This window comes from Rhipicephalus microplus, unplaced genomic scaffold, assembly GCF_043290135.1.
Source record: "Rhipicephalus microplus isolate Deutch F79 unplaced genomic scaffold, USDA_Rmic scaffold_19, whole genome shotgun sequence".
NCBI lineage: Eukaryota > Metazoa > Arthropoda > Arachnida > Ixodida > Ixodidae > Rhipicephalus > Rhipicephalus microplus.
Window position 1 is genome coordinate 2,553,605 of NW_027464592.1, and position 72,089 is coordinate 2,625,693.

A 72,089-nucleotide genomic window follows, 5' to 3' on the forward strand; every position below is an offset into this window, starting at 1 on the left:
TGAAATGATGACGAGGAGGCTTTAGCGCCAATGTTAGCAGGAAGGCCATTCCAGACGCTGGATGGTAATACGATGAACTGCACTAAACCAGCTGCTCTCTGTCAACCAGCTGCTAGCGACTTAGGCCAAATGATATGTGGCTCAAATATTATGTAGGCAGCAATTAGTAAACAAGTCTTAGCAAACCCATTTTGATTTGAGAAGCATTATAAAAAGAAATGAGAAGATTATGAACTGATAGTTGAAAACATTGCAGTGAAAATTGGAAAAGCATTATTATTATTAAGATACCTTATATCGACTAAACTGAGGTATAGAGGTTCTTCATAATCAGCCTGATATGCCCCGTGCAGGACGAGGGCCTCTCCCATGGTCTGCCAGTCAACCTGGACTTGTGCTTTCTGCTCTAACTTTATACCCGCAAACTTCCACATCTCCTATGACCAACCAACATTCTGTCTCCGCTGCACCCGCTTGCCTTCTGTTGGATCCAAGTCTGTGATATCTCTTAACCAGCGGTTATTTTGACGTGACCTACCCATTACCATTTCTTCTGCCTGATTTCGACTATGATGTCGTAAACACCCATTTGTTACTCTATGCTGTTACTCTCCCTTCTCTTCTTGTCCTTTAGAATTACACCTATCCATTTCCTTTCGATTGCTCGCTGCGTCGTCCTCAACACAGATTGAACCCCCTTTGTAATTTATCAGTTTTCTGCTTCACAGGTAAGTACCGGTAAGATGCAGCTTTAATATACCTTCCTCTTGAGGGCTCTCGCAAATCTACCATTATAATAATGGTAGATTCAGAATGTTTGCTGATGTGCGACACTCCATTCTTATTGTTCTATATTCTTCAATCTCGCGGTTTGGCCCCGCGGATACTACCTGTCTAAATAGCGTTGCGTTTGCGCACCACTCACCGCCTATCAGAAGGCACCCACGTCCAGCTCATCTGCTCAGTACCATAAATTGTTGCCACGCATGTGCCTTGATGAGCGTTTCCGCCTCCTTCGTTCATGGCGTACTTTTGTAATCGACTGCGCACCACAACGCGGCGCCAATTGTTTGCAGTCTTTTCTGCAAGTATGCCACTTTAAAACGCACAGGCGTGAGCATAAGTGTGCAGACGACGGGATCACGTGGCCGAAGGCATCGACGCCTAATCTAGCGAGAAGACGCCTGGTGCGGTGAGCATGCGCGTCCTGTCGTATCAGTTGGCCTCGCATGTCACTCTTTCCGACGGGCTTTATGAAACTTTGGCTTTACCTTTTAGATGCGGAAGCATCTTATACTCGCGCCTTGTAGTGCGCCGTCCGCGCCGTCCGCACCGCTTCTCGAACATTCGACAGCTGACGCGCGCGCATGCGCCGTCGCGCCGTCGCCCACTTTTCCACCATCTGTGCATTCCTTCCTCCTCTACACACCGCGCGCGCTTCACTCCTCCACCATCTGTGCACCCTTCCTCCTCTACACACCGCGTTCGACATCTACAATTCTCCTGATTCTCCAGTGGACGCGCATGTGGCGTCGCGCTTCGAGAACATTCAACAGCTGACAGTGCATGCGCCGTCGAGCTGTATATATACTCAAGGTCGGCGCTCGCTCGCTCAGTTGCCGCTCGTCGGTTGGTTTGTACGGCGCGTCGACGTCCAAGGTCGCGGTGAAATGAATTCCAACGAATCCACAAACACAATGATCGACGTCCCTTCGACCAGCGCCGCCCTTTCGCATACGTGTGTACGTGTTCACTCATTTAACACCCCCTCCTACAACCACGTTAACCAATTTAGCCATCGACCCAAGTAAGTCGCAATTTAACACTCCATTTCACAACCACGTTAACCAATTTAGCCATCGACCCAAGTAAGTCGCACTTTAACACCCCGTTAACCAATTATATGCTCCGCATCCTCCTCAGTGTTCCCCCGAGGGAAGCTGCGGGCAATTTTTTTTTTACGTAGTGGCTGGGACGGTGCTTGTTCCAGCGCCAGGGTCACGTCGTTATTTATACCTGTTGATTAGCATAACTAAGCGTGGCCCGCCTCGCAAAACCTGATAAAGCCAAGCACACAAAATAACTTTTACTCAGCTCTGTTTGCTTTTGTTGAGTTAGGCCAAGTTCAACCTAAATGAGCCTTGTTATAAAAAACAATTGCCAATAAGCACGAGAACATAATTCAATTAGTTTTGAGGCTAGACTTGATGATTAGTAATTAGTATCGTTCAGCTTGCAATTTCTGAGCTCATATAAATTCAATATCAAATACGGTTTAATATTGCGGTTTAATAGAAGTCACCTAAATACACCTGATTTTAATCAGACTAGTTTGATGATGCCATGATCCATCATACTTAGCGAAATTTTTCTAAGCTTACTTTGGCACTGCTTCGTTAGCTAAGTTATGCATATTTAGCCTAATTAGGTCGTGTAAAGCTCCGGTTTATTTTATGTGTAATTGGGTATAAGACTGAGTAATCAGCCATAACTTTTATGCTGCTTAACGAACACTAATAAGTCAAAAGAGCTTAAATAGTATGGTGTCCGTAAGAAGGAATTAGTATCTTCCAGGGCTTGGTGCCTCGAGGCAATGAGGAAGTCGACTTAGATTACTTGGCCGCGGTAAGGTTTGCCTCATTCGGCCTAACTGTTCTCGACTAAACTAAATGAAAGAATTAACAACTATGTTTTATTGGATTTGGCTTTACGTGCCCTTTTCTGGACCCTTCTGGGCGCATCGAAGCTTTACAACGCTTAACATAAAAACAGCAACCTGGTCTGGGCCTAAACATACACCTGAACTCATTAGGTGACACCACGCTCAACTAGGCTAGATTAGATTCACCTACACTTACATACAGTTACCTAGGCTCATTTAAGTTCAACTTGGCGTAACGCGACGAAAGCAAGTACAGCTGAGAAAATTAAATTATGTGTGCTTGGTCTCATCAGGCTCATCAGTTTTTGCGAAGCTGGCTACGCCTAGCTATGAATCAACCGGCATAGCGAGCCTGGCACTGGAGCCGTCAGAGATGCTACGGGAAAAAAAGAATAAAAAGGCCCAACTTTGATGGAGCAAAAGCAGTGTCACTAAGCTGTCGTTTTGGCTACGAGTGCACGAAAGATCTACATGAGAGGCCAACTTATACGAGCAGACGCCCATGCGCATGGCAGCAGGCGTCTCGTCGCTTGATAGCGCGTTGATGCCTTCGGCCACGTGATGCCCTGGTCTGCACGCTTCTGCTCATGCCTGTACGTTCATCTCATGGCGCCTTCCTCTTTCCGCTTGGAGCCCGACTCGCCTAAACGAAACAGGTGGAGGCGGCGGCGGGATGGTGGACCCCGGGAGCTCTGCGGCAGCACCGGGTGAGGCTTTGGCTTTGTACTCTGGTAGACCGGGTGTTTCTAATTTCCTGTCAGGGAATTAGGAAAAGCGGCTAGAGAGGGCCTTTGTCACAGTTACTGTAGAGAACATGGATTTAAATAGCTTGCTAAGTATAGATTTGTTTGCCGTAGCAGATGAGCTCAATTTAGTGGTTAGCAAAGAGATTTAGAAACCCTAAGTTGTGGGCGAAATGGGAGCCTGTGAGGCGGGTGCCGTTGAAATTTCTGAAGCAGGTAATAAAGTGCAAAAAAGACGCAAATGAGAGATAGAGAAAAAGAACTAAAACAATGCCAATTGGAGCAGCTAAAGAGGAATCTGGCCACTGAGGCTGAGCAGAGACCCGCCAGTTACGACATGAGAGGTTTTCATCAGCCCTTTGTTATTACAAACTTTGAGCACACTTGCACAACAATGGGCTTTGGTCTGACGTTCTGGCCTCAAAGACTTTTTCGTTTATTATCGGCAGAAGCAGCAGCAGAAGTTCAAGTACAAATATTGTTACCTGTCACTAAAAGAAACACCTTGTTTAATTCTTCTAAGGCGCTGCTTATTTCCGACATGCATGACGGTGTCCTGAATGTAAAGTTTGAGACTTCATATCAGGCCGCTCAGATTCCTCAAGGCATTTTGGACATGATGTAGTATATGTAGGCTGCTGCATTCCGCCCCCCCCCCCCTATACCGCGAAGTGAAAAAAAAATCAAGCTGCTGCAAACGGAGATGCTTTAAGAGCAGGGAACGTATCACGCTTTATGACGTAGTTGGTAGGAAAGAGCCCGACAACACGGATACCACGTTTGCGTTGGCTCGCTCTGTTCTGTCGTGTATGCAAGCCTGCAGACCTCAAGCATTTTCAAAATGAATGTCTAGTTCAGTTTTCTTGTCGCTGTAAGTTCACAGATACTGCAGCTTTACAGATACTGTAACTTTACAGATTCTCTTGAGCGTACGCTCAAACAGCTCTCTTGCTTATGGCCTAGGACGTTGATGAAGCTTTCTGGAACCGCCGAGGTTAACTTCCTTCCTGACATATGAGAATGTTCCGAACTCGCGAGTATAGAAACGGCGTGCCTTTGAGCGTGCATGCTCTGTTATTCTACAATGCTGCACCTGCTGTATTGGCTTGTGTTTCTCAGAGACAGCACATTGTAAAAATCAGTTTGCTTTCTTCACGAGGTGGCTGATGCGTAGCAGGGAGAAAGTTGCATTCCATGGCTAATTTGTTATGTGACGCAAAAGGTTTTCAGTACACCACCGGGAACAGAATCTGGAGCTCAATTCTGTGATGTGTCAACTTGAATGAGCGGTCGACAGTGCCAGTTCCGTCCACTTTTTTTTTCGTTCACTTTAGCGCTGCAGCCTACCAACGATAAATCTTTATTGCTCATTCATATCTGTATCACCTTTTCAACAGCAATGCGCTAATCACGTTATTTTCAATTGTTTTGCCTAATGTACCAATCGTACGGTGTCTCAATCACTGAAAAATATTAGCACCATTTCTTCAATCATAAAGTAGAATGTGCCACTTGCGTTGTTGCCCTATGAAGGGGCAAGACTGCGGAGAATATTGTAAAGTTACAAAAAACATTTGAGTGGCGAAAAATTGTTGTTCTCGGTTGGCTATTCTGCATTCATTCAATAAACTAAATCATTTTAGGTCGTGCAAAATTTGCACGTTCGCAATCTCGTCAGACAATAGCAAGAATATTGTTATAACAACGTAAACCTTAGCGGAGCTAGTCCATGTTTGGTTTTTGTTGCCGCCTCTTGTCTGAGAACTTTTGTACCAAGTAATATTCAGGAAGATCCGTAGGCCTGGTTCCTCAGCAGTGTCGTGAACGTAAAATGATGTTTGCGTGTCTTTAGAGGTCGTTGTTTCACAATGAACTCTCTTTGCATAAAATGTTTATTAGCGGTAGCTATAATATGGACGCTCTCGAACACTATGCCGCTGCGGTGATGTTCCGTGCAAGCTTATGTTTGTGTATATGTAAATTAACTCTGAGAGAAAACATTCCCAAGCTTACTCTATGACATATCAGCAATGTTCTGCTCATGTGTGGTACTGTGCACTGTTATAGGCCGCAAAGAAGGAACATTTGTGAGGAAGGAATAAACTCTACGGCGTCAAGCGTCAAAGGCGGTGGCCATGAACTGCTTGTGTGCCGAAGTAGACGCTTGCCGCAGTAGACAGCACAATACCGGTGGTAATGCGCTTTTACGTGGTTAGCCTCGCATTTTCAACGCAGTGTAAAAAATACTAGCGTTTTCATAATTGCAAAGTCTACGTACATTTTAGAAATGGTACACACCACCAAACTCTTACATATTGTTGTTTCACCTCAGATATGCCTAGTATTTGCTTTTTCATCTAGAATGTTCCCAGGTTTCAACGAAGCCACCAGTTCAGATGGCTTGGCGTTCACCAAGTGCTGAAACTTCGGCTAGGTCGTTAAATCTGGTGGCACACAGATAGAAAGACCAAATTTTTTGCTTTCCATTTCGGTATCCCACAAAATATTGTCTTTGGAAACTCGGCGAGGTAATCTTAATCCTTGTTTCAGGTTTGTGGTAGTGGCACTCACACGGTGTGTTCTTTAGGTTTGTGGTATACCTTAGAATGTGATTCTGTTTGGAGCACTGTTAAAACGGGACTCAACATCCACGTTGAAAGTAGCACGGGGTTGAGATCTGTTTCAACAGACGCTGCAAAGTTTCTTGCAGCTCGCAATAATTTATTTATTTATTTATTTATTAGAATACCCTCAGGGCCCGTAGGGCATTACAGAGGGAGTGGGTACAACATATATAACACACAAGAAAAAAAGACAAAATAAAGAAACAAGTATCAGATGCGCAAATCAGGAAGGCAACAGAAGTCAACTAAAAATGTATAAGAATTCAAGCACATACAAGACAAAGATAGATAATGGAAACTGCGTATAGTTACAAGCATTGCTGGGAAATTGCAGTCTTGAATAACAAAGGGTCTGTTATTGATACAACGGAAGAGGGAAGGTGGTTCCAATCGGCGGCTGTTTTCGGTAAGAAGGCTGCTGAAAAGAATTTGGTGCGGCAAAACGGAATGGCAACCTTATGCTGGTGATCAATGCGCGATGAGTGGTATGACGGTTGTGAAATGAGGTCTCGCTTCATTGATGGATTGTGAAAAAATATCTTATGAAAAAAATGCAGTCGCGCCAGTTTCCTCCGGACAGTTAAATTGGGTAGGTCAAGGTTAGATTTCATTTCTGATATGCTAGCAGTACGAGAATAATTAGAACAAATGAACCGAACTGAGTGGTTGTGAACAGATTCTAACGCGTTAATTAGATTTTGCTGCACGGGATCCCATATAGCGGACGCGTACTCAAGCTTTGGGCGAATTAGTGATCGGTATAATAGAATTTTGAGGGACAGCGGAGCGCGAGAAAAGTTGCGGCGTAAGTATCCTAGCGTTCGGTTAGCGTTATGAACCAACTCAATGAAATACAATTCATTATTTAGAGCGAGTGATAATTAGCCTTCATTGTAGTCACGGCATACTTTGACATATTACGAAACTAACACAACCAATAAATTAAACCAAAACCTATTACCTTTTAGACCAACTTCATCATAAATATTCAGAGAAGCGGAAATGCTTCAAATAAAGTGAATAGTGCTACTTGGTGCTGTCATGATTAAAAAAGAAGATGTGCATATAAGTGCTGAGACCATGTGAATTGTAATGTACGTAGCCGTAGAGCCTCTATTTTCAGGACTGTCCCTCTACTGTACAACTTCTTCCATTCGACTTCTGTTTCTTGTTCATATATCATTATTATGGTATCCATGCTTCTATTGGCGTTTTTGTACATACGCATATTTTATATCGTGGTTCGCAAATGTTATTCCCAGAATGCGTCGCCGGCATGACACGTTAAGTGAAACTGCCTTGGATTCCTTTACTGTGTTAAATTTATCTTAAAAACATGTTTCTCTGTACACACAACCACTAAAAATATATTGCACTATAATAGAAAGTTGGGTCTTGGGCGACTTGGTTTGTTGACATTCTCAAAAAAATTTGGTGCGCATACAGTGGGCGGGAAAAGGGATGGTGAGAAGACAAACAATTGTGCCTGCTTGTGTTCTCGACTTTCGTTTTTTCACCCACTGTGTGCGTGCCGAAATGTTTCCGACAAAGCACAAGAAATAAATTACGCAGCAGATTTCATTTGGCGACTTTTGCTTGCAGGCGAAATCGTGTCACAGTTTTAGAGTAACGTTTTTCACGTGGAATTGGCACTATATCTTTAAGCGCACTTGGAAACACGAAAAGAGCGAATGAGACCTGTATACGGCCCCAAGCAAACATTCAAATTATCGGACCTAACAGCTAAATGCAACATGTCGTTTCTAGGATACCGTCTCTTATTGAAAAAAAGGCTACCACATTACACTTTAACTTTCAGACTGTAAATCAGTTGCTGCAGATTGTTCTTTTTTTAATGGAGGGCCAAATGAACTTGGAGGGCTAAAAAACCACTTTACGGTGTTCTAAAAACTCCTATACGAACGAATCAACCAACCAAACAAAAAAACGTCTTTAGTGGAAGCACACTACCTGTTGGGCTGACAACCCCTTCTCATTTTTTTTGCATTTCACCGCATTACAATTTTGAATTGAGGTGGCATACATTTCCGCTTCTTCTTGAGATTCCTGTAAAATTTCATAGCAGTTTTCTACAACATGTGCACTTGATCATACTTTTTCTGGGCTAATGTGTTTTAAGAGCCATTATAGCTAAAAACAGGTCGAATGGGGCTGTTAAAAGCCCAGCATATAGAGAAGCCACTGAGCTAGAATGGTCATGACAGTCTTTCTTTAAAAATTGTATGGGGCGAAGCTGGCGTGGGTCTGTACATCCTCCGATCTATGTAGTAGTATTAGTAGGTAGCCACTGGTGGCACATACCCGGACGGACAGACGAATGGATGGATGCATGGATGGCCACACGGACAAGCGGAAGCAAGAACGAATAGACCGACGCTTCACCCCCCTCATCATCATTCACTCCATGAATATGCTGTGATTTTTTTTTGTCAGAAATAAACAGAAAGCACCAATCTCACGCTGCATGTTGCACCAATTTGTGAACTCCTTCTTCCCTATTTCGCCTGAATTCAAGGGTTAACTCATGCGTTCCAATGGCTCCTAAGGAGTGCTCGAAACATTCATGGCTCATAACCACTGCTATAAACTCTCAGTCACAAATTAGCCCATAACATAGAGGTGCAACAAAAGTGTACGCACAGAAAAAAACTTTTATGAGATACCTTTGTAAACGTGAACACTCAGAAGAAAGCCCACCATTGAAATGTCGGGTATTCACAAGAACTTGGTCGTTCAAATGATGATGTCGGTGGTAAAACGGTGCGTTCAGAAATATTTATTCTATTTATCCTCTCTCTACACCGGCTGCCCTTACCCCTTTAAATCTACTTTCGAGTTAAAGAGACGTTTTAACACGGATGGGTAAACGTTTTTCATGGTTAATACGAGAACAAAACTGCATTGTGTTTAAGACGATACTTTCCTATGCACGTTCTTCAAACGTTCTACAATCACAATCTCTTAGCAATAAAAATACCTTCACATAATGATAAATTTTAGCAATGTATACAGACGTATTCGTAAGTTCTGGTGGGTTCAATAACACGTGACCAGCTGTGCTGCTCGGAAGCACCGAACGTAATTTTCATTACGTTACGCGTGATCTTTATTTCTCCGTTCAAGTGCTAGTGACGTCCAATATCCTAATGTCGTGAGGGAACTCTTCCTAGCCATATTTGTCACGAAATATTTACTGACACAATGGTTGTACACACCCGCAAAACAATAGTTCACAATTGCCCGAAATAATTATAATATCTAGCAGATTGCTGACTGGCTTCGCAGAATAAAAAAACGAGGCAAAACAACGACACCCAGCAATATAAAAGTCTTAACATCCATCTCGAAATCTCAATACGTGACCGCTTGGGCTCGCAATGACCCGAAGCGGGACTGCGTTTGGTTGGCGTAGCTCAATGCGCGAAATACCCACACTTCTCCATTTGAGATCATTAGAGTCTAAATGATCTGAGGATCTGTTCTCTGTGCAGAAGCGGCTACAAAGCACTCTAAGATAAAGTCGGTAAGCCTTTTCTAGTGAAAACAAGAGAAAAAAATGGCAGCATGTCCACGGAGTGAATGATGGAGAGTGGGGCCAAGCATTCGTCCGTCCATTCGTTCTTGCTTCCATCCGCCTATGCGTCCGTCTGTGTGACCGTCCATGCGTCCATCTTCCCGTCCATGCATGCGTCTCTTCGTGCGTCCGTCCCTGCATTCGTCCATGCATCCGCCTCTGCGTCCGTTCATGCGTCCATCCATGCATTTGTCTGTGTGTCCGTTCGTCCATCTATTCCACACTCCAAGTACCACCATCTCGCATCTTTTCATCATATATTCCCCATATAGAAGCACCGCCATACAGTGGACATTCCAAGGACTAAACGAGAGGTGGCACCACAACCTACCACAACAGTGTACCCACTAAGTGTGTGTAAGAGTATATGCGCGCACTACATATGTGCCCTTTGTAATTGGTAGCATGCTTTGAACCATCAGATTCTGCGTGTGGTACTTCGCAGTTGTGATGCACCAAGTCTTCGTAAATGAATACGCACTGTAATATGTGTGCATTTCTTTACGAATGCCCTGCTTCAAACCATAAACTCGTTACGAAGTTTTACGAAGTTCCCATGGTGCGATGCCGAGAGACAGTGTACGCTTGCACCATGTTTTACTGCGATATTACACGTCGTGTTCTGGCCTCTTTAAGGAGGACCGTTATGTTTGTGAAGTACAAAAGTGATTTTCATAGCACTTCCACATGTTGGCGTGGCTGTGTAATAGAGCGCCTACGTTGAAAACCAATATTGCCATGTTGATGGCGAGTATATTATTGCATTTTTTGCATTTTTTACTTGCAGCTATGGCAAATTTTTGGTCCCTAAGAATGATTTTTTTTTTCGCACAATCCTGCAACGGGATGTCTGTGTTTACGCTGTGACTTCAGAGCAAACTGCCCCCTCAACCTCACCATCAACGATAAGCCAGGCTGACAGCAGGAAAACTTCTATGATGCTATGATACATGGAGTACACGAAAAAAATAGTTTTCTTTGTCAGTTAACGTGTAGTACTCATACAAGAGAAACTGCACGCATGAAGATGAGCAGCTTTTTTAGTGCAATATTTTTAGCAGCAAAGTCGTTTTAGCTCAAAATAAAACATTTATAACACAAAACTATAATCCTGAAGAGGCGCGTGCTCTCTTCGTCCTCTTCTTGCTCTTATGCTTGCTCACAAAACCCGTGCGCCGATTTTTCCAGCATGGCTTGTAATACATGGAGAAAAAAAGAAAGAAAGAAAAAAAGAAAGAAAGAAAGAAAGAAAGAGAATAAGAAACTGAGTGACCGAAATATTTCTAAAGAAATAATAAGAGTAAAATTTTTGGTGAAGAAATTTGTGACGCGGCATTTGAACCGACGTACCCTCAATCCAAAGGTGAGCGTCCTAACTGCTCGGCTTTCCGAGCACGCTAGCAAAGCACAGCATACTCATATATAGTAGTGGCGATCAAGGGGTGGGAAAGAGCACTAGTGTGAGGAGGAAGTATGAAATAGGGAGGGAAAAGCTCAGGGGAGAGGGTAAGCATACCAAGTGAATGAGAAGAAATGCGGAAAAACAAAGAGACAAGAGGGGAAGTATAACTAAGTAGATGACTTGCGAGAAAGAAAAAGCAAGCATCGCGTCCGGGTAACCACCAAAGCTCCACCACCTGGCCAAACACTGTATGCCATGCCACGCTACATCTGCTGTGACTTGCTGTGCCCCATCGTGCCTAGAAGGTTGTCGTGAGAGCTAATAAAGTACGTATTTTATTTAAAGAAGCAGCGATTCTTGATGCTAGGCCTCTCGGCTGATGGGGAGTGCAAGCTGCGACGAGCCCGTGCTCCCCTGTGTCCAGCTTTAAACGACAGAGCAAACTTCTGGCGTGTTTTTTATTTGAAATTTCGTTTATTGATAGTGTCATCACGCGTGGTATAATATAACATTGTGATAATTACAATCGCAAGTATTGCTACTTAAATACAAGCACAAACTTAAATATGGAAGAGCAACAGTGTTAAAGGAATAGAGTATCGAATAATTTTACCAGAAAGCACTTCTGGTTGGTTACTAGAAACGGCGAACGAATATACCAAAAAACGTTTTGCTCAAACACGTGGTTAATAATTAATGCCTGCAATAGTTAGGCCTTATTTGAAGACTACTACCTAATATGTGAAAAATAAATGACTGGTGACCTTTAAAAGTCCGCGAGTCCAAGCGTCTATAATAAAACAAGAGGGCATGTACACAGTGCCTTGGGAAAACAAGAGGCAGCCCTTAGTTGTATGTCGCGTCGGGTATGTGTTCTCGTCCCGTCTTTCACACTGTTTTATTCTTCGGCTACCAAGCTAAAATAATATTATCAGGGGTTTCACATTCCAAAACAACGATGTCATTAGGATAGATGCCCTAGCAGAGGGCTCTAGAAATTTTGTTCACCTGCTGTTCTTTTAAACGTCCACTGGCATTGCAGAAAACAAGAGCATCTACCATTTTGCCTGAATTTAAATGTGACCACCATGGCCGGGATCACACCCTTGACCTTTGGGTCAGCAGCCGAGCATCGTCATAGCTGCACCACCAAGGTGAACCCGTCTACCAAGCTGTTTCTGAATAAAAAAAATACACTTTTTATGATAACCTAACCAGACAAAGCCAACCATAAGTTATCAAATCTCGGGGATTTTTTTTCTCTATCGCAACATCACTATCACGCATATTCATAGTCAAATAAGCTCCAGACACTGCGGATACTTCATTCGCTGAAGGTAAACCACATGCAATGCAGGCATAGACCAAAAGACTTATAGTGATTGTCTCCGTTTCGGTGGTATTGATATTCAAAATAACGTCACTCACAGAGTGCTTTGCGTTTCACATCGCCCCACTGTACGTCACACTTGGAGTACCAAAAGACCGCTTTAAAGCATGCAGTGTACTTTTCCATGTGAACGTATACTATACTGAACAATGCACTGAAGTTAAGGCTAAACTGAGTTTCATGACCATCATAAACGTTCACTTGTGATGGTGATGAAACAAATAGGGCTTTTTATTATTTTGTCTCCTCATATTTTATAGCAGGCTTTTATGCGTTATACAAATGTTTTATTCTCGTTGAAAAATTTTTAACAGATGCCATATTCTTCAAGTAGCTTGTGTACGAAATTCACCTATTTTCTTTATTGCTTTTATATGCTTAGTGAAGTAAACTAGGACCCAAACGAAATAGCCAGAAAGTGGTCTGACAAATGCCACCTGCATGTGCGCAATACCTTCCCACTTTTTTGGGAGAGAGGTGGATGCAAGAAAGAAAGAGAAAAAGGGGAAGGAAGCTTTTAAAGAATAAAGTGACTAATTCTTCCGCGAAAATAAGTCAAAACAATTTTTTTCAGAATATCTTGGTGCATTAGAGAAATTCTAGTTAATCAAGATTAATAAAAAATTTTCCTAATAAAGCGTACCTTTTTATTTATATAGTGGCAACACGGCGAAACTCGGAAATTAGTTTATTTCATTGTATTCAATGAAAGGCCCCTCTTTGAAGGGGGAGGAGGGTGACGTAAGAGGAGGCTATGGTCAGTGAATGCTTCAAGCCCATTTTGGAGGCGTTTTGTTAACTGCCGACAACATCACTGTAGGCTGCATTCTGATGTTCAAAATAAACTGCTATTTAAATTTAAAATACCGATCCAAAAACGGCCACCACGTATGTCTCCTGCGCAAGAAGTAATGCGTTGCACTTTGCAAAAATAGTCAGTCGGGTAATGGCGGCAATCCATTCGACTTAGCAAAACAGTGGGATAAATCAAATGTTATTTTTTGTTCGTAGATCCAACCTAAGAAATCAAGTAGTAGACACGGAATAGTATGGCATAGAGGGCGACAATTGCAGTGTTTAACTTCTGTGGGTAATTATGACGTAATTGTAAAAACAACGTATGTCACAACCACTACACTACAGTAAATTCAAAGCCATTTCTACTTTCCTTCACTTCATTGTCTGTTTATTGAATTAGGAATAAAGTTATTCGGGGTAATGAAGCAGGGACCCCAAAAGTTCACAAATCTGGGGTTTCATAAAATTTTTCTCCAAGTGGGAAGCCACTTCGGACCATCAGTATTTTTGATTACAGAGTGCATTACAAACATCTCGCACAGCGAAAGGTTACTGTACGACCACCTATTTTTAGCGCGAAGCTATAAGCAAATCGATCAAAATTTTGGAATAAGGGCACCTTTTACATGCCGAATATTTGGTCCTGCGGTTTTGGCTTCATGGTACAAGCGGGTAAACGTCGATTGCCCTTTTGTAACCCCTCTTCGACGTTGTGGAATTGTAGTCAAAGCTCAGAAAAGGTGTATCTAATTGTGTATTAAACCAAAGATATACGCTCGCAGTGCCTCGCCACAAGTTCCGAGACAGTGTGACATTGAGAAATGTCAATCATAAAAACGAAGCAACATCAATGCATCCAGCGGACCAAAACAAGAAAGGCTATCATGCGGAACTTGTGTTGGATGTGTTTACGAACCACAAGCATGTGCGTGCCTTTGTATTTTTTTTGTAATATATAATAATATATGGGGCATAATGGTTCAAAATCACGATATGAGTGTGAGGCACACCATCATAGGAGGCATCGGAAAGTGTGACCATCGGGTGTTCTTCAACGTTTACTTCCATCACGCACAAAAGAAGCCTCTACAATTCCGCCGCCACAAAAATGTGACCGCCATGGCCGGGATCGAACCCGAGACTTTTGGTCAGCATCTGTGCACCTTGTGCATTTTTGTCAATCGTGGTGGACGTGATTTCTTCATAATTGCTTTCGAAAAGTGTTGTCATGCAAGAGTCACAAGTTACCGAAGGCCAAGGAATGACATTTTTGAGATATAAGTTTTATTTGGTATTTATTCGACTTGAAGTTTTAAGAATGACATCGTAGTAAGAAAAGGATATAGGTGAAAAAGTGGATGCGCAAATTGCACTCCTCTTGCACTCCTCTTGCAATAATCTTTTTTTTTTGTATTACCAGCCTTTTGGGTAATAAGGAATAATTACCAGATGTGAGCAAGTGGCAATACATAATTTATGAGCTATAAGCGACACTTGTACGGTTGGAGCCTTTTGAAACTAGTTTTATGTCATAAGTACTTCTCAATAACTTCTTCTGACAGCATATGTAGACATACTAAAGTTTATTTTTTTACATGGCAAACAATTTGTGACGACATTTTGAGTTGGAATGTTTTTTTTTCTTCTTTCAACAGAGTGCTACAGGTACTCTAGACAAAATTTAGGGGAACCCGGATCTTCGCCTTTATGCGTTTACCGCGATAGTGACATCCTGTTCACAGTGATTACTTCAGACACTTAGTGAGTGACACTTAGTGCTCAAGAGTTTTGTCCACGTTCTTCGGGTCATGGCCGGAGCAAGATGGGGTCCTTCGGAGGCAGCTCTCCTGCAACTGTACCCATCTTCATTCGTAGGGTACTTACGATACAGCATGCCCGTGCTTTCAAACATGAAACCCAGTTGTGCGGGCACATAGAAAGCATCCAAGATCAAGGGTTGCGCACATGTTTGGGCTTACCTCAATGCACATCAACCAAGGGAACTTTCGCCAAAGCTCGGGCTTGTCCAATCAAAGTATATGTGCTCTGCAAGCCTCTTCAAGTCCGCCTTCGCCTGTTGACTCGACACAGGTAACATTCCCTATCAGCGCTCCCTGCCAGCCACCGAGACTGCAGTTATTCAAGAGCTATATCACGGCTCGAGAACATCATACCGCCAAGATTCTCTCCCGCACGTGTTTCTGAGACACCTCCGTGGCTCCTGCCTAGACCACTTGTCATACTTCATATTGCTGGGATTATGAATAAGTACCTTGTATTATCGATCGGCCTAAAGCAACTTACACTGAAGCACATTTATACTATGTACGACGGTGTGGCACACGTATATACTGATAGATCTACCACGTTGCGTACTTCCGCGGCAGCCTTTGTAATCCCACAGATGAAGATAGCTCGACGTTTCAAGATAGATCACAAGACCACATCAACAGCTGCGGAAGTTGTTGCTATTCAGGAGGCAATACGTTTCATGTCGACATAACCCACTCGTAAATGGACGATACTGTGCGATGCCAAAGCTGCTCTTCAAACCGTCGATGGCCTCATGAGACAAGGTCCACATCATACTTTATTGATTGAAATAGCAGAGCTTCTTGGCATTGCTACAAAAAATGGAGATGATGTAACATTTCAATGGATACCTGCTCATTGTGGCATATTGGGCAATGAAGCGGTGGACGCTGAAGCTAAGAGACCTTTAAATAGTGCCCCGGAAGTGTGCATCGCATTTTCTCGACAAGACACTAACATACTACTTCGACGCGTAATGCACAACTCCATCATAGAGCACTGGCAGAAACCAGAACACCAGCACAAGCGGCTGCACAAATGGGACCCGGAAATGAAGTTCCGTATGCCTCACAAGTAGAAGCGAAGCATCTCATGCATTATCCACCGCATTCGCCTCGGTGTGGCTTACACGAGACGTTACACACTTGATTGGCTGTAATGACACTGCTCCCAATTGTGGTCCCTGTCGGTTGCCAGAAACGCTCGAACATATATTTTGTGACTGTCCAGCATATGCAAGCGAACGTCAGCAACTGGTATGTCCGTTTGGCCGATATAATATTCGACCATTAACCGATGAGGTTGTGTTAGGTCCGTGGCCTGACGCCAGCAGCACACATGTGGTTATACGAGCCGTCATCGCTTTCTTAGAAGCCACTGGACTGGATGCACGTCTGTAGAGTTACCCAGCCTAATAAGAACATATCTCTTTACCTTGCATCGTCATTCATCACTCTTTCACTCCCCACTCAGCCTTCCCCAGTCTAGAGTAGCAGGCCAGAGCAAACTATAGCTCAGGCCAACCTCTCTACCTTTCTGTAAATAGATTCTCTCTCTCTCTCTAGTGAATGAAACCTTTTCGAATTTGCTATGCACACATTACATGGCCGTAATGAAATAGACGCAGTAGCGTGTGTGCCTTTTGTAGTGAAGTAGCGGGTTTGAACTACGGAGACAATATGATAATCACGTATTCGAACGTCTCTTGGGAAGGGACACTTGTACTACGCATAGTTACTGCACTATTTAAGGTTGCAATGTGAAACATGTATACAGGACACGTGTGCCTGTGAAACATGAAAGCTACTTTACTGCATTTCAATGCAGAGGAAGTTCCTTTCACTGTTTTCACGAGCAGAGGCGTGGCCATATGATATGACATCCACTGGTCACGCAAGCGACCCGGGTACAATCCCCAATTGGACACAAACAACCCTGGTTACGTCCCAAATGTACTCAAGCAATTTCTCTAATTTATTATATTTGCATTGTTCAGGATTGTTTGGTCAAGCATAAGATGATGATTTTTTGCTCACAAACAACGACGTCGATGCCGACGCTGGAATTTCTGGGAAACAAGCTGTTTATGACTATAGCGTTAAAGAGCAGCGGCATGCCACTTCAATACATTTGAGGACCCATGCATGGCACCAGTAAGGCTCCCATGAAACGTTTTCTTTCAGTTGAAAAATTTTTCATGCATAGAATGAAATGTGCTAACGGAAGACAAATAAATTGCAGATTACAAGCACGTTTTTCACAGCGTGGTATAAGATTGTGCTGATGATTGTGCTCATTGTGTTGTGAAAGTCCCAAGTACAAATCGAGCTAACGAGGTTAGGCAAGAGTTACCTCAGCGGCTTCGTGAACGCTTTCATGCATTCATGAAATTTTTTTCGTTTATTTTTCTGCACTGTATTACGTGCAGATGATATGGGAAGATTACACTCGGCAATGTTCTGATTTAACAATCTTTGCAAAAGATATGGCGAAACGGGTAATAAAAAACCAATATTTCACTACCTAGCTTTCAGTGTCTCAAATAAAACACTAAGAACGTTTATCTAGAAAAGATACGGTAAAAATATAGGTTTTATTTTCCGTGTTTATTGTTTTATTATTAGCTTGCATCGCCTCGCTGGTATTTCTATCCATTTCTCCTAAGTTCGCGGGGACTTACGTTTTGTGACTAAGAGTTTGTTCGTGGCATTAAGATGTACAAAGCAACGATACCAACTTGAAATGGTCAACGCCTAGTCTTCAATAAGAAATAAAAAAAGTATATGTGGATGAGACGTATTACACGGAATCATAATATTCAAACAAACGTTCCTTCTTTCCGGTCTAAAGTATTCTTCAGAAAATTAGGTCTTTGAGGGAATGAAGTCGAACACCACCGATGATTTCACACATGTGTGTCAATCCAGTACAAATACTCATCATTATTTGCTAAATCTCATTCATTTTCTGTCTTACTAAGATAAACGACCCTTACATTTCAACTTGTCTCCTGGCTTCCAGGGTGTTTGAACTGGAATTCAAACTACTTATTCAAATAAGGGAGTGTAAAAGCCCTACCAGGCTACAAAAAGTTATCATAAAATGCTCCTCGAGGCCAGTAACAAAGCCATTGCAGTTTTAAACCAAATACTGAATTACATCTTGCTGCTGGTTAGTAAACGTAACGTAGAGCTGGCCGCACCCCAATAAATACCTTTTATAGTACACCGTCATTTCGAAATACCAATATTGCTCGAACTCGAAGGCGACTGCACCTAATGAGCTGATCTTATATGCCACGTGGGAAATTACCGACGCTTACTCATTCCGCCCGCCATGACCCATGCATTCGGTGGGCCATTTGTGGAAACACTTCCTCTTTTTTTTTGAATAGCTTGATTGTCAATGCAAGAACCGAGAACTTCCGCTAGTGTTTGATTGCGTTGGTATGAAATGTGGCACATATGAAATGGTGGAGCTTCGCACCGATACGGAAGTCGCAGCGGCTGCCTCTGTGAGCACCTCGAAGAATGAGTTCTCCAATTCAGACTTCTACGTTTGTATCTTTCAAGATTGATTCAATACTGCCATTGCAAGTGGAGGCCCTCAGCGTTCTTTTCCAACGTATCTCAAACAAAAGCATCCTTCTGCCTACTTGCCACGGCGAACTACTAAGCTGGGGCCGGTGTTCAAAGCTATCACGCAATAATTGTCCGAATTGCCCTCTCTAGATGTCATTACTGAAAGCCCGCATACCGAACGTTCCTTCTAAACAGCTGCTTTTCGCTAGTTTTCTTTATATCCCATCTTGATTTTCGATCATCTCGAGCATCCAGTCTACTTCAATTTGGCACTTCTCATATACCTTTGTGCTTTCCGCATTATTAGAAACGCCTACCACGAGGAGCTCTGCGATCACTTGCCCGTAATTAGGAGCCAGTAGCTTGTTTCCTCTTGTATATTTGTATTTTCTTCGTTTCGATTCATTTTTTTTACAAATCCAGTATGCAATACCTTAGGTAGAATAGGATTTTATTCAGCATGTCACGATTTACAGCTCTACAGAGGTTGTTAGGTAACTGAGGTGATATCGTTCCTCCAGCCCTGCACTTATAGCTTTGTGAAATTCTTGCAATTCGTGCAAGAGTGACGTTGTGATAAACACGTGAACAATGTACACCTTTGGTACGTCTGCAGTCAACCACGTTACTGAGCTGTTTCTGCGGACGCCTGATAGATACAGAAGAGTCCAACTTTTGAAAGGTACGCATACAGCGGTGGCTCCATTTTCGATGGTGGTGGTGGTAAAAAACATTTATTTCAGAAAAAGTTTACTAGAAAGTGCCGACGTGGCGCATCGGCATGCTAGAGTGGCCATACCCTATTCCGGGACGCCAGTGGAGCTGGAAGCTGCCCTTGCGCGCTCCATCAAGGAGCGTTGCGTAGCCAAGGTAGAGCAGCTGAGCAGGTGCTCCACCCAAGCCTCTCTAGTTGGGATAGGGAAAGGGGATGAGCAAGGGACGGGATTATTTGGGCACGGTGCTACGACATGATATGTGTCGGCAAAGACATGACAGGTTGAGCAGGTGCCATTGATTTCCGGCAAAAAGTGCGTGGCGACCGCCGGACTGATAAAGGTGTTCGTCAGCAGGCAGCGTAGCAGTCGTTCGTCCGCTTTCTCCAGACCATAGGCGGGGTGCGGGTAGAGGCGGCGGGAAGCCCGGTAATAAGCCTGTGAAGAAGAAAGAGCGTCGTTGGCAAGCAACATCGCCACCGCTTGGGTACTGGGGGCTGGGCTTGGCTCGCTCGGCTCGTGCTGATCATCGCCGCCATCTGCTTGACCGTTGCTCTTGCACGACCGTGTTTCTTAGTAGGGCCACCGTCGCAACAGTCGTCAATAAACCCTTTTTCAATTGGTGGAAGGTGCTGACATTCCCCGTCGCCTGAACCTGGGTGCTGCCATTCGCCGTCGCCTGAACCTGGAGCTGCGCAACCGAACGCTACCTCCCATCATGGCTACCAACAACGCGCAACCTGGCTCTTCCACTCCATCCCCCAGCAACCCCGGCGTTCTTCGTTTGCGAGAGCCTAAGGTCTTTAGCGGAGCTGATGAGACCGACGTGGAAGACTGGTTCGCTAACTATGAACTGGTGAGCACTAACAACAAGTGGGATGACGCGGACAAATTGACTTACGTCATCTTTTACCTCACTGACGTGGCCGAAATGTGGTATAACAACCACAAAAACGACATCACGACGTGGTCCATCTTTAAAACCTTGTTTGCTGACGTTTTTGGCCGACCCGCAGTCCGCAAGTCCAGAGCCGAACAACGCTTGCGGACTCGCGCACAAAAGCCAACAGAATCTTTCACCAGCTACATCGAAGACATTATTGGTCTTTGCAACCGTGTCAACACCACCATGCCCGAGTCGGAGAAGATTCAACACATCCTCAAAGGGATAAATGACGGTGCATATCAGCTGCTCCTTGCTCGTAATCCTGCCACCGTTGCGGAACTTGTCACTTTGTGTCAAAGTTTCGACGAGTTGAGCAAGCAGCGCGCCCTGACTCGCCCATTTTCCTCACACGCCGACTCACTCTCCAGTCTCACTTCTGTTCCCGACCACTCACCAACCCTGCAAGAGATTAAAGACTTTGTGCGTGAAGAAGTAGCTCGGCAACTGTCGTTGATTCCCTTCACGCAGCAGCCGCCGTCCTCTCGTCTGCCCTCACCACTCCGCGACGTTATTGCAGAAGAGGTAGCTCAGGCTGTTCCCGTCGCTGCCCACCAGCAGCCTGTGGCCATTCCTGTTGCCCATGCGCCGGCTATGCAGCCCGTGGCCGCGCCCCTTACGTATGCCCAGGTGGTACGTAGCAGACCCCGCCAGCAGCATTTGCCACCCATGTCTTCAGTCGCTCCCCACTCCGCCCCATTTTCGACACCTTGGGCCGCACCACGAGTCAGCAATTCCTGGCGCACTCCTGACAATCGCCCGATCTGCTACGCCTGCGGTACTCCTGGACACGTGGCACGATATTGTCGCCGTCGCTTCCAACCACTCCGCGACTCTACTCGGCCGTTACCGTATGACCCACAGCCCATGCACATACCTGCTCCCTATCCCTCACCGCAGTATGGATGCACTAACTTTCCTGAGTCTCGGTCACACCAGCCTCAAACTCACTCTCCCCGCTCCCCATCTCCTCGCAGGCGATCACCGTCCCCAATGCGTCCTAGACCCGCTTCCTCCAACCGAGAAAACTGAACGCCGCAGTTCCAGAGGCAAGAACTGCGCCGTCGTCGAAATGCTCAAGTCATCGCACTTCACCAGCTAACGTCGTCGCTATATCTGTCGATGGTGTTTCTACCTTTGCCCTCGTCGACAAAGGTGCTGCCGTTTCTGTTATAGCCGCCCAGCTCTGCCGCTCCCTACGCAAAGTGACCACGCCGCTCTCTGGACTATCGCTTCGTACAGCTAGCGCACAACAAGTTCGACCTCTTGGCACCTGTACGGCCCGCATATTCATCCAAGGCTCTATGTACGTTGTCGAGTTCATCGTCCTTTCGGTGTGCTCGCATGACGTTATCCTCGGGTGGGACTTTCTGTCAAATCATCATGCCATCATCGACTGCGCACGCGCTGAAGTTCAATTTTCGCACCTGTGTGACGAACCTTTGCACGAAACCCTTGAGCGGTCGCCAAAACTTGTCGTGCGTGAGGACACTGAAATTCCGCCAGCCTCTCTTGCCGTTGTCCCGGTTTGCTGTGATGACTATAACGATGCTACAGTAATGTTTACACCTTCCGACATTTTCATGAGCCGCAGAGCCGTTTCCTTGCCTTTCGCTACACTCGACGTCACTGCGGGCCGAAGCAATATTTTCGTCCACAACCCCCTTTCTGCACCGCTTACGCTACTTGCCGGCGAATGTCTCGGTCGAGTGGAGTACCTCGATTCCTGTTTGTTCCTTAACATGCCAGACGAATCGTGCAGTAGCGCCTCGACCGAACTTCATGCCCTCTCCCCACAGGAGTGCTCATCGAGTGACACCTTCTCGAGTTCCATCGCCGACACCTTAAGTGCCCATGAACGCGCCGAGCTTCTTAATCTCCTCCAGCACTTCGCGAATTCATTCGACGTTTCTCAGCCGCAATTGGGCCGGACTTCCGCAGTGCACCACTACATTGACACCGGTTCGCACCAGCCATTGCGTCAAAGACCGTACCGTGTCTCTGCTGCAGAACGTCACGTCATCAACGACCAGGTCAAAGAGATGCTACGCCGTCGCGTTATTCGACCATCGCACAGTCCTTGGGCATCTCCAGTCGTTCTAGTTCGAAAAAAAGATGGATCGATTAGATTTTGCGTCGACTACCGGCGATTAAACAAGGTGACGCGGAAAGACGTCTATCCATTACCGCGCATAGACGACGCCCTTGACAGCCTACAAGGAGCCGAATTCTTCTCCTCCTTAGACTTACGATCTGGATACTGGCAGGTTCCTATGGCAGAAGCTGATCGCCAGAAAACTGCGTTCATTACACCAGATGGCCTGTACGAATTTAACGTAATGCCATTTGGTCTTTGTAATGCTCCTGCCACGTTTGAACGGCTCATGGACAACACACTGCGTGGACTGAAGTGGTCTGTGTGTCTATGCTACCTCGACGACATTGTCGTTTTCTCTCCCGATTTTCCTACGCATCTGCTTCGGCTCCAACTGGTTCTGACGTGTTTAACCAACGCTGGGCTCCAACTGAACCTTAAAAAGTGCCGCTTCGCCGCGCGAGAGCTGTCCATCTTAGGGCACATCGTGTCCAAGCATGGTGTTCGACCCGACCCTGCAAAACTGCGAGCAGTCGCTGAGTTCCCGAAACCTACTACACTCAAAGAATTACGCAGTTTTGTCGGACTATGTTCGTACTTCCGGCGCTTCGTGCGAAATTTTGCATCGATCATGTCACCACTGACCAACCTCCTACGCAGTGATGCAGACCTTTCATCCTGGTCTTCTGACTGCGACGTCGCGTTTGCCACGCTCCGTAGTCTGCTAACATCTGCTCCAATTCTTCGGCATTTCGACCCAACAGCTGCAACGGAAGTTCACACAGACGCTAGTGGGGTTGGTCTAGGCGCCGTCCTCGCCCAACGCAAGCCGGGCTACTCCGAATACGTCGTCGCTTATGCGAGTCGCACACTTACTAAAGCTGAGGCCAATTACAGCGTCACTGAAAAAGAGTGCTTGGCGCTAGTGTGGGCGCTTCGCAAGTTCCGCCCTTATTTGTACGGTCGCCCATTCGACCTGGTAACGGACCACCATGCACTTTGTTGGCTCGCCACATTGAAAGACCCTTCTGGCCGCCTAGCTCGGTGGGCACTGCAAATCCAGGAGTACGACATTCGTGTCCTCTATCGCAGCGGACGCAAGCATTCTGACGCCGACGCCCTGTCGCGTTCGCCTTTACCTCCCGACTCGGCCTGCGGAACCACTGGTATCTCCATCGCATCTCTCGACCTCGACTCCTTTACCAGTGAACAACACAAGGACCCATGGATCGCTTCTCTTTTTAACTGCCTTTCTGGATCGTCAACCACTGTGGTACCACGATCTCTCCGACGTCAAGCTGCTCATTTCGCCATTCGTGATCGGCTACTACACCGACGCAACTACGCCCCCGAAGGTCGTAAGTGGCTCTTGGTTGTCCCGCGCAGCTTGCGATCACAAATCTGCGCCTCCTTTCACGACGATCCCCAATGTGGTCATGCCGGAGTTTTCAAAACTTACGAACGCATTCGCCATCGCTTCTACTGGCGCGGAATGTATAATTTCGTTCGAAAATTTGTTATGGGCTGTCCTGACTGTCAACGTCGCAAATCACCGCCTTTCCACTCGTCCGGTGCGCTTCAACCGCTTCCGTGCCCTGCCAAACCTTTCGATCGGATCGGAATTGATCTCTATGGCCCTCTACCGACAACATCAGATGAAAATCGGTGGATTATAGTCGCTGTGGACCATTTAACACGCTACGCTGAGACCGCCGCCCTTCCAAGTGCCACTGCGCGGGACGTAGCATCCTTCATCCTTCATCGCTTCATATTACGACATGGTGCACCTCGAGAACTACTAAGCGATCGAGGTCGAGCCTTCCTATCAGAAGTCGTCACGTCTCTGCTTTCTGAATGCCATGTTGTTCATCGCAAGACCACGGCATACCACCCGCAGACTAACGGGCTCACGGAAAGATTTAACCGCACCCTTGGCGATATGCTCGCCATGTATGTGACATCCGATCATACTAACTGGGATCGCATTCTTCCATTCATTACGTTCGCATATAACACCGCGGCACAGTCTACCACTGGATTTTCACCTTTTTTTCTTCTTTAAGGACGCGAACCATCCCACACCATCGATACTCTTCTTCCATACCGTCCTGACGCATCCGAATGCCCATCTGTGTCCGAAGCTGCCCGAAATGCGGAAGAGTGCCGCGAACTCGCACGCACCTTTACGTCTCGAGAACAACAGCGCCAGAAAGAAAACAACGTCGACTCTTCACAAAGCCCCAGCTATTCCCCGGGATCACTTGTATGGCTGGCTGTTCCTTACCAAACCCCCGGCATTTCCTCAAAACTCGTTCCAAAGTACGAGGGCCCATACCCCGTTTTGCAGCAAACCTCGCCGGTGAATTTTCTCATCGAGCCACTTTCCCCATCTGACGACATGCGCCGGCGTGGACGTGACATCGTCCACGTCGCCCGCCTTAAGCCATATTATAGCCCTCTGCCTCCAGACTCTTAGGTCGCCAGGATGGCTCTTTTTCGGCGGGGGCAAATTGTGAAGAAGAAAGAGCGTCGTTGGCAAGCAACATCGCCACCGCTTGGGTACTGGGGGCTGGGCTTGGCTCGCTCGGCTCGTGCTGATCATCGCCGCCATCTGCTTGACCGTTGCTCTTGCACGACCGTGTTTCTTAGTAGGACCACCGTCGCAACAGTCGTCAATAAACCCTTTTTCAAGCCAAAATTTTGCGAAAGCGCGTGAGATTGGTGTTGCCAGATTCCGTCTCGGAACGTGGAGGAGCAACGGCCCGGATAGGCCCAGCAGTGGCATTTGCCGCCTCGTTGCCGGTTGGTGAGTGAGGTAGGGGTGGTGCGTGAAATAGGGTGAGAGGCGGCCAAAGCTATGGCAATCTCATCAGCATGAGTTACTGTGTCTGCTTGAAAGGAGAAACCATCGACGTGTTTGCCCTCTGTAATCACGGCCGCCATGAAGTGACCCGAGGGGGAGGGACCCGAGACGTCCACGTAGAAAACACCAGGACGATCGGAGTGTCGCGTATGAAGGGCCGCGGCGCGTGCTAGTCTACGGCCAGGATGGAGGTCGGGGTTCATATTACGGGGTAGAGGTTCCACCTATAGCTTTGGACGCCAGAGCTCTGGTACCGGCTGCAGAGGGTCTTGGTCAGATATCAGGTTAAGGCCAAGTTTGTGTTGAAGACGGCGCCCTGAAGGCGTCTGCGACAGTCGATTGATTTGGTTAACGCTATGAGCTTCGCGCATCTCTGTAAAGGTGTTGTGACCCCCCGAACCGTGAATCGGCTGTTGGAAGTTGCAATAGGTAAGTCCAGAGCGCGTTCGTATACTGAACGAAAAAGGACGATGGAGGCGAAAGTACTTGAAGGCCATGTGTACTTTGATTTTGAGGCACGTTAAAGAACCCCAGGCTGTGTAATTATCTGATCCCTCCACAATGGCGCCTCTCCTAACAATATCGTAATTTGGGACGCTAAATCCGCATAATAATTATTTAGATAAGGAACCGTCTGTAATGTCATCCAAAAGTTTCCTGTACTGATATGTAGGGTAATGTAGTATCCGCAGTGTTGTTAAACAAAATATATAATAAAATAAAGAAGAATAACGAACAAACAAATTAATAAATAAATAGGGCCACTGTATGCCACAATTGCGCGGGACGAACATCATTACAGCGCAAACTGAAGCTTTCTTTCTCCAAAGTTTGTGGATTAGACATTACAAAAGCACTATAATATATTTTCAGCGCTTAATTGTCTCAACACTGCTTTTTTGCATGACCCGCAATCCTAACAGCCCAAGGATATTTTACAGGAGCAACCATAAAATTTTAAATATTTCTTGCGCCACCATCGCTTTTTCACACAACATCCCAGCCTAACAGGCAAAGCTGCGTTTCAGGAGTTTCTGAAAAAAGGTTTGCTGATCAGGCTTGACCTTGACAGTTTATCTTTTTAACTCACTCATCATTTATTCTCTTCTGAAACATATCTAGGCTCTAGTGATTGCCAAAAAAACCAAAAAGGTGCACCGTATCTGTTTCTGTGCAGCGCCTCTGTCTTCATCATCAACTCGGTTTATTGAGCTTTTTCAGAACAACACGGTGACGCCATAATGACACGCAAAGAAGGGCGATAATCAAAAGAAGACGCAGTTGGGTGACTTGACAGTCCCATCGAAAAGCAAACATCTGCACTTGCTTTCTTTCGTTACTCTCGTGGCGGGTGTTGAATGCGATTTTAACGAACGCCTCTTGTGATGCGATTGCATTTTTGTTTGTTCACTAGTGCAACCTGTTTTTTTTTTCAGTTGCGTTTGTTTTTCTGACGAATTTTCTTAGAAGTGTTATGCTGCTGGCATAAATATCGTGAGATCAAATCCTGGTCCTGGTGGCTGGGTTTTCACTGAAGGCGGAGATGGGGGAAATCGCGTACATGGATAAAGATGCTTGCGAAAGAAACCCTGGTGGTCAAAACTTACGCGAGAACTACATATACTATTCCTCATAATGTTATGTAGTTTTCGAATGCTCTACGAAAGCAATTATTATTACATAACAAACAATTATATTATTCTTCCTAAAGTATACTGCGATTTGATAATAACCTAAGAGAGAAACTATTCATTTCAGTGTTGTGTGACAAAGCGGTGAAGTCTGCAAATATAGCTTTTTGCAGAAAGATACACCTCGAGTATTCAACTGATTAAGGTGGCATTGCGTATCATCGTATTTTCACGTTTTTTTTTATTTTCTGAATCGCTTTATTATGTTGCGAGGACAACTGCAACGTAGTTTTCTTTATGTTGCACTAAAGAGTAAAGTTCAGTACTCTTGCCTTTTTTTATCCGTTTTCTTGACGTCACCTGTTCCTACTCTGAACAGTGATGGTGAGCTAGCCGGGCTTTCTTGTGCTGCTGTTTTTGTCACGCATGTCAAGCACTCCTTCGAGTAGAATATATAGGCAGGTTCAAGAGACAAAAGAAAGAAAAGAAAACGGAACCAAGGAGAAGGCACCATATGATTTAGCAAAGCGCTTCCTGATCAAAGCTCTTGTCTGTGTAGTTGCGCATCTGTATGCGTAATTCAAAGAAATTATTATGCTGTATTTCCAACTTTTCGGGTAAAAAAGAAACACTTTGTGAACAACGAACGCTCCACTTTAATTCACAGAAGGATGGCACGGTAGAATTGCTCCATATGTTTTACATGTCAGCGTTACACTCTGATATGGCTCTTCTATGTGTTGTAGGAAATTGTTGGCACGTCGGGAGAAATTTGTTTTTTGTCGTATGTATTTTATCCAATTTCAGCGCTTTGGTTTCTTCATTTCTCGTCTCGTTTTTCTCTCTTGCCATGCACAATTTTGTTCAAGCTCCCTTTAGCCATCCAATACTATATTTTTCCTCCACGTGGTCGAAGACGCACCCTTTAGCGTTTTTCAGAATTTTCAATTTTTTTTTACCAGATGGTGGAATTACATTCTTTCTCCAATGCGACTGCTTTGCAGTCAACATCTATCCCAAATTTTGCGCCACTTCGAAGTTCATTTTGTCATCACTGCTTTCTTTTTTTACAGATTTTTAAAATGTCGAGGAAGTAGCTCGCCCAATGTATTTCGTATTTTTATTGTTACCGTAAACGGATTGTCGGTAACTGTTTTCAACCGTGGGCGTCTTCCGCAACGTCCCATACCCGGCCAATAGATATGGATCTCTTCCCGGCCAATAGATATGGACACAGCTTCTCTTTTTTTTTTTTTGGTGCCGGTGGTCGCGTTCGCTGTATGCTTGGATTCACCGTCTCGTTTCGCAAAGCTGCGCGTTTTAATTCAAACGTGAAGAGACAAAATTGAACACAGCGGGAAAGCTTTTGTCGCTGGGGTAGGTCTCAGAACAAAAGGCGCTGGCTTTGTTGGCTGGTGGTATAGCAAGGTGCGAGTCAAGTAAAAGTTCGTTCATTTTGCAATTGAATGAGATTCACTTTGAACAAGATTCCGCGGAAAAGACATGTCAGGTTTTTTCAACATGACTATGAAGATGATTTCAAATGCTCATCGTTACATCAATGAAGGACGTAGATGTAACTCTGCACTAGTTGTATTTGCTAACAGATGGAAAATAATAATGAGTATAATGCGACAACATCAACTTATCGCTTTCTCGAGATGATAGGGTGAATAACGGTCATGACCCTGATCGTGATAATAATGACGTTATATACGTCTCCTTAAGGTATGTAAAGAAGCCGAATATTGCTCAGCACAGCACCGTGTACAACTGGACAAAATCAACTTCAGGTTTCTGTAGTGCGCCCTCAGTGCTGACCTGATTGGCTGAGGACATATTCAAGGAAAAGCGTAAAGAAGCTCACTCTTTAATGCACTGCTATCAATGCCAGTGACGGCGTCGTGAGCTGTGAACGACAACTTCTCCTTTACTAATAAATCAATAAAGGTAAAATACAATAAATATTTCAAAGAATTGCATCAGAGATAAGTTCTAACCAAGGCCGTCTGCGTAGAAAAGAGGCGTTCCATTGCAGAGCCACCTTATTTTTTCAAACTGGTCAAAGAAAAAGACATTATATGAATGTTATGGAATGCAAGGAGTTTCTTTAACGCATAGAATATCCTGTTGCAGAAGTGAAAAAATAGCGCCAGGCATCAGAACACCTGAAATCCACAACGAATGGGCCTTTTGAAAGCCAACTCATTACAAAACACTGTGAGATTTAATCAGCATTAGCAAAGTGAGACACGCGGTAGGCACTGCGAGTCCCACAAATTAAATTAAGCATTTGTGGGCAGGTGTTTACCGTGCTTGCATTAGGCACTGTATGGTACCTTGAAAAGGCCACTGCTACGCGCCGAGCTCGTTCGTTTACTCGCGGCACACTGGGAACATGCAGCCAGAACGAGGCTATAGCAAAAAAAAAAAGCCAATGCGCCCGATTACGCGATCGCGTCCAACTCTCGACGGTGAAGCCCGAGCGTCCTCCAAGTTTTCGTTTTTCATAGGCAGAGTAACAAAACAGAACAAATCGCATAGTGTTTATTAAAACTCATAAATGGTTATTATCTTTGCTATAATTCAAAGTACAACAGTTTAAACTTTGAATTTTATTTCTAACACCCCGTTGCCATCTGCAGGCACTCTATTGTGAGAATTTAACTGGTAATCGTAGGCTTGTTAGTTTTATTGCGCAGAATAATTTTTTATAGGCCGGGGAATTTCTTACTCCAACGTATTTCACCACAGTACACAACAGATGAAAAACAATCTGACGTAACCTATTCTCACGTGTTACTAGTATTTATGATATTGGGAGGCATTTACCATTGCGTCACATGGCGGCGTACCACACGTTCTTCACATTTGGATGAAGTGTGCGACACGCTCAGAGCATGACGGTGTCCCGACTGCCTGCTTCTCTTCTGCCCTAAATTGGCGCCCTCTGTTTTGTTTCTCCGTCGAGGATGCTATCAGCTTTACTCTTTAGGTAAAACTTCCCGTCTCTTGTTCTTGCAATAAACGTTTGAGTTGTTATATTCGTTTGAATATTTCAATCTTTGAGGGCACAATGCCCTTTGAAAGCACATATATACTGCTCTGTGTGGTCTAAGAATCACAACTGTGCAGGGTGGCTGTCACTTTCTTGTTGTCATAATTCAGCTTACCACGAATGTGCATTTGGTTGCATAAGAGAAAAGGGTCACCTGCGTAAGGTAGCGAATCGTACGACAACTACAAGAGGACAAACTCTTCAAAGCTAACGAATCAATAAGGGCTGAAAAATAAATGCTGAAATCGAACAAAAGATCCTTTTTTCGAGGATTCCATTCTGTGGATTGCGAAAAAAAAATATCGCTATTTCTCAGCTCGAATTACCTTGTTAAGTTTTTGCTGTTCACTCTCAAGGCGCACAGGAAATCACAAATAAATTACAGTCCCATCGCTCAGCATTGCCCAAATAACATGGTACAGTATAGGTCTGAAAATGATACGCACTTATGAGGATAGTCTTGGGTGAGCACACCGAGAATACTTCTGCTCATAAAAAATTGGGCACGGTAAACCCCAAAGGACAAAAAAAAACGCTAGAATCAAACAAAGTGCTACGTACTCAACTCGAAGTGTGCCTATAAAGTGGAGTAAGAAATGTTGGCGTTCTGAAAGAGCCTAACTTTTTCATTGGCCACCGGCATGGGAGAGAATGTTGATAGCGATATCATTAGATAGAAACTCGCTAAAAGGAACAGAAGAGAAGCCGCACAGCTGTAAACTTTATTTGTTCACGAATTTGGATTGACTGATATGTGGGATATAACGTCCCGAAACCACCATAGAAAGGTGCGAAACGCCGCAGTAGAGTGCTGCAGAACTTTGACCACCTGGGGTTCCTTAACGTGCACCGAAATCTAAGCGCACGGGCCTACAGCACTTCCGCTTCCATCAAAAGTGCAGCAGCCGCCACCGGGATTAAATCCTGCGACTTTTGGGTCAGCAGCCAAGTACCTTAGCCACTAGGCCACCACGGCGGTTCCACGAAGTTTGGTAGTTTGGGTTGTTAAATGAAAAGGAAAGTTGCAGTCTTCATGATATAGACTTCTACGCTGGGCATCGTAAGTTTGATCTTCAAGTTTTCCGAGTCATTCTGTCGTTTTTTCCTTGCACTTCATGTTTGTTTGTTTTTCTCATAGGAACTAACTTGAGCGGCGTTCATTCATATAGTGGTAAATTTCCATTAGGCTAAAGAACGGCGCGGTCGTGCAAAAAATTATGCAAACGCCCGTCATCGTAACGTTAGCCCAAAACATTAAAGAAGTAGTGAAAATGAATTTAACTATTCTTAGCCATAAGATTCGAAAATGCATTGAATATACTTTTAACACAGCTCCCTCAATAAAGTACTTTCGGCTTTGGTATCGATAGGGCGGCTTCACAGCGACGTCACAGGAAGACGGCAGCTCGCCAAATAGCACCCTCTTTGTCATTTGTTAGTCGCACGGCTCGCTTCTTGTAAGCAACGCTCAGTCAATAGTCACCCAGTGAACAACCCTACCTTTTGTTTGCTTCCTTCTGCTTGCTTCCTTATATTAGCGAAGGCAACATTATTTGTGCGTTTTAGGATGCATGCAAAACAACGACTTTGCAAACTCAGTGAACTGCGTGTGATTCACCATAATAATGTCCATTGCGATGGAGCTTGCTTGCACGTGCTGGTTAAGTGAAACTGTAAAATATAAGTAAAATGTTTATGCCTGTTATCTGATCGATTACATAGAACGAAAACTGTCTCGTTTGGGGTGCCTCAAAATTTCCAAACTTTTTTTTTAAGATACTGCTTTTAAATGCATAGCTTTGCGTCGGTTACAAAATATGTGGTGGCTGCTCTCCGGTGTTTTCACCAACGGCGACGGCGCGTGAACAGCGCGCGCATCATCAGATAACTGGTCACGTGGACAGTCAGGGGGGGGGGGGTGCTGGGAACGGTGCAGAATTTTGAGTTGACGTTGATTTTACGTATTTTGTTCTCTGAGATACTTCCGTTCAGTAAACGCCACTGAAGTCTTGGTGGACTCCGGCATAAAAGACGTTCGTGCTCGTGTTAAAAAGACAATAGTTGAACGACGCCCGTCACTACTTCAACTGCACATGTGTGATGCTCAATACGTATGCACCTGCGACAAAGCTTTACTGAGTTATTTGTAGGGTATCCCACAAAGTATAGACTTTTTTCATACTTTTAAATGGTGCTGCCTAATGAGAGAACATTAAAATTACTTCCGGCAGCAAAATTACGCTTGAGGGAGCGTACGAACTTAAGACAAATCAATATCTGAAAATTTAAAGCATCCGCTGCAACCACTCCTTTTCGAAATGCTGCCAACCTTTTTTGCTAGAAAACGGCCCGTATTTTCACTCTTCTACCTTCAATTTTTGTGCCAACATGCAGCACTCACTGAAACGTCTTTACTGGAAACGGTGACTCAAAATTCAAATGACTGAATTGTTGGCCCTTGCGTAGCAAATTTGCGGCACAATTAACGAATAAGTCGTGGTGCGTGGCACAGGAACCACTTACTCCAAAGTGTAGTTCTTTGACATGTGCATGAATCTAAATACGGGTAAGTGTTTCGACATATAGGTTCAGGAAAACATGGGTGTGTCAGGCCAGCAATGGAGCCATCATCCTCATGATTCCAAGCGAAACATTTTAAAACCACTGATTCATAATGGCGGCTGTGGTATGTATTTCCAATTTCAGTTCTGCAGCACACTGCAGTAATGTTTCAGCCAGCCATTTCACCATTACAGATCTATCAGCCCTTTTGTGGTTTGAAATAAACAGCTTCTCAATAATTGAAAATGTCTAGCTAACGTGTTAATGTGCTCTTAGAAGGCAAGAGTTTCTAAGTACATAGTGTCAGCAGTGCTACTTCAGTGCGAACTGCTCCTAAACTTCTACTAGACCTCTTTGATTATTTACTAAAAATTTACGTAACTACTTCACCTGTTCATTAGGTTGTTTAGTACACGTACACGTACCTGTACATGCGACACGTACCTGTATATGTTGGAGAGGATCAGATGAGCCTAAAACTGGTGTAGGGAGACTCGTTGTGCACACAAGTGCTAACACAGATTCTTCGGTGGACGTCAGTACAGTGACCAAGTTCTTATGAGCACTAGCAAGCTCCAGCTAGTTTTCCAAAAGTAGCGACACGAATGTTCTATGGTAGCCCGACCATGTTGTGGTCAGTGACGCTCTATTTTGCCTCTTTGTGTTACTCAATACTCTGAATGAATGGTATTTAGCGGTACCACAAGCGCAGGTAAACGTAGTGAACAAGTGACGTCTGGAGGAATATGGTACCCCACACGTAGAATATCGCGCAAATATAAATGCCACCGCGAGGGGTTTTGGTCATTTGCTAGCTTGCTGACACGGAATTCGGTGTAGGTGATGTTTTATGGGCGTTAGCGTAGTTGATGTGCATATTGCATTCTCTGTAAGGTCCTCGGAGTCTGATATGAAATATACCTCGCCCATTCTTCATCATACGCACATATATTAAGCAAGAAAGCTTGACCAAAAACAAAGCAAATTTTTGTGCTTACTACAACAAGACGTAAGGCGAAGAAAACCTTCGAAATGCACCAGAACACACAATGCCATTCACTCGAGCATTTCTCTGGGTGGCCGCACATCATTCCATCTGCAGGCTCGAGCAGCAAAGAGCAGCACCAGAATGAAGCAGAAGCTCGTAGTGCACCATTGAAGGGCTTTATAGCCCCACATGTGAAGGCAAAACAACCCTTCCGCCACTACTAGAAGCACGCCTATGCTGTAATAATCAGATTTTCGATTTCAGCGAAATGTGAAGCGAGAGCTAAATACTGTAACCACGAAGGATTATGAATGTATATTTAGGACATGTCTTTGATAGCTTTAAACGTGGCTATACCCATGAGTGCATAGAAACAGTCTTTCACAGAGCCTACACAATATGAACGATGGTTCGCAAAGACAACGATGTTCCCATGGCGCTGCCATAGTGCTTGTCGCTCGAAGTAACGCGAGGAAACTGTTCACTAGACCTTCCATTCACGTCGTTATCTCAACACACAGAAATATGCAAACAGTTGAAAGGAATGCATCCCGCCATGCTGAAACCCGGTTAAAAGTGCTACCGTTGACCAAAGAGCAAAAAGGAGATGGTTTCGCATGTAATTATTTGAGAATTCTTGATGGCGCAGGCCATTTCGTATTTATTTTTAGTCGACAGCGTTATTCTTTTTTAGTTCATTCCCACCCAAGTACACTGATTTCTAGCATTTAAACTCCCGCAGAATGATGCTATACTTTTCCGAAAAATAGTATGACGAGGCCGAAGCCACCTTCTAACATCTTTCGGATGCGAATTCATGTGCCATAGGCAGAAGTCCAATATTGCTCAATCTGACGCTTACTTTGTACTCAAATTTCAGTGCACGTGCATTTTCGATTCGTCGTGCATATTACTCCAGGATTTTAGTGGAACATTCCTTCCATAGCAATGCCACGTTTTTAAGATTACCGTATACGGTGCAAATCTAAAGCAAGAGAACCTAAGCTGATTTTGGCATATTTTGAATTTCACAAGTTACAGCGCACAGAGCACGAAACAAACTTTTTACTTCGGAACTATGGAGGCTATTTCTTACCTGCGGTGTGCGGCGATGGCGTAGTGGTTAAAGCATCCGCCTCACATGCAAGAGGTCCGTGGTTCAAATCCCGGCGCCGCGCAGTTCCCAACCGGAAAAAAAAATCCGCGTGTTGATGGAACTGTATTAAGAGGCCTGGGGTGCGGCCTCACCGATAACCACCGCCGGGAACGCACTCCCTCACCATAGAAGGATTGGCCACCCTGGTGCAGTATCTGGCCACTACCTCCCACATGCATACGCCAAATAACTCACGGCCCTCAATTCCCAGCAGCTGCGAAGCAATTGACCATGGCGGCGGTCAGATCTGCAATGCAGCAGAGGATGCTAAAAATCTCTGGACTACAGGCCGCCTTTGGAACCTGAACTTGGCAACGTTTAACGCTAGAACCTTATCTAGTAATGGAAGTCTAGCTGTACTATTCGAGGAGCTAGAGGGTGTTAAATGGGATATAATAGGGCTCAGTCAGGTTAGGAGGACAGATGAGGCCTATACTGTGCTACAGAATGGGCACGTCCTTTGCTATCGGGGCTCGGCAGACAGAAGAGAACTGGGAGTGGGGTTCCTAATTCACAGAAACATAGCTGGCAACAAAGAGGAATACTATAGCATTATTGGAAGGGTGGTAGGTATTGTAATTAAACTGAATAAAAGATACAAGATGAAGGTAGTACAGGCTTACGCGCCTACATCCAGCCGTGATGACGCTTCAGTTGAAAGCTTCTATGAAGACGTGGAATCGGCAATAAGTAAGGTAAAAACACAGTATACTATAGTGATGGGTGACTTTAATGCAAAGGTAGGGAAGAAGCAGGCTGGAGACCAGGCAGTAGGAGATTATGGCATCGGCACTAGAAACGCCAGAGGGGAGCTACTAGTAAATTCGCAGAACGCAATATTTTGCGGATTTTGAATAATTTCTACCGAAAACGAGAAAACCGCAAGTTGACATGGAGAAGCCCTAATGACGAAAATAAGAACGAAATAGACTTTATAATGACTGCACACCCAGGAATCGTGCAGAATGTGGAAGTGGTTGGCAAGGCACGATGCAGTGACCATAGAATGGTACGGTCTCGAATTCGCCTAGACTTGAAGAAGGAACGACAGAAACTGATACGGAAGAAGCCTATCAATGAGCAATCACTGAGAGGGAAAGTACAGGAATTCAGAGTGTCGCTGCAGAACAGGTACTCGTCTCTTAGTGACGAAACCAACCTTAGCGTAGATACAATGAATGATAATCTAACGAGTATCATTACGGAGTGTGCAGTAGAAGTTGGAGGCAGGGTAGTTAGACAGGACACTGGCAAGCTTTCCCAGGAAACGAAGAACCTAATTAAGAAGCGTCAAAGCATGAAAGTGTCAAGTACAACAGACAAAATAGAACTGGCAGAGCTTTCAAAGTTGATTAAGAGGCGTAAATTATGCGATGTAAGAAGGTATAACATAGAGAGAATTGAACACGCTCCGAAAAACGGAGGAAGCGTCAAATCAGTGAAGAGGAAACTTGGGATAGGCAAAAGTCGGATGTATGTACTAAAGGACAAAGAAGGCAAAATAACTACCAATATGGATAGGATAGTTAAAATAGCGGAGGAGTTTTACAGAGATCTGCACAGTAGCCGAGACAACCACGACCTTAATACTATAGGAACTAGCAGTAACCCAGATGACACCCCACCAGTAATAATAGAAGAAGTCAGAAAAGTCGGTTTATTTAAAGAAGAAGTCAGTTTATTTATCAGTGGCTATGCTGCTTTGTTGCTAACCCGAAGGTGTCCACGGGGTTGCATTTTGATGGAGACAAAGTGGTAGAGGTCTGTGCGCTCTGCCATGTCGCTGCACGATAAAAAAACAACTCGGGTTGTCAAAATCTTCGTGATTTTGATACATACAACCCCACACATTGTTACTTTCAGAAATGTACAGTTAGTCAAACAAATGCAATAGCTGCGGAGCAACTTTCACCAAACCACACGCAGTCATGGGTTGCCAAAAATAAATCACCCTAGTTAAAAAGAAGCCGCAATGCGAGAAGCGAGATTTCGTCAAAACGTGTGGCGCATGACAAATACACGTACTAAGTATGACGGCGGTACGATGCGCTGAAGTTGCAACAGAATATTTATACGACACATACGGAACGTATACGTTAGAACCCTGTGCGAAGGCGCTCAGAAATCTGGCTGGGCCGATAAAACAAGATATATTGATACGAAGAGCATAAGGGGGGGTGGGAGCAGAATGACTAAATAGCTCAAAATGCAGTAGACACGCACAGTCACAATACCGTGTTTCGTCTAAGAATCAAAACTCTTTAAGTGTTAGATATTCGGAAGCTGCTCTGATGCAAAAATCACCAGCTTTGTTATTTCCTCTCCCTCGACATTCTCACGAGTTTTCTTTGCAGAAGCGGGTCACTCTTCCGTCAGCACAGCTTCCGTAAAAATAAGCTTTCATTCTTAGACAAAACGCAATGATGTGGTTCAGCGCATGCCAGTGTGCACACGTTTCAAGTGTTTTGTGCTGTTTCCCTGCGAAACGCAGAGAAGAGCTTATTTCACCGTCTGGAATATCTACAGCGTATGCATTGATAGTGCGGAAGCAAGTTTATGCGGTACGTACTATAACGATGGTAGAAATATAAACAGCGAAAAGCCTTGCTTTGTACTCGGTCGAACCGGGACGTGCTTTAGATGTCTCTAGGCAAACGCGTGCGTTCAGCTGGCGCTATTGTACAGCTCTAGAACCTTGCTCCGACGTGTGCTCGCGCCCCGCATGTACTTATCGGCCATACGTGCATGTCACTCGGTACAGACACGTGGTGCTGAATTGCCAACCAGAGAAAAATAACAGAGTGGTACAGTGACGCCATCTGAAAGCAGATTTGTCAAACCACAGTCAAGGCATGTCACAGTTTGACCGATCTAAAAGCTACACTTTCCTTTGTTCACGTTTTGTTGCATCACGTCAATAAGCTGTCAAATTAGCACTGAAAGTGCGCAGTCATTTCAAGTACGTGTGAGTCATGGTATCTCGTCGTATTAGAATGCAAGAAGCAAAATGTGTCATGTGTAACTTCTGTGTGTAACCCCCATTGCAATGCCTGAATGGTGCTGTCGGTATGAAAGTAAATAAATGAACAAAATAAAAGAGTACGACAGTAGTTTGGTGCCGCACGCTACAGGTATAACCACCGCATTTCACTGCAGCAAAGTGATATATCTGGCTACATATGAACGAGGTGTTTCGAAATATATTCAAGTTTCTCGGGCTCATATTCTCCTATTTGATTTCAACTACCGATAGGTAGCGGAACTCGTTATTTTTTTTTTTGCGGGTGAAAATTTGTGCAGTCTCAAAACACCGGCTGTGGGCATGATTTCCACGTCGTCCTGTAATTTTTGCAGGCAGTGCTCAGTAATATCTTTATCTTGCGCTCATAGCTTTAGCATTCAAATACGACGAAGTGGTGTCCGGACGACTTCTTTAATATAAAGCTGCGTAAACAGGCGCTTTCTGGTATTTTTATCAAGTTAACTTGGCGCAGCAGATACATGCCTTTGCAGCCCGCAGCTGGCATCCGCGTGCGAGAGTATATCGCCGAGAGCCTAGGTAGTTTGGTGTGAGAAAGCTGTTCTCTGGACTATTCGTTATCTTGCCTGCGTTGCGCTATACGGCGACTACAGCATACAACGGCCTGGCCCTGGAAGTACTGTGCACTTCAAACGAAACGGGAACGAAAAAACACGTGCGTTTAGAAAAATAGTCATAGCTTTGCCGCGAAGGCGAAGCAACGGACGTGTTAGCAACAAATTGGAAAGTCGCGCGCACAATGGCAAACAGATAGAAACGTGCCTCGTGTTTGTCACGCACAAATATTGCACAGAACGTCCTCACAGGCACAGATGAATGCGAATAGGCGTCTTAGCTGTTACTTTGCTGTGTCTGCCTATCGCGCTCTTTTCGCAAACAGAGACTGGGCAATGACTGCCGTAACCATTGTGTGCCCAGTAACTACAACTTAATCGTTCTCGGCGAGACCCAAGGGGCTAGCAAATACGTACAATCCTGCCCACTTTAAGACAAGCGCGCGCGATTGAGCGTACGCCCCCTCATTCCCTACGCGAGTCAAAGTACGCATCCGAGATGAGCGCGCGGCGCTGCGTCGTGACTTTAGTCGTGACTATGTGACAACGCGTGCTCATTACGCCATCTTCTGATAATGCTGAAAATGCAATATGCCCCCCCCCCCCTGAGATGGCCGGCACGAGCGGCGAGTGGTAGATACAAATAGCTTGCCGTTTGAACGTTGAGAGCCGTGATCCTTCGTTGCTCGGTGGTTAACGTCTGGCACTCACGTCCCAGCGATCCCAAGTTCGATTCCGTGTGCCGGCGTATATTTCTGAATTATTTTCTTTCTCGCGTTTTCATATATGTAGATACGTACAGTGAATGACGGCGATGCCCACGCCGATGTCGATGACGGCGGAAAAACTCTGCCGTGAGTGTCCATATAATTGCTATCTCCATAAAAGTGTTGAAATATTTTTAGCACTTCATATTTTTCCAGGCACGGAAGAGCAGTGCAGGACTGCGGTAAGAAGTGGTTGTGCGGCCGTTTTTGGTTTACTTTTATTTACTTTGTGTGGTAAGCTTGGGAAGCCATGCCAGACGTTGCGCTACTATTTCTCCGGCACGAAGCATTGCTTTGACGGCGCTCAGTCAGTGTCTGAGTAGATCAGTCGTGATCGCACATACACTGCGGTGCCCGCACGTCACCCCACGAAGAGCCGCAGCACCTGAGACTACAGAGTGCTTCCAGTTCCTGTTAGCCCAGCGCCATTGAGCCAGTCCTCAGGTGCACGACGAAAGGGTAGAAATGGAAACGTTGTTGTGACGACCCCCACCCCTCCCCAACTGCCTCACGGCACTTTAGGCGTGCGCTCTTCCGGGAATCAGCGCGGCAGTATGACCTCTCGCATCGGTTCGCCTCACGGCCCAACGGTGGACTGTTCGTGTGCCTAAAACTCGCCGCTGATTCAAGGCGGCGTGTATTGCGATGCCACGTGATTTCCGTCCACCTTTCGTCATGGTCCGGCTTGCTTCTTGTAGCTCTCGAAAGCGGACGTGCTTGCGACACCTAAAGTCATAGCCGACGTCCCAGTGAACGGGAGCCCAGTCGGTGCCTTTGATGAAAGTTGGTGCACTGCCACGCCTACGGCTATTCCCGCGCTAATACTTTCAAACGATGTGGTAAGTAGAACCACTGTCTGTGAGTGAGCGCTTCCTCGTACAGCGCACAGAGAACAGGTAGGTCACTGTCCCGTCGTCAACGAGTTGACGTGTTAGGGCAAGTTCACGCTAGCAGCAACCATGCCTTGAAGGCGTGGTGCTGTAGACAGGCAGCCGGTGCCGTCCTCAGGTTACAAGTGCATGGAAAGCTTCGCCGGCGAGGCACTTGAGCTTCGGACAAACATGGCTGCCCTTTCGAATGCAGTTGTCGACTGCCTCGAATATATCAAGCGGGCACCGTGTGCTCTGTAGTTCGTAAGCTCGGAACTGATGCTTCCATTTGCTATAGACTCATGTCCTTTAGCTTCGACATCACAGTAGTCAAAGCGATTAAGCTCCGTTTTTAAGAGCCATACTCAAATAATTGATGTAGGCTTAAGGAAGCCTTTCTGAATCTCGGAGGGCATACAATACACGTTTGTTAGTTGTTGCTGATACTGGATAGTGGGTGCCACATGTCCAAACGCCTGCTTTAGGAGGCGTGATCAAGTTTTTTGTTGCTGGTTCCTTCGTATGGGCGATAGACGGCTTTGTCCTCTTCCGAATTCAGGTATCTTTCCATCACTATATTTATGATTCCGTCGTTCATGCCTTTGATTTTCTGCGCCAGCATTAGGCTGCGTCTTTGTGCAGCCTCTTTAGTATTGTCTGTCTCCAATAGGTGCTTTCTTAGCGACCATGGGTTATTGCAGCCGAGCTGTCCATTAATTTTGTCACAGATTTGTTTCCATTGCATTGATCTTAGTTCACCCGAGTATGTTTGTATTTGTTTTTCTACTTCTACATCGCAAATCTCAAGACAACCACACCGCGGGAAAAGATGGTGTCACAAACGAGTACTGAGAAAGTTGGATGATAAGTCTATCCAAAGTCCAACTAAATTCTACAACGACTAATGGCACACTGGAAACATCCTCGGTACTTGGAAAAAAACTGAAGTCGTTTTTATTGCTAAACCAGGGAATAAATTACACCAAGAAATTTTGAGTTCAACATCTCTGACTTCATGTTTGGGAAAGGCACTCGAACACGTTCTCGTAGCCTGACTTCATGAACACACAGAAGAACATCAACTATTTCCGCCAAACCTATTCGACTTTATTCAAGGTATGTCCACTAAAGAGGTTATGTGGATGATAAAAAAAGACATCCCGACTCAGGCATTCCTGGTGCCACCAGGACAATACTGGGATTAGATGTTCAAATAGCTTTTGATTAGGTAACCCGCAAGCCAGTCTTATCTAATCTCACTGATATGAATGCAGCAGTGCGAACGTATAACAACATTTCAGCTTTTCTCAAAGACAGAACTGGCATCCTGCAATTGGGTGGAGTCCGAAGTCCAGTAATAAAACTCGGAGCACGAGGTACACTACAGGGCACAGTGTTGTCACCCTTCTTGTTTAACTGCACGATGAGGACACTGCCAGGAAAAATGGAAAAGATTTCACATACTCGCCGTGCTACATACACAGACGACGTGATAATCTGGACGAGGACAGGAAGCCCAGACGATGTCACAAAAGCTTTGCAAGAAGCAGCCGACACAGTTCAGACCTTCACGGCACTGAACAGACTTGAAAGTTCTCAAGCCACACCAGAGCTCTTTATAGCGACTAAACTACCGCCAGCTATCAGAGACACGTTTGACATCATGGCAAACAAAGAAACAGTACCAAAAGTAACCAACCGGAGGATACTCGGTCTTTATTAGAAGAAATAGGATTACTTATGTGTGCATTTTGTAGTAAAAGACGCACATATAGAGAATATATACGTGTTGTTGTGGTGCTTCAGATATGCGCGATAATTGCTTTTTATATGAAAATCGCACAAGTATGAAGGCTGAACCTTGAGCAACATTGGTGGGCGCTGTGAATGGGGTCGGCAGTTTGGGGTATTCGCTGATGCCGTTTAAAGTTCCTGGTAGCGTTAAAAGGGGGCAAACAGACAGACGGACGGACAGACAGACAGACGAAAATGTTTGCGTCGAAGGTACCCAAGAATCACTATCGTCTTTAAAATGGCTCTTCAGAGAGACCCTTAAAAGGCTGGAAACCACTTCGCGACAAGTCGTCGGGCTACTGCGATGTATAAGCGGACGGAAGCGTGGGCTACAAGAAGAAGCCTGCAAGTTAGTGCAGTATTTTTTTTTATTTGTAGAATCACGTACACATGCCCCTTTCTGTACCTCAGGAGCAATCCAATGAATGAAACCAACATATGAATTAGACCAGTCTACAGAGTGGCCTCTGGGCGGACCTTAGGACTTGGGACAGCAACGCGAAACTTTTGGAACGGGGCGTACATAACATCGTAAACAAAATAATTGAAGCACAACGAGCTTTACAATGGTGGAGACTATCCTGCTCTCGACAAGGATACGTCGTCTTGAAGCTCCTAAACCTAAAACCACTAACTGGACACACACTGAGGCTTCAAATACCGCCCGAAATAAGAGCTAAGATAAAAATCCTACCACTGCCAAAAAAGGTGAGCAGTCTAAACAAAGATGTCGGCAAGTGCCACTCAAGGCAAGACACACCTAAAATAGCACTGGATAACAAACCAGCAGCGTATGTGGACCCCAGTAACGCCGGCGGGATGAGTTATGTTAATGCCGCAGTTGATGGCTATGGACGCACATTGCGGACAGAAACCATTGAGGCCGGCTCCACAACTGAGGCAGAAGAAACAGCGATTGCTGTTAGAACTACCCTTGAGGGCACAAAAATTATTATATCGAATTCGGTGTAGGCTATCAAGGCATATGCCGCAGGGTATGCAAATAGAACGGTACTGTAAAAACTAACACAACCTCAACAAGAAATCAAGCTCATTTGGGTTCCGGTCAACTTTGGGAGCCCGGGTAATGAGGCCGCTCACTAGACAGCCCAAAGAAACGTAAACCGGGCAGTGGTGCTTTCCCAAGAAATTAATCCGAATGACCTGGTGCTCAGCTACGGAGACTGGCTCAGCCAACACCGGGAACAAAGTAGGTTTTATCCACCTCCAGATGAAGCGTTAACCCGGTCCTAAGCGACTACGGTGCGACGGGATCAGACTCATTGTATACTCAGCCGAGGAGGCTGGCCGCAATAGTGAAAGAAGAAAAGCTACACAAGTGTTATAACTGTGGCCTAGCACAGGTAGGACAAGACCACGTATTATGGGGTTGCCCCAAGAACCCTCCACCCGAGGAGCTCCTGCAGCCATCTCCCTCACTGGAAGCCATCGTATGTGTTGTCGTATGTGTTGTTCACATCATTGTCTGTGAACAACACATACGACATAGCGTGAAAACCGCGGAGCAAGGATCAAGCAGCTTGAAGAGTCCCGCGGCAGAAGCAGACCATGTGGAGAGACAAAAGCAGACGACGCGGCTAAGCCATGTCGCTCCTCAGTCACTGATTGGCTACATCACTCTCAGGCAAACAGCAAGGGGTGCATAATTGAATCTCTGACCCATTTTTTCAAACGGCGAAGTACGGCACACGTGCGCGAAGGAAACAACCGCACATGGCTGTCTGAGAACGTCAAACGGCGAGACCTGCTTGCCGGTAGCGTAAACCAACACTTACCAAGGATGTCTTTCTTATGGCTTCAAATGCCAGTACGCGTACCTTTACAGGGGTCCTGCATCGCTTTTCGAGCATGATCAGAAAATGCTGCCGATAGGTAGTAGAGGCTCTCCACAACACGCAAGCCAAATATTCTAGTAGCATAACGCGTGGCCTGGAATTCGAAATAAGTTATGAAAGTCAGCTAAAATGCCTTTCTTTCCTCCCAAAAAATAACGGAATAAGTCGAAAAATTACTCGTAGTGAAACGGGGTTTATTGGAACAAGTGGTACTTGCACAGCAGGTCTATTGATGCGGAAAGCGGGCGGCAGCAATGGACTCAGGAATCACAGCACTCGGGGCAAACGCTCGCGCTTGGCTCCTCTCGCTAAAGGCGTGACCCACTGGGGCACATAATCTTCTTCCTCTCTACAATATCCTGGAGACGAAGACAAGCCATCCTGGCAAGTCAAGGTGATGAAAGTAGGAGTGGGTCGTGATAGTGCTTGAGACGACTCACGTGGACAGTCTCACGACCAAGGCGTCGCCTGTCTGTAGATGGCGTGACCGGCTCGATCACGTATGTTACATGTGATCGACGTTCGACCACGCGATAAGGACCCTGAAACTTGGGGCCAAACTTAGAGGACAGATTTGGGGAGTAAAGGGCAGTCGGAGCCAGACGAGCGAGCCCACGGCAAAAGTCTCGAACTGCTGGTCGCAGTCTTGGCGGTCTTTTTTGAGTGCTTGTTTGTCCGAGGTGAATTATCGGGCCAACTGACGACATTCTTCAGCGTGGTGCACAATTTCAGAGAGAGGGTTGAACTCTGAGACGTCGGGACGATACGGCAAAATGGTGTCAAGTGTGGAGCATGGCTCACGCCCATATAAAAGAAAGTAAGGCGAGATGGTTGACTGCGTCGCGATGTTGTACGCATAAGTCACAAATGGAAGAATAACATCCCAGTTCGATTGGTCGGAATTGACACACATGGCAAACATGTCTCCTAGCGTTCGGTTGAAGCGCTCAGTTAGACCATTGGTCTGTGGGTGGTAGGCTGTAGAGGTGCGGTGCCCGAAGGAGTTGTACAACATCGGATAAAAAGACACGCCCTCGATCACTCAGCAGTTCACGTGGTGCCTCATGACGCAGTACAAAGCGTCGCAAGACGAAACTGGCTACGTCACGTGCACCAGCCGTAGGTAGTGGAGCTGTTTCAGCATACCTCGTCAGATGGTCGACCGCGACAATGATCCATCGAATTCCAGTGGCAGTGTACGGAAGGGAACCATATAAATCGATTCCAACGCGGTTGAAAGGGCGAGTCGGACATGGTAGAGGCTGTAATAATCCGGGTAAACGGGCCGCTGTCTTTCGTCGTTGGCATAATGAACAGGACCGAATGTATTTTTGTACATAGGTGTACATACCACACCAGTAGTAACGCTGGCGGATTCGGTAATATGTTTTTAACACACCAGCGTGAGCATGTTGTGGGTCGGCGTTAAAATACGCACAGACATCAGATCGCATGTGACGTGGTATAACCAAGAGCCATTTACGGTCATCTCTATGGTAGTTTCTGCGGTATAGTTGCGCATCCCGAATCTCGAAATGTGTGGCTTGGCGGCGAAGAGCGCGTGGATACGTAGACATTGAAGAGTCGGAAAGAATGTAGAGGAGAGATTCTATCCATGGGTCTTTCCGCTGTTTAGACGACATGCTTCAGACTGAAATGGGAGCGATGGGAAAGTTGGCGTCCGAACGCAGGTCTGCGCTGGATCTCACTGGTGATCGTGAGAGGGCGTCCGCATCAGAGTATTTTCGTCCTGAGCGGTAGACGACACGAATGTTGAATTTTTGTAGGCGAAGAGCCCAACGTCCAAGGCGACCTGAAGGCTCTTTTAGCGACGCCAACCAACAAAGGGCGTGGTGGTCGGTCACAACGTCGAAACTCTGTCCGTACAAGTAAGGACGAAACTTGCTCAATGCCCAAATGATTGCGAGGCATTCTTTTTCAGTTACGAAGTAGTTCATTTCCGCTTTCGTGAGTGCGCGGCTTGCATATGCGACGACGTACTCTGGAATACCGGGCTTTTGTTGCGCGAGTACGGCTCCCAGACCAACGCCACTGGCGTCAGTGTGCACTTCAGGGGAGGCACTTAGATCGTAATGGCGTAGAATGGGTGGCGCCGTAAGTAGGCGGCGCAGTGTAAGGAAGGCTTCGTCACATGCCGAAGCCCAGTTAGAAAGATTAGCTGGACCATTCAGTAGTTGCGTAAGTGGGGCTATTATTGATGCAAAGTTGTGGATGAAACGACGAAAATACGAGCACAAGCCGATGAAGCTCCTAAGTTCTTTGAATGAAGCCGGCTTCGGAAAGCTGGCTACGGCTCGAAGTTTGTCCGGGTCGGGGCAAATTCCATCCTTTGACACAACGTGACCAAGTATAGTAAGCTGGCGAGCCCCGAAGCGGCACTTCTTTAGGTTAAGCTGGAGGTTTGCCTTGGTAAGGCACTGAAGAATTGTATGCAGACGGTCTACGTGGGTAGGGAAACCAGAGGAAAATACGATAAAATTATCAAGGTAGCATAATCATATCTGCCATTCGAGGCCGCGTAAAATGCTGTCCATTATTCGTTCAAACGTTGCAAGTGCATTGCACAGAAGGAATGGCATAACAGTGAATTTGTATGGGCCATCCGGCGTAACGAACGCAGTTTTGGGAGGGTCACACTCTGCCATCAAAACCTGCCAGCAACCTGAACGTAAGTCCAGCGAAGAAAAGAATTCGGCACCTTGTAGGCAATCGATAGCGTCGCCGATGCGGAGAAGAGGGTACACATCTTTCCGTGTAATTTTGTTCAGTCGCTGGTAGTTGACACAAAATCTAATCGAACCGTCTTTTTTCTTCACTAGCACAACAGGTAAAGAGCCGGGGCTAGAAGATAGCTTGATGACACCGGGCAGAAGCATATCGTCCACGTGCTCTGCCATTACACTTCGTTCCTTGGGTGATGCGCGGTAGGGGCGTTGCTGCAAAGGAGGGTGCGTTCCAGTTTATATTGTGTGAGCGATGGTGTTAGTTTCACTCAGTGCCTGTTGAGGAAGGTCAAATGAATCTCAGCATTCATGCAGAAGGGTTATCGGCTGGTTTCGTTTATCCAGAGGAAGCTTGCTGTCGATGGAACGATCGAAGATATTCGAGGAGTAGTCATCCCGCGTAAAAGGAGGAGTAATAGCGATCAGTTGAAGTTTCTGGCCAGTGTCGTGGGATTCAATAGGCTCAATAACGTTGTCATCAACAGGAAGAACATAGCCCAGTGTTTCGTGAGCTTTTAAGGTGAGAGGGCATGTGCTAGGATTGCAAACGACCATTCCGGAAGTATCTTGGTGAGGTGGCAGAACGGCGTATGGCAGAGACGTACCGTGGCGGCGACTGAAAACGTCAGATGGGGAGAACACAACGGTAGAGCCGGACAATTCAGTGCAATTGACGGGGACAACGATGGCACTAAGAGGGGGAACATCTATATCGGAAGCAACAAGAAGCTTGCCAAGGTGAGTGAGCTCATTGTCGGTAGATGGCGCATCAGAAAACACACAAAATTCAAACTGCGCGCGAGCGCAGTCAATTACTGCATGGTGGCGTGACAAAAAATCCCATCCAAGTATCACGTTGTGGACCAAGTGGCCAACACGAGAAACTCGATGTGGTACAGGACGTCCTGATGATTACTCTCGCTGTACATGCTCCGACTGGTCGAATAGGTTGCGCGCTCGCGGTATTCAGCAATACGTCGGAAGGCGGCATCGTTACTTTTCGTATCAAACGGCAAAGTTTCTGACTCATCACAGATACGGTGGCACCCGTGTCAACAAGCGCAATAGTTCGTAGACCTTCAACAAACAGTTTCAGAACGTTTGTGGGGGACGGGTGAGGACTTCTACAATGCGACAATTTCGCAGCTAGTGCCTCCGGAGCTGCTGCAGTCAGTTTTCCGTCTCTACGGGGTTTGGTCGGCGACGCAGCGGGGACGGAGAACGGTAGCGGCGTGGTGAGGATGAGCGACGAGGACCGAATGGTCGGTAGTCGGCTGCAGGGTGGTGGTCTAGTTCGGATGGGGACGGGTCGCGTTGCACTGGTTGTCGGTTGTATGGACGGGGCATTTCTCGTTGCGCGTTGTACGGGGCCAGGAAAGAGTCGTCAGAGTACCTCGAAGCTGCAGCCGGGCCCGTTGCGAAGCGCCGGCGACAGAAGTGCGCCACGTGACCTGGATATCCGCATGCATAACAGATTAGACGGTTGTCAACTGTGCGCCAAGGGTTTCCGTTATAGCGCTGTTGTGCTGCTGGAACTGGCGTCGTTGGTACTCGTAGAGGCTGGGGAGTCGGCCGAAGTTGAGGTCATGGTGGAGTAGCAGCAACAGCAGCGTAAGTCAATGGCGCGGTGACAGGTGTTGTCTGAGAAATGGGCGGCAGTGCCTCAGAGACCTGCGCCTGTATTACCTGTCTGATGGCGGGCGCGAGACGCTCAGAAGAGGGTTCCGTTGCCGGTTGATACGACAGACACGACAGTTGTCGGGCCACCTCCTCGCGCACATATTGTTTGATTTCCAACGTGATTGTGTTGTGGACTCCACCTAGGGTCAATGCCACGAGAGTTTCGTCGGTAGCCGCTGGCCGCCGTGTCATGACCCGTTGTTTGCGCAATTCCTCGAAGCTCTGGCAAAAAGTGGCGAGTTCAGACACGGTACGGGGCCCTTGACCAGCATCATCTGGAAGGCGTCATCGTCTATCCCGTTCAAGATGTGTTTGATCTTGTCTGCCTCGATCATTGAAGGGTCAAGGCGCTTGCATAAGTCGAGCACATCCTCGGTGTAGCTTGTGAAGCCTTCCCCCTGAAGCTGTGCGCGTCTCCGTAGACGCTGTTCGGCACGGAGCTTACCTCGGGGCCACCGAATACATCGGTAATGCGCAGCTTAAAAGCACGTCAAGTGGCGAATTCCGAGTGGTGGTTGTTAAACCAGAGACTCGCTACCTCTTTCAGGTAGAAGGGTACATATTGCAGCGTCAATGTGTCGTCCAACTTGTTGCTTGCGCCTACCTTTTCAAATGTCGACAGCCAATATTCTACGTCTTGGTCATCGGTATTGTCGAAAAAAGGTGGATCGCGCAAGCGTAGCGCAGTGGGCACGATGACCATCGGAGGCTGGGTCGTACCTTGCTGTGTGGTTTCTTCAGCCATTTCTGGGACGGCAGGTAGTTTCCTGTTGCGGAGTTCCAGGTTGAAACTCCCAGCACCTCTACCACTCCAAAACGGGGTTTATTGGCACAAGTAGTTCTTGCACAGCAGGTCTCTTGATGCGGAAAGCGGGCGGCAGCAATGGACTCAGGAATCACAGCACTCGGGGCAAACGCTCGCGCTGGGCTCTTCTCGCTAAAGGCGTGACCCACTGCGGCAAATATTCTTCTTCCTCTCTACAGTGCACGCGATCGCACTGAAAAAGTTGCGTAATCAATGAAAAGTAAGAAGAACGTGATCAAGGTCACGAGGCACGAGTGAAGTTTTTTGTTTGCCTCTCTCAATCCTCCCTGTTTAGCTTCCAGTGCTTTCACCGGGACGAGAGAAGAGAGAATACGATCGCAGCGAGTGACAAATCTTTGAGTAACTCCGGTCGTATTGAACGGACTCTTAAAAGTTTTGCATCGTTGAGTTTTTGAGGTAACACGTTTTTTCAGTGAATTAATTTTCTGGTTACTCGAAAAAGGGTTTCAAGACCCCTTGAAGTTTACATAGTTTGCCCTTGCCTATATGTCCTTCGATTGTCTTTGTTATATTTGCAATTTTGTTTTGTGATTCGGGGCTAGGACATGTGCCCACACACGTGCGCAAAGGTGGTGTCCTTGCGGCGGTTTTTTGATTGACTAAGCATGCTGTTCTATTAGAAGGCAAACAGGCGATCATTAGCCGACCTATGTGAAAAGGTGGAGTTCCATGGGCATAACACGAAGCCCCGGAGTTCTGCCAGGCGTTCTGAACCGGGCTTGAGGTGCTACGCACCATCGGCTCTGCTGAATCCCGTAGCGTCGCCCCCACAAGTCGTTCCTTTCCAAAGTGTTCTTTTTTGGTACCTTTTATGTCCATAACTCTTTTAGAATACGTGCAGTCTGCAAATATCTTTTTCTCAGCCTTATTAGAACTTTCTCAACGTTTTTACTTTCTTTTCGAGTGACCAGCGAGTCAATCGCTGTTATTTTTGCGTAGCGGAAGCCCATTACTTCGTCCCACTTTGCTATACCATGGTGAGTGGTGCGTCTCGGGCGCCGAGTGGGGAGAGTTGGTTTCACAGCATGAAAAGTACTTGACTTTTACAAGCAGTGATGGGGCCTGACATGAGGACTGTTTGCGTGAGCATGCATGTGGTGGACGCGCGAAACCGTTTCAGTGCTCTATTTCTTCGATGTATCTCTGCCCCCCCCCCCCGCATCGAAGCCCTATTTGTCAACATGGAATAAATTGTAAATACATCTTCTCGCCCCACTCGATCCAATATTATATTTATTTATTCTTTATTTTTAAATAAATTTTACTTGTTATTCATTTGTTCATTATTATATTGTTCATGTCTGTCAGTTGGTTGTGATTGTGAGTAGTTGGTAGACAAAACATTATAAAGAAGCGTGTGCACGGCAGAAACGTGGGCTTGTACCACGACGGAAGTGGAAAACTGAGCCCCTTATTATTTCTTACAGAATAGACGCTCAATTACACTGCATCCAGCCTGTCAGTGCAACGTACGCGAACAGGCATTCAACAATGTCCAAAAACCCTTTTGGAAGCGCGGACATCTACATCACGATAGATAATGTACTACGAATCCTAACTACAAACGCGCTGTTCCTTGAATCATAGCAAACTGTTCTCCATGGCATAAAATGCTACGTGGATCATACATGGGAAAACCACAGCGCAAACGCACGCAAGGAGGGCATAGGGGGAAAAGCTCCTGTGCTGGCCCTATACGCACTTCGTATGCATGGGGCGGCAACGGGCCTGTGTTGGTTGAGGGTGTCTTTTCCAACTAAGTTCATTCGGTAATTCTTTACGGTGACAGAACTCCATCGAAGGAGTTAATCGAGTGATGTGCCAAAAGCAACATACAGTGGCGCAGGTTGACGGAAGGTGTGTTTCCGAACCGTATTGTTTCTCGTAGTCAATAGCACTAGTGTTCTGTCAATGAGTATAAAACATTTCTTAATTTTCATCAACCTATAGCGAAGTCGAAATCTCGGCAAGCACAAGATCTTTTATTCCTGTATTCCTTCTATAGAAAGGAAATGACATTGATTTTTTGATTGAGGGATTGATAATTGCACATTGCACGAACGTCTACGTAAACGCGTGACGATATTGTGTGCTTTCTTTGAGCGATTCATGAACCTCTCGAGGAACGTAAATGGCACAATTAAAGAGTGCAAAATATAAAATAAGTTTAGTGATTGCCAGTAGAAAAAGAGAGAGATAAAAATGCAAGGAAAGGCAGGGAGGTTAACCAGACGCACATCCAGTTTGCTACCCTGCACTGGGGAAGGGATGAAGGGTAGAAAAAAGGTTGCAGAGAAATAAGAAGGTACACACAATCACGAGCACACGCGGGGGAGCACAAGCAGTGTGTTGACTTTAATTACAGTAGGAGTGCTTTAGTCACTTCCTGCGCAACTGAGGCAAATGCCCAAGGTCCCAGAATCTTCTCCGCACAGAATAGTCTACAGTCAAGTTGATTCAAATTCATCCGGCGCTGGCATCGCTGCGTGTTCAAGCAAGCGCAGCTGCATAGGATGTGTTCAATGGTCTCTTCAGCTCCGCAGTAGTCGCATGTATAGGTGTCTGCCATACCAATGCGAAAGGAGTACACCTTGGTGAATGCAACACCCAACCAAAGGCGGCATAACAGAGTCGCATCGCAGCGGGAAAGTTGTGATGGTAGCTGTATCTTGAGCAAAGAATCCAGTTCATATTTTACACCTTTGGAAGCTGGTAGACGACCAGAACGTGCGGTTAAGATCTCGAGCCAGCAGGTAAAGTTTCCTTGCTGCATCATTCCTTGATAGAGGACTCGGGACCACACGGGTTCTTTCATGGGCTGTGTGGGCGCCATCATCGGCTTATTGATTTCTGGTAATACCAATATGTCCGGGCAGCCAATCATGTATAATATCATGCCCTCGCGCTAGAGCTTCATAATGGCAATATCTTCTTTTATTTACCAATTGTTCATGAATCATCCTACGCATGGCAAACAGCAAAATCTGAACTGCTGCCTTCGAATCGCAGAATATGACCCATTTTCCTGGACGCTCTTGAACGATATATTGTAAAACAACCCTATAGCAGCAAGCTCTGATGCCGTAATTGTTGTCATATGCGACAACCTAAATTTGGTTGTCATTGCTGCAGCCGGAATTACAGCGGCACCTGATCAGCTGCTGGACGAGACGAACCCATCAGTGTATATCTGCGTTCGGTCCAAGTAGAACTCATGTACTAATAGCAGTGTTGCTTGCTGCAATGCTGCTCTGGAGTGCTTGCTATTCTTTTTGATACCCGGAATTTATAACGTACTTGCGGCTGGTCGAGGCACCAGAAAGGACATGCAATTCTGGTAGCTGGCGTATATCCTGATGGAATGCTGTTTAGGTGCTTGGCTATGACGTCTGAAAACGTAGCACGTGGTCTTTCGGAAGGTAGAAGGGCCAAGTTGTGGTCGGGGACACGGCTAGCATGTCCAGTGTGCGCTCTAAGGCAATCCACAACTCTATATGGTGTGACCAGATGGTCTTTAGCAGGCACAATTTTGGCATAAGTAGAAGCCCATTGGGGCAATCCTAGGTAGATACGGTGCGCTTGGCCCTGCAAACTCTCCAATGAATGAATAATGGATTTGTCAGTACCAGGAAGCTGTAGTCCAATAGACCCAGAAATAGGGCCCTGTACAGCTGTAGCATGGAGGCCACAGAAGTTCCCCATGCTTTCCCGCACATGAATTTCGTTATATGCACAATAGATAACAGTCTCTTCTTCAAGTACGCAGAATACGGGCTCCACGAAAGACTTCTAACGATTATTATGCCCAGGAAACGATGCGTCCATGCATATTTGACACTCTGCCTACTGATGTAAACAGGGTATGGTGTCATTGGTTTGCGTGTAAACGCCATCAACGCGCACTTCAGAGTTGATATAGTTAGGCTTTGTTTCTGAAGGTAGGCTGTTGTGAGGGTTGCTTCCCGCTGTATTCGTGCACGCACCCGAGGGCGAGTAACTGCAGCACTCCAGAGGCAAATATCATCGGCGTATTGGATAGGCACACCGACTTTGGCAGAACCTTCGCCAGGCCAATGAGGGCTACAATGAACAATATGGAGCTTAAAACACCTCCCTGAGGTACTCCGCAATAGGTGTTATGTTCAGCAGTTTACATAGCCAGTAGACTTTGAAGGCTGCAAAGCTCCTAAAGGGCATATGAGTGTACATTTTAAAAACCCTACAACGTGCAGTTTAGGCGTACATTGTGCAGCAGTAGGTCCAATTTGCAAAAATATGAGAAAGACACTAGCCTAAGAGTGCTGCGCTCTTGCAAAAACAAAAAAGAAAGTTATTGTTTTACGACATTATTACATTTTGTTTAAAATTATTCATCATTAAAACATGTATAGAGTTTTGATAGTGTTAAATGTGAAGATGGTGATGCTATAATAATGACTTCGCCAAGGGCCACGTACGTATTCGGAGAGGTGCCGTATTGGTTACTCGGGGTCACCTGCTTTGACTAGGTACCCTAGCCAATGCTTTAATGAGTTTATTCTGTCTTTTTCTGTAGAGCTAACCTTGTAAAACAATTTGTCGCACACACACAGTTGACACAGCATACAGTTCCTCGAGTATAATTGTGTGCGACGTTGACCTACAGACCTTTGCGATAGAGTTGCAGGCCAAAGCACCCATGTGTGTAGGCAGGAGGGACAGTAATGCAAAAAAAAGAAAGGGGGGGTGTTATATGACAAGACTGCACACAAGCTGGTATACGAAATCTGGCAGTAAACACAAGCATCGCATCAGTGTCATCATGTATCACAACTTGGAAGAGTACTTTTTCGAATATGCGCCCGAGTCGCCAATGGCGGCAGAAGCAAACACAGAGTCAGGGATGGAAAGACAGCAAGCGGCTGAGTCACCAGCGAGGAGAAAAAATCACAAGGTGTAAGGCGGGTATACCGCCACTGTATAGTTCTGCAAGACAGATACCAAGCCTCAAACCCTGGTTACGCGAGTAGAGAAAAACTTTGAAGTAACACAGTCTGTCTAAGGACATAAAGATAGTAGGCGAGTTGCTTATACTTATGCCATGCCTCTCAATACCTTTTAATGATGACACTGGATAACTTTTCTAGTTTCATCATTCTGTTTTCCAGACAACTGAACAATGATAGCACAAGCAGCTTACAGTATGCAACACAATGTTCACTAAGTCATCGTCTTGTTTCTTTTCAGATCAATTCCCAGTCATCGGTCGGGTAGTTTAGTAATATGCAAGACAGCAACCACGTCTTCTTGATTGCCTGGCTCATAAATTGATAAAGCTGTATTTCAGTCTCTATTTTGAATCATAACGCACAGATGTACCCATCACGTTGCTTATTCCAGTAATCACTTTCTTTTCAATTTAGAAACACTTTGTACATCGTCAGGACGCCACCCTCAAATCTATAATAAGCTTTATCGGACAACTTTTTATTCTAATTTTTCGGCCTGTTCGACTGATGAAAAAGGAACACAACTCCCCCAAACATTATTCTTGAGTCCTCTTGTTGGATTTTTTCAAATCAATTGTTTTGCAAGTCCCTTTATTTGAAAAGGAAGTATACTACCTTTACTTATATTTCTGCTTTTTTTAACATAAAAATGTTCATGCCGGTGTCCACCATAGCTCCTCCGACGTGTTTTCTTCACAGATATGCCGTAGCAACATACATCTTAAAAGATTACAAAGAAAAAACGAGCAGGAAAAGTTGCATAGTGGGGCGTAGATCCAGCACCCTCTCGCTCTGCAGTGCCGGACACAAACCACTAAGCCACGCAGCGTAGGTTGTCGAGCTTGCTAACTATAAGTCATTTATATACGCCATGTAGCGTTTCTTTCTATAATTTTTTTTCCTCACTTATAAAGAAGTACCTGACAGCACTTCTGACTGTTTTCAAATGATCACTGCTTTCAGAATCCTAATAATCTTGACTCCACAATGATATACATGTAGTTTTCTTAGTTAATTCTCTGGGCACATTGGATTTTCTTCATCGTTCATTTACTACCATGCCTCGGAAATCAAGTCAGCCTTCACCCTTCGACAGTCGGCACGTCATTCGTTTTCACCAGAACATTCCCAGTCGATCTCTTGCTTTCATGCATGCGCGCGTCCTAGTGTGCTTGCTGGCAGACTTGCTCGGCAAGACACTGTTTTGGGTGTAAACACCTGGTAGACTCTCCATAGCGTCATGCCGCAACAGTGTGGTGGCATCTCGACCCAGGGCTAACGTCGCGCCTAGGCAGTGACCTCACACGCGAGGAATTTTTATGGCTACACAGCTGAACACTAAAAGTTCGGAAGATCGATTGATATGGGGGGTTTACCAACTCAAAACCGCCATATGGTTTTAGGAGACTAAAATATTCCCAATATCACTTTATTCGGCGACTAGAAACCGACATTCAGCTGTATGGTGCAGTTACCTCACTGTCCTTCCAACAGGAGTGAATGCCTGTACATCGATCACTGCGACGCCTTAGGTGCTAGACCCACTCACTCTACGGAGTGTTGCCCTGCTGTTCCAGTAGCTACGCAGCCTTGCAGCAACGCTGCCTGATATGTTATCTCCTACATCGCAATTTTCAGGCTAGCACAGTGGTAGTACGAACATATGATTTAATAAAATGGGAGTAGTGAGGCAGCTTGCATCGTGACACGACACCACTACATGCCTTATTTCCATCTGTTAGCAAAAAATATGACACGAATCTGGCATCTGGCTTTCGGCAACCAGTGCAACACTTTAGCCAACAGGAGGGCGGCCCTCAAGGACACACTTTCTGCAGTATCGCACCTCTCAGAGTGCCAAACAGAGGTCGCAAACGTAACCAAAGTAGCGTTCAAAATCTCGGCCCATTATTTTTTTGCCAAGGTGAGCCGAATTAGGCGTAACCCCTATAATCTCTCTGATGAATGAACGATCAAATACGTTATACTGTTTATGCGAACAACTCATCCTCACATGGTATCAGCTAGCCGAAACCACACGGCACCTGATTTTATTGCCACCTGTACTAGGCTCAGCAAGTGCGTACAACATACCCAACCCTAAAATCCATCGTGATTTGCCGGTTTTGTTAAGGCACTCTCGCAACCATCTCATGCATCTAAGTCTTTGGAGCGTACACAGCCTCGCACAGAACTATCCGCTCCACACTCTACTCAAGTTCAAACGTTAAGAACTCGCATTTCTGAGCTGGCACCAAGGGGCTACTTATGCGGCTCTTTGCAAATAAGCGCCTATTGCAAAAAAGAACGCGTTTCAGTGCCTGCCATGTGATACCAGGCTGCCCGTGCTGTAGACGTGCCTGGTAATTGCAGGATGTGCCCACAAAGGGCTGTATACACTTACAAAAACACGTCAAACCACTTAGGGAAGCTTGGCTCTTGCCAGGAAAATGCCGCATGGAACTACTCGCTCACTGCTTGGCATGACTCCGATTCCCTCGAGTCGTAGGATGTGGCTAATTTTTTGATTAATTTTATTTGCGTCCTCCGGAATTTTTTGATAACAAATAACGCTGTTCATTCACTCACTTCCACCTACGCTATTACCGACGCTGATGCTGGCACCGGCATTCCTGAGAAGCGAGCTCTTTAAAGTTATCTAGGTAAAACACGACGACAGTGTGAAAATAACTGTTCTCGCTATAAAATGTGCTTTTTATCAAAATGTGAACTGGTTAACGAACATAAAATGACGCTCAAGGTGCGCTTACTGGAATACCCAGTTACCCACAATAACTGGCACATAGAAGACCTTTCGCTAGCATTTGCATTCGACATTAGCTTTTGGCAAAAGAACGTTTGTTTAATATCCTCTAATAGATAAAGCAATATAAAAAATCATTTCAAGACAGCAGAGATGGCAAAAATGCAAGGATAGCAGAAGAAAGCTTTACTCAAACATACACGTATTAGTGTCATGTGCCAACAGCTGCATTTTGAATTTTCGGCTTGACGCTGAACGCAATCCTTTCCCTTTCTTACTTTAGCAGAGCTGCATGCTTTAACGACGAAACAAGGCAGCAAGGAACAACTGACGTAAGAAATACACGTTAGAAATGATGGGCATAAGGCCGCGTTGACACTGAGCAATCCGGCCGCCGAAAGTGCTCCGAATCCGGTTCGGCGGCGGAGAGATCCGCCGAAAAGGCCCTCTCCACGCCGATCGCTTTCGAACCGATTTTGGCGGCGTCTGCCGCCGAATCGGTCACTGCGGACCAATAGGAGCGCTTGTCAAAGAATTTTAAAAAATGGCGGCCAAGCCCTACTCTCTTGTTACGCCGCAGTGCACATAACTGAATGTTGAAACCAACGAGAGTTTAACCTACTCTGTGCCTACTCCGCGTCTGTATTTCGTGAAAGAGGTGACCGAGCTTTCTGTTGGCGTGACCGAGCTTGTTCCGGTCTTGCAGAGCAAAAAGAACCCACCAAGACCGCTGGCGTCAGTTGTTTTTCTGCTCTTCGTGCATCACAAGACAGCCACTTGCCAGCAAAGTAAGCAGTACTGTCTTTTCTTGCTTCCTGCGTACGAGAATCGTCGAAGTATACACCACCGGATAGTGTAGTAGCGTTTGCGAGCCGCCACAACAACCGCGTGACAGCGCATCCATCCCACGTTCACCCCGTAGTAGATGGCATATTCGGCGGCGCGCGGCGCGTCCAGTGCGAACGACGCTCCGTTTCGGCGGCAGGAGAATTTCGGTCACTGTATAAAGCGGATGCTTCAGTGTGAACTAGGCATTTGGGGAGGAATAGTGTAGCAAATGCTTCACCAGAGGTTTATGCGTTTTGGAGCGACTGTCTCACGGGGATCTCGGGCTGCCCCCCCCTTCAGTTAGCCTGAGCTCCAGATGTTTGTCACGCTGTTCAAACAATTAATTTACGCACGAGCAGCACTTACGCTGCCTACGGCTGCATGATGAAGTTCAACGCCTCCTAGCGAGACAGCACTCCTGCACGCCGCCTTTTATATATTCCAAAAAAAGCTTGTGTAGTTTGGCCTCTCCCTGTGTTCTCGCAAAAAATTATCATGCGATATAGAGCAATAAAATAGGACGAGTTGTCCGATGCAGATGATGTCACGTGCGCTGCAAAATAAAGGTGCATGTAGGTTTTATACTACCAAAACAGCTTGAGTGTGCGTTGTTAAAACTTAGGATGAGCTTATGCTGATTTAGGCTGGCGTAGTCAGCTTGTAGCCAATCGCGACGCTTTCATGTCACTTGAACAAGTATTGAAGTAAGCTCATTTTGAATGTGAAAGAAACAAGGTCATCATGGGGTTATATGCCATTGTGTTAGGAGTTTGAGCTTCTTTCTTATTGCAGGCCGACAAAAGCTACACAGAAATCTGTGCAATGCCTTGTTCAGATACAAAAATGTCATCAAATAGTTTTTCGTTATTGCAGAGAGACACAAATTTCAAAAAATGGCATGCTCATGAATTTTCTTTTTGATAAAAACTACACTTCAGAATATGTGCACCTAATACAAGTAAGGTTTATTAAATGGGCTTCATAAAATTCCTCACTCACGTGATGTATTGTATTGTGGATACACGCAAGAATATACTCTGCCGATGAAATGAAAACTTGAACGACCACCACGTATACATGGCTGTGCATTGACAAATAATGTCACCAGCAGATAAGCAAACAGCTGACGGTTTAACAAACACTGGGTCGGTACAGCATCGTGTCAGGCCGTTCTTATTCAAACTATGAAGCAGGTGTGAAACGAATACCTAGGAACCTTTGAGTTTATGTGATCTTCGAGAGAGCTCTCCATAGCTCTACTGTCGTTCGGGCGCTTTTTTTCGCTGCGACAGTATCAAGTATGAAAAGTACTTGCATCAAGTACTCGCATGAAGTATAAAAACTGCGTGCATCTTCATCTACTGGTGGGTTTGAGAAATCTATTCAATTTTAACGAAAGAATCGTCCAGCGAATAGAAAATGCAGGGAAACAACAAGAGTACAGGATATTACGCCAGATTTTGGCACCCTATCCTGTGTTCAGATGGTTTTCTTTAAATGAAAGCAGCTTATGGCGAAGCTCCATCCTGTGTGCGTAACTATACTTACTGCGCATGCGCAACAACTGGACCAAGCACTGCCAGAACGTGCTCACGCGCTAGCACGTTCCGGCCTGCGTAAGTGGCTGTCCAGGAGCTGGTGGCTTCTCCCCTTACACTCTCTCGGCAATCACGTGATGTCGGCTGGGAACGAGATTCTGAAGACGAGCGATGAAACTACAGTAAATTCATGGTGTGCTCTACTTGCAAAGGCGCCTTAACACCGGGCAAGGTGCTTGTAATGAAAGGAACTTTAACGCGACCCAACCGCAACATCACATGCTCATTCGTATTTATAGTGAGGGATGGTCAAATTAATCTGTCTTAATTAGCGACTAAACTATTTCATTAGGCTACGCAGCAACTCCTCCGGCACAATTCTCTGCTAATGCTTCTTCTATCCTTACTTCACTTGTATGGTACGTTATTTTTTTCGCACTGTGTAATCAAGATCCTGGAAATAATATTCACAGTGGTCTTGTCAGAGTGGTTGATTTCGGAGTGTTATTATTTCGAAACACAAATATAATTGGCGAAAATGGCTCGTCAGTGTTGGCCTTGCTTGCGCTACTTCGTCGATAGACACAGCTGATATTACAATGGTATACACAGAGACTATCATATGTATGTTCTAAAACACCAAAAAAAATTCCACAGCTCCGCTACCGAGAAACTTCACGAAGTGTGTAGTGTAATTACCCAGTGATTGACATTGCGCTATTGTTATTCTTTTGTTGCTATGGGTATTGGTTCTAGCATTTTGTAGTTACAGTGTATGTGGGTTGGTAGCAAGAGTTCTTAGCGTTATACGTTGTGTGGCAGCACGCTATGACAATAAAACTGTGTTAAAATATGGTTGTGCAGAAGCAGGTGGCGCGGTTATAGTGGCGCCATTGACTTTGCGTGGCAGCTGCCTTGGCGTCTTAACACGTGCAACAGCTGGTTTAGCCTGTCGAGTCACTTTGTCTTACTTTACGCTGAGCTGAAGATTGGCCTGCCTGCGATGACGAGCAGCACTGGTCTGAATGTTGACGATGCCGCGAATGTGTTGTTGCTGACTTTCTACAACTGCTCGCGGCACCTTCCTTTTTGGAAAGCTCTGGTTTTTGTCGCTTGGCTTGTCGCTCTTGCAGAGTGAAGGTTAGTTTTTGAGCCTTCTGCTCGGGCTTTTCAAGTGGGCTAGTCACACGTAGCACGCTGCTACACGTAGCACGAATCGCATGGCTGGTAAGGTGGTGGTGGCTTCTCTCATGTGGCGTAGGCCTTTTGTTCAATGATGCCAAAGCGTTTTTAGCCAATTCTTTCAAATATTAGGATCACTTCTTGGTTATTTTCGTTGGTTATGTTGATTAAATTTGTTAAGTTTTAACTAGTTTTTCATCATTGCTAGCGTCAGGAATGAAAAAGTGAGACACAATGCCTTTGCTGCAGACTGGCTGATTTATTCGTACCTAATTGTTCTCTTCCTTCAGTGTGCGTAGAGTGCACCCTGGCAATAGTGACGCTATATTTTTTACACTCGACCATGCTGCGCCACAGCATGTTGATCGAGCTGCAGAATGGTTTCTGGTGGACGAAATCGACTACCCCTTGGTGTTCGGTCCCAAGGACACTGTAACTTGATTTGGTGAGCGGGAAGATATGTCTCGGGTGACCGACACTGGGTGTGACTTTATGGACGTTATTCGCCTCGTAGACACCTACGCTGTCTCAGTGCGGCAGTGCGGTCGTTATGCGTGTGTGTGTGCCGAGTCAGAAAATACATGCGCAACACAAAATGTGTGTGTGCCAAGAGAGACTGCAAAACATGATCATGACGTGCGCGGCTTATTCTTGCTTGCTGTCCTCGCTCTTTGTTGTTTTGCGGTAACGGTGGTGAAAGATGATGTATCGTGGCTCAACACAACGTCTGTATGCGTGAACGCAACATTGCTGAGACCCACTTCGACGTATTGAACAAACTCAATGTGCCGGGGAACATCAACGTACGTTCTTACATAGCAAATGGCAAGGACTCAAGGGCAGGTGTTATATACGACGTCGACACTTCAATCAGCGACATTTATTTTCCCGTTCTAATCAAACTATTCTCGGAAGCTGCTATCATCTTACAAGCCCGCCGTCTCGAAAACTCACGATGCATTAAAACTTGTTTTCAATGGTGACAGTCTTTCATCACAAGTAAGACTTCGTCAATTTCGACCCACATTGCGGCCGTTTGTGCCAAGACCCTTTCAGTGTCAGAACTGCTGTAAAATGGGACACGTGAGTGCTATTTGCATGAGTTATGCCGTGTGCTCCCCATGCTCGGAGTCACACAACACACAAGTCTGCCAAGCAGATATCATAATTGCGGCAATAGCCAACGTCCTCACTCAAAGGAGTGCCCAGATGTACAGAAGAAGATGCAAGGGCTGAGAAAGATGGCCAGAGACGGTTGCACCCGCAGGGAGGCTGCTGCTAAAGTACGACGCCGGCGTTCGCGCCCCAGGAGAAGTTCAAGGACACATTCTGCCAAGGCCAGGGATACACCGCTACCCCATATAATGCACTCATTACCACAAGCAACAACAAGTGCCAACAACAAGCATCCCAAGAAAGATGCAAGAATGATTGACCATGACGCGTGGCCAGCACTTCCGTCAACGACACCATCACTAGAGTCACCGCATCGAGCGCTGTGAGCTACTTCAGAGCGAGTAAGTCGCGACAGTCAAGATAACGAAGTAATAGACGTGATTAAGACCCTCAAGAAGACCATTTGATTACTCCTGAATAATATTCAGACTTACACGGCTCACAGAGCTCTCCAAATTTCGGACACTTTGAGTCCGATGCCTTCAAGTCTAGAGAAGTACCATGTCTCTCTTTCAGCAGCCTTTACGTAAACATGTGAAAGAGGCATCAATTTTTCAATGGAATTCCCGAGGCCTTAAACCCCACAATTCAGATTTTCTTTCTTTTGTATTCAAGAATCACTTCCCAATTATTGTCATTTGTGAACCACGCCTTCACAATGCTATACGACTATCTAAATACAAAGCTTTCATATCTGCCAGCTGTAACGAAAGCAGGTGCGAACTGACACACCTTGAGCATGCAATAGCACCAGATGACAGCAACCAATACGTGCGCCTGACAGTTAAGCGTAAGAACGTGAGTTTCACGCTAGTGGCAGTATATATTTCACCTTCAGGCCACTTCAACCCTGCAAAATTAAGTGCCATTATATCAGCGACACCTGATTGATGTGGGGTCCACATCCCAAAACCACCATATGATTATGAGAGACGTTGTAGTGGAGGGCTGCGGAAATTCGGCCACTCGGGGTTCTTTAACGTGCAGCCAATTCTGAGCACACGGGCCTACCACATTTCCGCCTCCATCGGAAACGGAGCCGCTGCAGCCAAGATTCGATCCCGCGACCTGCAGCTCAGTAGCCGAGTACATTAGCTACTAGTATCAGCGACACCTGGGTCTTGGAATACTGCTGGTGACATTAACGCTCATCACCCGCTGTGTGGCAGCCAGAAGATGGACCACCGGGGAAGACATGTGCCCTCCTTTGCATCTGACCCCCAACTCTACTCTTTCAATGACGGCACTCTTGCGTTTTTAAGGGGTCTCGCATATAGTAGCTGTCTCTACCTAACTTTTGTGTCAAGCAGCCCAAGTATCCAAAAGTACAGGTCATCCACAGAGGAGTGGAGGGAGAGAAACCAAGAAGGATCTCTTGAAAGCCTAGAAGGTGCAATAAGAGCCACTATTCAAGTGACAACGTTTAATTGTGGACCTTTGTCGTTTTTTTTTCAAATATGAAGTGAAGTTGGAGCGACTACCAGCAATCTGTCATCACGCCGAACAGCGTTAGAGGCGCACGAAATTCATCTACGACTTGAGGAAGGCCAGTCATTTACAAAAGAAGGTTCAGTGTCGAATAAATGCACTACAGTCGCTACAACGAAAGTCATTATGCGAGTCGCTCGATTCCCGCAAACTCTTTTTGCAAATAAATAGAATAATTCGTGGTCTATGAACGATGCCACAGCAACATCGCCCGTTCAAATGCCTTGCTCCACCAAAGCCAACGTGAAATCAATGTAGCAGAAGACTTCTGCACTAGGGTTGCCAACAAGGGGTTCGGGATCACGATGAGTGACCTACGGAACGCGCCCATGTCCATAGACACTCGAATGAACATTATGTTTTCCCTAGAGGAGCTTCAGGAAGCATTGGCAGCATGCAAGCACTCATCGCGTGGACCCGATGGAGTCATTTACATGGCCCCTGCTAACCTAGGACAAACATTTTGGCATGCCCTTCTTGCTGTAGGCAATAACTAGTGGAGCAGCGGTTTGGTTCCTCTTTCGTTGAAGTGCAGCCGCCTTGTGGCCCTTCTTAAATCAGGCAAATCGCCTCTGGACACCCTTCTATTGCCCCACCGCGCTTGCCAGCTGTTTTAGAAAGGTGTGATAAAAACTGTATAGAACAATGCACCGCAGTGCGCATGTGACGCGTGCTGATTCAGAGCCGCTAAAAGAGAAGGAATAAGTGGCGTTCCATCAATAAATTCTTATTGAGCGCACGTCAGTCTTTCTGTGCCCTACATAGTTTGCTGTATAACCCGGGAGATAGGGCCTATCAAGGTAAGACAGAGTGGACTTTCACAACTTTTCGACCGCATCTGCAGTGTGCAGGACTTTTGTTGAAACCGCTGGTGGGTAAATTTCATGTGCGAGGCCTAACCCTGCAGGTGACCTAGACCGTAGAGCATAACATGTAGACGATGCTCGGAGCTTCATCATGGGATGCTGTGTGATGGATAGGACAAAGTTGCCTACTTCACTTCGGTGTGCAGCCGGCCAGTGATTTTCTACGTTTCCCCACGCTTGGCCGGATCATGAATTTCCGAATATAAAGGCGTAGTCATGTACAAAAGACCGTCATAGGAGCCATCGCCAGCATCGAAAGTCTCCTGTGTCTAGAACGCCCCCGAATTAGTGAGTTGCGGAATATTCACTACGTTTCGACCGACCAGTTTAAGCTTATCAAAGGAAATGATAAATAAATAGAATACATGGTGGATATCAGCCACTTAGAAGCTGAAATGGAAGAAGGCGACGTTTATGTGCATGAGATTATTCTGGCAAAAGTCAAAGCTGAATATAGGATTGAAGATGCGCTAAAGGCTCGTCAGGCACAATTGGAGAGGATAAAGCAAAGAAACAGAACGAAATTTCAAGCGGGAGTGAGAGTTCGCCTCCAGATTAACCATCTATCCAATCCTTTATTGATTGCGATGTTGTGACACAGAAGGATAATGGCTCAACCCCATGACAGATGGAAAAATGTGTTTGAAGCAGAACAACCAACATTTCCAACAACAACCGGAAGACCACCAATGAAGAACAACCCAAACTTCTGAAGACCTATTTAATGCCTTCAGAGCCCTCGTCAACGTCTAATGCCCGTCAACTTAACATGAGAGCAGCTATTCGGGTGTATATAAACGAAGAGACTTTCACAAATAAATGGCGTGATGCCTTTGAAAATTTAAGATACATTGCAGAAGATAAAAAAAATTGGTACTCATCGAGGTTGGCAATGTCCACTGTGAGGCAGTCTTCAATGCTGTGCCTACATGTTACCGCAGGAATCAAGTCACAGCCGCAGCAACAAGCGGGAAAAAATAGAAGGCGAAATGAAAAGGCCTTGAGAAAACAGAAGCCTACTACCTGTAAAGCTCGTGAATGTGGCTCTTTGAGAAAGCTGCTGACACCAAGGAAGTGAAGAAAGTAGATCGTGTGGGTTGCATAACTGCCGAGGCCCAATGCGAAGACTGAATCACAGCAGCGAATGATGCAACCCAAGCCGAGGCGGAGGAAGAAGACGCATTCTCACAAGGTAAATTCAGGCAAGACGAGAAAGCCACGGAAGAGGTTCCCAGGAAAGGCTACCTACGATCTTCATGTAGCAGCCTTCATTGCGAATATTCTTCCCGAGGAAGACTGCTTAAAGGCAGCGCAAGCTCAGCAAGGTCAACCCGCTCAGAAGCACGAGCCTAGAACAAGCATTGAAAGCACCCATGGAAATTCAAGTTCAAGGACATGCCCGGATGACCCCACGAAGAGTGACTTGGAACTCGTTCGAACGCTTGTCATCTCGGTGGGTTAGTGTTCCTCCACATCACAAGCCACAGAGCGGAAGGGGGGGGGGTGGCGGAAAATGTTGTAAAATTTGTAGAAAGACAATATAGCCTGCTCGAGAACTTAAGGGAAAGCTAAGTCAATTTGTCGGGGCAGAAGATGTTGGAAAATTTATGCGGCGCCGACACAAAGATTAAGAAGATTGCTAGTGGAGTCGAGGCAAGACGAGTGGACTGAGTTTAGGTAAAGAGGAGGTTGATGGTGGGCTTCACCATGGGGATTGCGGCTCGTCCCTGTATGTTGCTTTTGGGACATCACTCCACCGTATGTTGCTTTTGGGACATCACTGGATTAACTCCTTTGATAGTGTTCCGTCACCGTAAAGAATTCTTGAATGAACAGAGCTGGAAAGGACACCCTCAACCAACACAGGCCCGTTGCCGCCCCATGCATACGAAGTGCGTATAGGGCCAGCACAGCAGCTTTTCCCCCAATGCCTTCCTTGCGTGCATTTGAGCTGTGGTTTTCCCATGTACGAGCCACGTAGCGTTTTATGCCACAGAGAACAGTTTGCTATGATTTCAGAAACAGTGCGTTTGTGGTTAGAATTCGCAATACATTATCTTCCATTATGTAGATGTTCGCGCTTCCAAGAGGCTCTGTGGACATTCTGGTACGACTGTTCGCGTACGTTTCACTGACAGGCTGGATGCAGTGTCATTGTGCGTCTATTCTATAAGAAAAAATAGGGGCTCAGTTTTCCACTTCCGTCGCGGTACAAGCCCACGTTTCTGCCGTGCACACGCTTCTTTATTTGTTTTGCGTCCCAACTATTCGCTATCGCAACCATCTGATAGACAGGAACAATATAATAATTATTAAATGAATAACAAGTAAAAGTTGTTTAGAAATAAGCAATAAATAAACAAAATAATAGATCGAGTGGGACGAGAGGATGTATTTACAATTTATTCCATGTTTCAAATACACGCGGACACAGGCCAATGCGTGTAGATAAATAGGGCTACAATGCGGGGGGTGGGGCAGAGATACATCGAAGAAATAGAGCACTGAAATGGTTTAGCACGCCTACCACATGAATGCTCACGCAAGCAGTCCCCATGTCAGGCCACCTCACTGCTAGTAAAATTCAAGTTCTTTTCTTGCTGCGAAACCAACTCTCCCCACTCGGCACCCGAGACGCACTACCCGACATGGTATAGTGAAGTGGGACGAAGTAATGGGCTTCCGGTACACAAAAAAGCAGCGTTTGACTCGCTGGTCGCATGAAGAGGAAGTAAAAACGCTGAAAAAGTTCTAATAAGACTTAGAAAAACTTATATTTGCAGACTGCACAGATTCTAAAAGAGTTACTGACATCAAAGTTACCAAAAAAGAACACTTTGGAAAGGAACGACTTGTGGGGGCGACGTTACGGAATTAAGCAGATCCGATGGTGCCTAGCACCTCAAGCCCGGTTCAGAACGCCTGGCAGAACTCCGGGGCTGCGTGTTGTGCCCTCGGAACTCCCCCCTTTCATATCGGTCGGCTAATGATTGCCTGTTTGGCCTCCAATAGGACAGCACACTTAGTCAAGTGGGCGCACAACTATCTAAACTTAAAGGGGCCTTGAAACTCTTTTTTTGTGTAACCAGAAAATAATTCACTGAAGAATTGTATCAGCTCACAAGTTTAACGATGCAAAACTTCTAAGAATCTGTTCAATACGACTGGAGTTACACAAAGGTTTGTCACTCCCTGCGATCATATTCTCTCTTCTCTCGTCGCTATGAAAGCGCTGCAAGCTAAGCAGGGACGATTGAGAGCGCAAATGAAAAACGTTCCTCGTGCCTCGTGACCTTGATCACGTTCTTCTTTTCTTTTCTTTGAATACGCAACTTTTTCAGTGCGATCGCGCGCGCGCGCGTGGACAAGTGACGGCATTTTGCGGTGAACTCTGTAACAACCGAGCACGTCATGTTCCAATCAACGAATGGCTGATAGATGGCCTTACTACGAGTGATTTTTGGGCTTATTCCGTCATTTCTTGAGAGGAGAGAAAGCTATTTTAGCTTAATTTCTTAACTTATTGCGAATTTGAGGCCGCGCGTCATGCTAAAATATTTGTTTCGCGTGTTGTTGGGAGCCTCTACTACTGATCGGCAGCATTTTTCTGATCATGCTCAATAAGTGTGGCAGGACCCCTGTAAAGGTACGTGTACTGGGATTTGTGGCCATAAGAAAGACATCCCTGGTGAGGGCTGGTTTACGTTTGCGGCCAGCAGGTATCGCCGTTTAAAGTTTTCAGGCAGCCATGTGCGGCTGTTTCCTTTGCGCACGTGTGCCGTTCTTTGCCGTTTGAAAAATGGGTCCGAGATTCATTTCTGCACCCCTTTCTGTTTGCCTCAGAGTGACGTAGCCAACCAGCGACTGAGGAGCAATATGGCTTAGCCGCGTCGTCTGCTTTTGCCTCTCCACATCGTCTGCTTCTGCCGCGGGACTCTTCGAGCTGCTTGATTCTTGCTCCGCGGTTTTCACGCTATGTCGTATGTGTTGTTCACAGACAATGATCCAGCAATAAATAGACCATTTTAGCTTCTCTGGTAATTAAAAAACCGCAGAGCAATTAAAAATGACGTCTCCTGAAAGAAATATAAAGTTTATTATTCAGAAAGGGGTGGAAAAACGCCGGAACCAAGTTTGCTAGGGGCTAGGTTGGGGCCCAAGGTGCCACAACACTAGAAGACCAGTCCACCAGCTTGGCCTGTATACGCAAGTTCGGGCTCTTTAGCTACCTCTCCCGGGCTTCCAGGGAGGGAGACGGCTGCAGGAGCTCGTCGGGTGGAGGATTCTTGGGGCAACAGCATAATACGTGGTCTTGTCCGGCCTGTGCTAGGCCACAGTTATTACACTTGTGTAGCTTTTCATCTTTAACTATTGTGGCCAGCCTCCTCCAGCTGAGTATACAAAGAGTCTGAGCCCTTCGCAGTGTAGTCGCTTAGGCCCGGGTTCATGCTTCATCTGGAGGTGGATAAAACCTTCTATGTTCCCGGTGTTGGCTGAGCCGGTCTCCGTAGGTGAATGCCAGGTCATTCGGATTAGGTTTCTGGGACCGCACCACTGCCCGGTTTACGTTGTCTTGGGCTGTCTAGTGAGCGGCCTCATTAACCGGGTTTCTACAGTGACTCTGAACTCAAATGAGCTTGATTTCTTGTTGAGGTCGTGCTAATTTTCGCAGTCCCGTTCTATTTGCATACCCTGCAGCATATGCCTTAATAGCCGACATCGGATCTGATATAATACATTTTGTGCCTGAATGATAATTCTAACAGAAATAGCTGTTTCTTCTGCCTCAGTTGTGGAGCCGGCCTGAATAATTTCTGTCCGCAATGTGCGTCCATAGCCATCAAGCCGGAAACCCTTGGCACGACTGTCAAGGGTGGCTAGACCAGCACGGTGTAATAGAGCAGTAGGTGAGTCGTTGCGCCAGTAACTGTTGAAAATAAAGTGTACTGCTTGAACCCTTTTCAGCATAGCGATATTATTCACAGTGCGAGAGAACCACACAATATTATCATATTCTAAGACCGGGCGGACAAATGTGACGTAAGCAAGAAGCTTCGTTTCATGTGTGGCGAATGACAGGGCCCGTTTATTAAAAAATTATACGAAGTTATATAATACGAACTTTCGTATCGATACCATTATCCTAACGGCCAAGAGGGCTGGAAGTCATAAGCGGCTATATAGATAGATAGATAGATAGATAGATAGATAGATAGATAGATAGATAGATAGATAGATAGATAGATAGATAGAAAGATAGATAGTTAGATAGATAGATAGATAGATAGATAGATAGATAGATAGATAGATAGATAGATAGATAGATAGATAGATAGATAGATAGATAGATAGATAGATATGCTCAAAATCGCCGAAGTTCGCCAAAAAATCGCATTTAATAAGACAAATGGCGGCGCGCCACAAATTATTGTGTGGGGGCGACGGCAGCAGCGTCGCGTCTTTCGGAACTTCGGCAGCGGCGACCGGCTTGAGCAAAAATGGGTGGTGGTGGCACACATCTTTGTGTTTTTGCGGCATCTTAGGCTTCTGTGTCGAGTTGATTTGACTTCGTGAGTAACGCCGCTTATACGATGGAGTACTTCTTAGGGCCCGAAATACCAGCTAAGACGTTCTTCGGAGAGGCTACTGCGACGCACTGGGGTCCACATTCACACTTTCTCAACGGCCTAATAATGCGCTTCAGTACGTCGCTGGTTGTACCAGTTGGAATCAATACACTGTTGGCGACGTATTGTATATCTCGGTCTTTGTCTTTTTCCTCAGCTTGTTCGCAAGAAGTAGTCTTGCAAAAATGTGGATAGCTGCTTTCATCGTTTAGTGACTTGTCCTCCAGTGGAGTGGTGACTGATCGACCGAATAGAAGTTTGAATGGTGCCATCGGCGTTGTTTCTTGAACGTCTGCATTATATGCAGACAATATGCAGAAAAATATTTCTCTCCACAGTTTATGTTTAGCGTTTTAACGTCTACATTCAGAGTTCTATTGAGCCACACTGTTTGGCCATTTGTTTGAGGGTGGTATGCCATAGTCTCTCTGTGGTCTGTATTGGTCATTCGCATCAGACATTTTATTAGGTCTGCAGGAGAAGCTGTTCCATAAACTAATAATGACGGGGGGATCATGCCTGAGCAATGTGTAGTAGGTGAATACTGGGCAACTTCAAGAGCTGTTGCAACGTACAGATAGTCAGTCTCAGTTATGTAACGGATGAGAAAATCCGTTCATTTCTTTCCTACAGACAATGTAGGAAAAGGCTCTGGGAGATCTATATTGATTTGTTAGAATGGGACATCCAGGGGTTCTATATGCTGAAAGAGGCCTGCTGGTATTACGAATAGAGTTTTTCGCCTTTGACACTCACGGCCTGATTTCACCTAGAGCTGTACTGATCTTCACAACTTTGCTCAATGTATACATGTAAACGCAAGATAGAAAATTAGCCCGAAAAGGACGGCTGCGACCGAGTGAAACGTCCCACTGGGCATTCAAACACCGATGGCCGTCCACTGTACAACCACTTCCAGATGCCTCGGTCGTCCACTGGTCGTTCGCGAATGGCCAATCAGTGTCAAGCGGACATCCGCAGGACTCTAAGGCGCATACTAATTGCGGTGCATAGGGAGTCCTGTGGGTGTCCAGGGCGGATATGCGGATGTTCAACGAACATATAGGCCGTTTTATTGTATTATTGTTTTTGTAATCTAATATCTACTTAATAGGCATTGGGTAAATCACAGACCATTAGTGCGCATCTAGTCGACAATTCACTTCTATTTATAATTCCTAATTGGTGCAGCTACTCATATATGATAGAGGAGGATTGGTGCAAACGAAAGAACAAAACACAAATGGTGTTTGTCTTGTCTCGTTCACTTTCATATGGCAACGAGACAAACAAAATTTGTCTTTTATTTGTTCCCGTGTTTGTCTTTGCACTGTACCTCTTCTATCTATGTGACCAGCTGCACCAATCAAGAATTGTAAATAAACATGAATGTCCCACTATGTCTCCAATATTGGTTGGTGATTTATCCAATGAATATCTGGTGGAGTTAGCACACCACTTTCCATGAGAACTTACCAACAATAACAATTCTTCACAATTTCACCATTAAATAAATCTTTTTCACTTTTATTTATTCATACAAAAGTATATTTCTATGCATTGCGAACTGCTATATTGCAACTGCCATTATTTGAAAAGCGTCATGACTTATGCCTTCACATTTCCCCGAGGCAGCGTGAAGACGCAAACTGTATGTCTCCAAGATGTAACGATTTGGCCGCTGACTTTGTGTCTCCTCATAGCATTCGTAATGTATGGGTCCCATCTGTTACCGTCCTGTATGTATTTGATATGTAACCATCTGGTAAGTCTTCCAACTGCCATAATTTTGCTACCATGTTTATGTCTACTCAAGTGTGTGTAGAGTATGTGTCCTATAAGTAGCCTACCTTTCTGCAGACCCGAAACTAGGCCAGTTCATAGCCTGTATGGTGCTGCATAAAGGAGGCTGTTATAAGTGGAATCTATATCAACAAGCATGTGAAGCTGCAAAACTATTTATTTATTTTCATATACACTGCACAGTTTAGAGCCTTTCTCAGACAATATTTGAATGGGTAACGTACTTCAGCTGGTGGTTAAAAACAAATAAGATTAACACATCAGCCTTAGAACAATGAAGCTGCAACATATCATTGTCACTGTAAAAGTTTATTACTTATCCACAGTTTTCTAGGTAATTGAGAGAACATTTATTTCTCAAACACAATCGTTTTACGTAAGAAACTCATCATAACAGTAACTTCTGACCAGAATCCCCTTTTCGAGGCATTCGAAACACTATGAAGAGTATACTTAGACAAGATTTTCACACCGAAATTACACATCTGTTGTATAATATTATGTATAGTATATCACAGCGACTTGCCGTGCTTTATAGATAACGACAAATGTATGCAGCCTTACAGAGTATAAAAGACAGGACAATCATAAAATCAGAACCAACTCATGCAGCAATCAATAATAACGCAATAAATTAGGAATGTGATATTATAGTAAATTACAAATTTGACAAACGCCATCAGTGCACTAGCAGAGATACCTGATTGGCAACAAACTGCAGTAATTAGCATCCATCATTGAAGGCAACACTAGAGCTCACAACCAGCAGTAGACTTAAAGTAACCCTTGACTGCTTAACTGAAGGCCGCAGAATCGAACCCCGGCTGTGGTGGCCGCAATTTTCATCGAAAAGATAGGCTTTAGTTAAACATAAGTGCACTTCCCAGGCAGTCGAAATTTCTGAAGTCTTTCACTAAGGCATCCCTGATAATAATTTATTGTGGTTTTGAACACGTCAAACCCAGCAATTAGAATTTCTAATAAATATTACACAAATTAAGGGAAGTAAATATCATCATGTATTATTAAAAACGTCACCCTTCCCCTTTTAATATATGGACATAAGTTACAATATTCCGGAAT